Source organism: Magnolia sinica, chromosome 1 (genome assembly GCF_029962835.1).
Source record: "Magnolia sinica isolate HGM2019 chromosome 1, MsV1, whole genome shotgun sequence".
NCBI lineage: Eukaryota > Viridiplantae > Streptophyta > Magnoliopsida > Magnoliales > Magnoliaceae > Magnolia > Magnolia sinica.
In genome coordinates, this window is record NC_080573.1 from 484,628 (window position 1) to 556,716 (window position 72,089).

General features: G+C 39.0%; 2 protein-coding genes across 2 annotated transcripts; both read right to left on the reverse strand.

Moving 5' to 3' along the window:
• Positions 1 to 6,450: 6,450 nt before the first annotated feature.
• LOC131229818 (photosystem II repair protein PSB27-H1, chloroplastic) lies at positions 6,451 to 7,256 on the reverse strand. The gene has a single exon (XM_058225888.1). It carries the CDS (start codon positions 7,219 to 7,221, stop codon positions 6,703 to 6,705), a length of 519 nt encoding a protein of 172 aa, XP_058081871.1. The 5' UTR covers positions 7,222 to 7,256; the 3' UTR covers positions 6,451 to 6,702.
• A 7,403-nt stretch (positions 7,257 to 14,659) lies between these two features.
• LOC131229891 (NAC domain-containing protein 72-like) lies at positions 14,660 to 16,141 on the reverse strand. Its single transcript, XM_058225994.1, has 3 exons — positions 15,847 to 16,141; positions 15,440 to 15,708; positions 14,660 to 15,309 (listed from the first exon to the last, which is right to left on the reverse strand). The coding sequence occupies exons 1-3, from the start codon at positions 16,025 to 16,027 to the stop codon at positions 14,770 to 14,772; spliced, it is 990 nt and encodes a 329-aa protein (XP_058081977.1). The 5' UTR covers positions 16,028 to 16,141; the 3' UTR covers positions 14,660 to 14,769.
• Positions 16,142 to 72,089: the final 55,948 nt, after the last annotated feature.

Genomic DNA, 72,089 nt, shown 5'->3' on the forward strand with positions numbered 1-72,089 from the left:
GATTAATAAATCGAGTTCAAAAGAAAATGATTAAGAAAATAAAATTTAAATTTTTTTTAAAAAAAAACTAAATTTTATGTTTAACTGGAAGAAAAAAAAACATTTATTTCTAGACAACCCTCACTGTCTGAATTTTTGAATTTTCTATAAACCTTATTTTTTGACAAAATTTTATATACTTATAAATTCACTACTAGAAAAAAAATAAAAAAAAATAATAAAAAATATGAGAGACCAATCCAGTGTCTAAAACCATTCATAACATAAGCGTGACCAATGCTATTAAAATAAGAAAGTTTTGAGATGTTAGTTTCTAAATCTCGAGGACGAGATTTTATTTTAAGGGAATGTAACAACCCTAAATTTTGGTACATTATAAAAAAAACTAAATTAAATATTTAAAGATTTTATTTTTAAATAAAAAAAAAACAAGTCAATAGTTGAGTTGGTAGTGAAATTCTTAATTGAGAGAGGGGTTTAGGGATCAATTCTTAAAGTAGTAATAATAAATGTGCTCATCTTATGTTATGAGAATTTTCTTTAAAAAGGGATACGGAAGGTTTCTGCATTAAAAAAAAAAGGAGATAGGAAACCCTAAAGTAAAAGGAAGAGGAAAATCTAAGAAGGCTCGATCAGGTAAGTTTTAATCATTAGATCTTTTTAACTTTTTATTATGTTATTAATTTCTTCTTGATCTATACAATGGATGGCGTGGATCATCCACACCATCATTGTATATGTGTATATAGGCAATTTTAATATAGTGATGTTTTTATGATTTCGGTCTAATTAGTAATATTTTAGGAATAAATTAAATGGATGGAATCTGATTGTGCTAAGATAGATCTGTACGGATCATATGATCCTTAAGGCCAGAATATACAAGGGCCATAATTTTTAGATCAATCTAACAATCAGATAGGCCACATTAGTCAGATCTAAAAGTGTTTAATAAAGGAATCTTAGATTTTTGCGCAAGTGATGGTATCACTTGGCGTAGAAGGTCGAGATGGGCCATCGGTGTATGTGTGGTTAGATCCACACCATCCATCTAATGTGTAGAGGCAAAACATGATAATACCTCAAGAATCTGATTGATCTGACCATCCAATGGACCACCCCGATCAAGTAATTATCATTCAATTTTATAATCTTAAAAATGAAAAAAAAAATAGAATAAAAATTTTAGTTATTTGATTATTTTGGATCTAGTCACCTAGGATGTTAATCAGAGGTGGGCCCCACCATGTAATATAAATAAATGAATAATAATTTGTTGATATAATTGATAGGACCCCGGAATTCAAATCAACCTAATTACATTGCAGAGTCAATATTACCAAACTCAGGTGAGTAACCCAACTTGTCTCATAATTCATTAAAATTAAAATAAATCATTGTGATTGTTTGATTGATTTACTGGTTTGAATATTTTGATATGATAATTGTACGATAAATTTATATGTGAATATTTTAATCGAGACAACTATGCTAAATATGAAAAATATGCATTTACATATCATCCTTCATTCATTACATTGCATAATGCATGGTCGATCCTAGGGGCCCTCCCTGGAAGAAATGTCGATCCTGGTAGAGCGTTACCAGATGCGGGTTATGCCCAAGCCTACCGAAAGGTGGAAGCCTACCCAACGGGTGGATGCGGGTTGACGACCTCCAACCCAAGCAGATGGACGATCATCCCATCTGATGCATTCATATATCATTTTACATTTATATCATTGTACATGTATTTATGTATTATTTTAATTGCTATGATTATGAACCATGCTGGGTTATATCACTAAGCCTGGCCAGCTTACATTTTTATTGATGGAAAAATCGTACAGAGGAGCCATTAGCAGATGATGTGACGCAAGAACCGGAAGGATCTACTGTACCTGAACACGACCTGCCTGAAACATGGCCATACCTATCCAAGGATGAAGTGGCGGCATTAGAAAATTTTTAATTATATGTTTTATTTTGTTAGCACGGTTTAATTAACGAATAATGCATACTGACATTTATTTTGAGACTTTGAGCAATTATTTAGATTTATTTCTTTGTAATAATGTTAGCATGGAATAAATATCATTATATTATAATGGTATAATAAATGAATGATTTTAAGGTTTATTTTATTATAAGAGTCATCAAGATTTATATATGTTTAGTTTATTGGTGCTAAGTATTATGCATGTATGATTGAGATTATGGTGGACCTTATATTGAATATAATTATTATCTCTGATTAAACTGATTAATGAATTAAATTAGTACACTTTGTGTACGAGTTACAAACTGAAACTCGGGTCTGAGGGTGCACACTTTGTACTCAAATTTCAGGGCGTGACATATATTGCTCGGTCGACTATAGAATCCGAGTTTATTGCCTTAGAAAAGGCTGAAACAGAATCCGAGTGGCTTAGAAATCTCTTAGTTGATATACCATTGTGGCCAAAGCCTGTATCGGACGTGTTTATTCATTGTGACTGTCAAGCAGCTATAGCAAAAGTAAAGAGTAAAATATATAATGGAAAAAGCAGGCATATTAGACTCAGACACAACATAGTAAAAAACATGTTACGTAATGGAGTCATATCCATTGACTTTGCGAGGTCAGAAAAGAATCTAACAGATCCTCTGACCAAAAGACTATCTAAAAGGTTAGTCAATGATACATCGAAGGGAATGAGGCTGAGCCTAATATATGAGCTGCCAATGTCGACAACCCATCTTATACAAGTGGAGATCGTATGAGATAGGTTCAATGAGTAAACAACAAGACACGATGTAGACGATTGCATTGAGTTATATGAGCCCCTTCTATAGTGTACAGTGCGAGCAGCAAAGCAGAAGGATGAGTTTTTAGAACTTTTAATGGATCCATAACCATATATTTGATGGTGTATACAATTGCTACATACACTTGATGGAATTCACCTATATGGGTGTGGAGGTGGAAGCCGCTTCCTATGAGAATCTAGGCGAATTCTCTAAAGCAGTCATGAAATCCACGTAATTGTGTATGGCCGAAACGCACCAAACCGCAGAATCACTTGTAGAGGAAGAGTTGTGTGAGTGGCATGTACTTGCGATCTACATTAAAAGGATTAAGGTTCAAGACTATGGTGTCACCTGATTCCTTTAGACCTGTCTTACTTACTCTAATGGCGGTTCAAGTCTATGGTGACACCGGCACCATTGCACAACTATTACGCTTTAATCCGAAAAAGTTTTATTTTAAAACATATGGAGGATTGTTATATTTTGTTTTAAAATAATATTAAAATTTAAATTTTCAAATTTTCTGTGATTTTTCTCCATTTTTGAAAAGTTGTGATACCTTTTCTTGTGGATTTTGTCCCACATCGGATTTGACAAAGTAAACTATCTTGTATATAAGATAGTATTTTTTCCTAGGGCTTGAGCCCCTTTCAGGGGGCATGTGAATTTGGTCCTGTGGGGGGGTGTACGTGCGCGACGCGACAGGACGGGCTGGGCTAGGCGTGGGCGCTGGTGCGGGTATGGGTGCAGTGTGAGTGTACTCACGTGGGTGTGTGTATAGGTACTCGCAGGACTTTATGTGCGAGAGTGTACTCACACTTACGCTTTTTCGTTTTAAACCAGAGAGATGCATCCCTTCCGGTTGGTCGCCCCAGTTGGGTTTAAACCCAACGGACCTAACCTTTTGTAAAGGGTGCTTATGCACCACTTCAGAGTCTATATAAAGACTACCAATTCCAGTTTCAAAAATACGAAAAATTCTTCTCTTATAAAACACTCTCTGATATTCAGTTTTAAGCATTTTTCTACTGCGTTCATTGCTAAGTCAACTCAGCACTTTCGGATTAAACTGTAAGTAGTTCGAGCCCGTGTACAGTGAGTGCACCGCTGGGACCGGGTCATAGTCGTTGTATCCTGGAGGTCGATTGCTCTGGAAACCTGTTGCACTTAGGACACTGTCCAAGGGGAGCAAATTCGATTTCAAGCCGAGTACTCAGTTACGCCTCGACTCAATTCAATAAGTTCTTCTTTCTCAAAATTTTAATTTCCTTTTTTGGTTCTCGATTTTAATAGTCTATTTAATTCAACCAAATATTCCAACATTCTCATCACCCAATTGAAGTACCTCCGACACCTTACATCCAATGCAACAGTTGTGGAATATTTGTTATAATTAAGGCTTTCCCTTTTCTTTATTTTCATTTGTATAGCCATTTGCCTCTAGGGTTTCCACTCTCACTTTCAGATCTACTTGTCTTGGCAATCTAAACACTAAAGTTACACATTCTAAGTCTTAAATTTTCTAAGTACATATAACATTTTCTCATCATTAGAATTTCACTTTCTCACAGATTTGTCTCTTATATATGATATATTAAGTGAATTGGAATATAATGACTAGGCATTTTTAAGTCCTACCAAGCATATATTCTTTGAAAACCATATTCCGTGCTTGCACCCATTAACACGAAATTAACCACCATGTTATTAATAGAGTTATCTCACAAATTATTTAGCTTCGCTTTTGTGCTTATATCTTGGCAATGCATGTGATTTGCCTCATCAACTAACTTATATAAACCATATACTTCTCTCTCATATTACATGGGATTTCTTCAGCTTCCTTAGTTTATCACGTAATGCAACTCTGTACTTCATTAAGGAGATAGTACCACAAAAAATAACATGTCTAGCAATTGGGCTAGTTGTCATTGAAAAATCATATTGGTGTTTCCCTAAAATTTTAAGTACTTTAACAACTTAAAATATTAGTTTCTAATTATCTATATCATCCATAGTGTTTTGATGACCTTCTACCACTATATTCACACAAACATTTGTGATGTATGATGGGATATCAAGAATAATATCATTAAAATAGTTATTCAAGTAGTGTCTTACCATGGGCTTGTTATTTATCACCCACACGTGGGGTAAGTATATATGTAAGATTGGTGCCTTTAAAACTAACATAAATCTTATATATTGAAGACATGGATGGTATCTAATTATATTGTAGATCAATATGACCATGAAGACATGGATGGTATCTAGTTATATTGATGATTATGAGTGTAGATCATGATGACCATGGGTTCAAGATAAACTCGTAACAATGTTATAATTAATATATTTGAGTATTCCAAACATACATAAATATGCTTAAAGAGAGGAATTCCTCTAGTTATCATTAAGAACCTGAGAGTGGATACAAACGCCATTGACCAAGAAAAAGTTCTATGCTATGGATCTCAATACTCTATTATACCGTGACCACCAAAGAGATTACACGACAAACTTATGGTCATTGCTTTGTATGTGGTCATGTCATTGTGCATGAGGGGACTAATGAAGAGTTGGATAAAAGGTCTCCATCATTGAGAATCATGAGTCATTGTCCTTTTGCCCTACCTTATATAAGAATGTGCCATGGATATTGGCTCTTAATTAAATTGATTTATTAGGTATTGTGTTGGTTTATTAAGGTCAAGTCTCTAAACTTGAAGCATATCATACTTAGATTATGAGTGACTTAAGAATGTGTTGAAATTGATTAATCTTTAAACTTGAGATATGTGAGGATTCAATGCCTCGATTATACGTGTTTTTCATACTTTACGCAGTCATCGAGTGGCTAACAAAAGTATGTGTAACAAGTAGAAGATGTGCGTCTCCCTTGGCCCCACCCAATAATTGAAGTATTGTGCTCTCACCTCTCCTGTTAGGATCGATTAGAGAGAGACTTCCTAGATTGGAATTGCTGCATTAGCGTAAAGAAAAGTCTATCGGGTGGGCTTTGATTAGGAAAATTCTAACTACTAGTATTGATTTATCTTCTTTAAAAACTTGAGAATATCTTAATGGAGATCATTAGGAGTAGTAAAACAAAATCGGGTTAATGAAAACCATTATTTTCTATTGTATTTTGAGAAACCCCAACATAGTACACATTGTTGATCAACAAGGTTCACATACATGCCTTCAAAAATGAAAGTGGATTTTCATTTTTCGGTGCTGTCTAACGGAACATGGACTCAAGGTATCTATACCAAGAATTTCAATTATACACCATATGCATTATGCAGTACACGAATTTCATTTGCCTATCATATCTCGACTGACCTCAATTTCATGTTAATTAGGAAGTTACTTCCTCTCTATAGGCAGTAGGAAATGTCATGTGCTACTTCCACTTTATTCAATTGAATGTTACAACCGGATTCAAGTGTGCATTCAAATGCCTTGTTTTGACTCTGTTTTCTGGCAGTGGGTGCATTTTGGGATTTACTACCTAACCAAACAAGCCTTTAAATGTTAATCAATTTCGAAAAATAGCAGAGTATTAGTGAAAGCTGCTTTGATATAATCTTAACAATTATTCACACAAACATGACTTAAACAAATCATGCAAAAAAAAAATATAAATAAAATAAAAAAATCATAGAGCTGATTGTATTCCTTGCATTTCAATTTCTGCCATGAAAACTGGCCCCTGCCTTTCATAGAATCTTTCAAGAACAACCAATACAAGAAAAAAAAATGCGATAATTCAAGTCCAGATCTCTCAAGGCTCAAAGCTCTACATAATTTGAACCTAATTTTCTATTCTAGAAATTAATAAAATATATATATTTAAAAAAAAAAAAAAAAACAAGGTGAAAAAGGAACTTCCGACCATATAGATTGGAGCATCTACCTTCCTCTGAGAAGTGCCTTCTCAGCGGTGTCCATCTCTTCTAGAATTCTAGCTTTGCGCTTTGCGGGTATTGGAGCAGTCGGGCCGAAGCTGATATAATGCCCCGACACAGCATTGAGGGCTGAATACATATCGCGGAAAGAAGCCCGACCCAACAAAGCCTTCTCTCTCCTATACTTAGCTACCCATGAATTGGAAGCCTCTCTGAGTTCGGCCACCGCCATAGCTACTTTTGGATCGGTTTTATCCATATTGATTGTTGATCTTATCTTACTTATCACCTCTTCCGTCTCTTTCACATACTCTTCATCAGAAGCCGCGAGAGATGGGGACACTGGAATAAGCAATGTTGGAAGTATAAGTCCTCCAGAAATCCCCACCATTAATTCACGTCGTCCTGTCTGTCGAGCCATTGAGGTTGGTTTGGGAGTAGTGCCGGTGATGGTGGATTTGCATCGGATGAGAGCAATTGGTTTTGAAGTGGAGGTGTGTGTTAGGAGAGAGGGAGACGCCATTTTTCTTTCTGAGAGGGGGAGCAGAGAAAGAGGGATGGTTAAGGGAAGAAGAGAAAGGATGGTATGTGCCACGTGGGCTTATCACCTTATCCTATTTGGGGATGTATGGATAATAGAAGGGCCAATGAAAAATGACTTGGGTCATTGCACAGATGACTTGTTTGTGTCTCACCATCGAGTCTCCCTTCCTCTACACAGATTAATTGAAAAATCCTCTCCTTCACATAACATTTTGTTCGTTTAATTTAGACCATTGAATATCTTGATTGTATCTAATGATCCCCAAACAGTCTGTTAGGACATCAGTCGGTGTAATTTTCAGTCTATGGCCCTGCTAAAGAGGGACCGAATAATTTCTACTGTTTAATGAGTTACATGTGTTTTACTCCACACTTTCTTATACTGCATATGTATTAACCATCCCACTCTACTAGAGTATAAAATCTCCTGTGCAATGAGTTCGGAAATGTCAGTGAGCCAAGATTAAGCTTGACTTGAGCAATGGCTCATCGGTTACGAACCCATTTTCTTGTAGAAAGGATATGATATCTTATTCCGTCATGTGGACTTATTTTGTACTCTGGCCGCATGCCACACTTGATACGCATGCACTTAGAAATGGTACATGTAGCATGTATTAACTCAAATTAAACCAATTAAATTGCACAATTTACAAAACCATTGTTGCTTAGTTACCATCCAAATTGGAGAATCCTAACCTCTGGTCCATGCATTCTTGTTCGTTGAATAAGATCATTGGATTTTATTTTTAATTTTAATTTTTTTTTTTTTTTTTCATTTTTAACCATCCAAAAAAATGTCCACCAATCTGATAGTCAAATAATCAAATGAACACAAATTTTGGTAAACAATACATCTAAAGTGGTATCCAAAAATTTCAAGAGCATTACCACTTATGCAATTTCTATGTATCACACTCTGCAAGGTATGAAAGATTTTTTATTTCGTAAGATAGTGTAGCTGGGCCAAGGTTGAAGTTGCAGTCAGCCTAACTCATTTGTCACGGCCTCAGGAAATTGGTTGAGCAGAGCATTACCTAAGCAAAGGCAGTAGCTTGCATCCATTGTTTGCCTGAGACAAACAGGAATCCAAGAAAAAGAAAGGCAACTAGTCACTGACATAGAGGCCCAAGCCCTGCCGGATTTCGACCCTCCTTTACCAGTTCCTGTGAAATGGGCCCGGCCCAACATGAATTGAGGCCTTAAAAGTGGAATTGGCTAACTAGAGTATTGGTAAATAACTCAATGAATGTGAAAAAGTTGATAGTGAGAGCTGTAGATGGGCACAGGGTGACCATAAGCTAGGTTTCGGCCTGAACTTTAGGCCCGTTTGGTTGGGTTCGGGCCCCCTATGACATGTCATGAAGGCCGAGTAAGTCAGGCCCATGCTGGGCACAATTCATATGGAGGCCCAGGTCTGATGTCTCCGTTGCAGCCTAGATGAGATACGTGTTCTGAAGAAAAACAGGTGTTAGGCCTCTTGTTAACAAAACTCCCTTTAAAACTTCGTATTAAAAAATAAATAAATAAATAAAAACACTTCTATAATTGATTGAACATTTAAAACTTTGCGTTCAAAAGAGAAGAAAAATAATCATTTTTAAAGGAGAAACCGTATTAAACACTTGAAAAAAAAAAAACTTATTTTATCAAAAGGTTTTTTTTCCCACAAAATTCCTTCAGGAATTATATTTTACCAAATAGCGCCTGTTGAATTTGAAATTGGATGGAAGAACCTTTGGAGAGATGAAATTACAAAACATCCCTCATTTATTTTTTTTTCTATAAAAATAATGAAAGTATGTGTATAACATCCTACCCCTCTAATGCATGCACCCCATCATGGTGATAACACAAACAAATCATCATGTGGGCTACACTTGAATTAGGATATTTTGAATGGTGTATATAATTTCCTATGGATTAGCCCACCTTATGATTGGATCTGCTATATTTTTTCATCATTCAATAATTACCTTAGTTTGCAAATGTTGGACGGGTTGAATGTGAGACACATACCACACTGGTCTTAAAAGTTTCCATTCTCCACTTTGGTTTTATATGTATATATATATATATATATATATATATATATATATATGGAAAAGGTATTATGTGCTCGACCTCACCAATCTGTCCCATGAGGTTAAGTTGTGTGGGCCCCACCGTGATGCATTTCGAACATCTACCGCATCAGTCAGATGCACCATTCCATTGTGGGCCTACGTCTCAAAAATCAAGTCAATCTGTGACTTGTGTGGGCCACACTACATACAGAAGTGGAGAGGGGCCGTGCACCATTAAAACATTCATAGTCATTTTTTGGGCCCACCGAGTTGTGGTTTGCAAATCCAGCCCATCCATTATGTGTATCCCACTTGGATGAGGGTTCATACCAAGTTTCAGATGCATGCAAATTTCATGTGGGCCCCACCAAGTGCTTTTATATATTTTAACGGTGTATTCACATGATTTTAGATGGTATGGCCCACATGAGTTCTGTATACGGCTGATTTTTGGGATATCTCATAATTTAAAGGGAACCCATCAAATGCACAGTGTTGATGGTCGACACGGATCACGGTGGGTCCCACACAGCTCAACTTGACGGGAGCTTATAGTGAGGTCGAGCACATAGTACCTTTTCCCACACACACACACACACACATATATATATATATATATATGGCAGTAATGTAATTTTTCATCTAAAAAGCCTTGGCAGGAAATAGAGATTCCCGAGGGTAATATTTGATAAAATCCCATCCGTCGAGGACTTTTGTGGTAAAACTTCTGAGGTGAGAGTCATTATAGAAGGGTCATTGCCAACCTTCAATAAAATGGAGTAAAAAGCAAACTTTTAATGAAGATGTTGGTGTGGTTTTCGATCACGCCTCTGCTTATGTTGCCGTGCGCGGGCATGCCAAGACCAACGTGGGCTTAGTTCAAACTAGGATCACCGTTGACCCCGCAACGCAATGATAGAGTGGCACTGGGTCGATAGACCATGGTCTATTTAGCTAACAATCTTACACTTGTGTTTAATAAGGTGAATTGCAGACACTGAGGCTCCCTCTCCAATGAGTTCTTTTTACCGTGTAAATCAAGGACTGGCGAACATGTATAGTAGTTGTATGATTGAACAGGCAAAGGCAGATGGAGATGAATGGGGATTCCAAACCTGATCAATTACAAAATTTTTACAACACGTAATGGCAGAGATGTTGGTGATCGGGGCAATGGCAATGGCAAAGATTACAACCGCTAGTGTTGGCTCATAATATGAGCGTAGGCAGATGGGTGTTAGAGCTAACAGTCTTCCTTCAAATTAGGCGCATAGGCACAAATGGAAGGGAGTTACAGCTACTGGATTAAAATTATAAGTCCGTCCAATGTAATCGTTGGGTGACACTAAGGGCCTCTTTGGCCGGGCAGATTGGATGGGATTGGATGGTATTAGAGTGGATTGCACGGATTTCACGGTAATGATAGCTGCGTCAGTAGATTGGTGGAAGATCTATAGGATTGCTATATCTGGTCTGTTTGGCACGCCCGGCCAATCCCGGGATTAAACCTTCCAATCCCTTTCGATCCCTCAAACCAAACACATCCCAGGTAATTTTGAAGGGATTAGGGTGGATTGGATGGGATTTAAAGGTAATGATGGTGACGTCAGTGGATTGTCTTAAGATCCATGGGATTGCTATATCCCGGGATCAGGATCCCCTGTCTATTTGGCACGCCTGGCCAATCCCGGGATCTATCTTTCAATCCCTTCCAATTCCATCCAATCTACCCGGCGAAACAGGCCCTAATGCTACTTCTATCCTCATGGTCCATAGCTAGCAAGGGGTGGATGAACTAAGCAAAGATGCTATGCTAAGATAACCATTAGCATTGCACTAGCAAGGGAATTGTGCTTGGATTGATGATTGGATCCCGTCTTCGTGTTTGCTTTGGCTATTTATAGCTTCTCCTGCTGAATGTTGAAGATAATTAATAGACCACGTGGCACATTTGAGTGCAATCGGCTAGGAAAGAGCAGTTACCATTCTCTTGATCGTACCTTGCCTCAATCAAATGTGCTTTAGCATTGATGCATCCATAACAACTATTTATCTTTATCCAAAGATCTTCTAGCTGACGTGGCATCCCAGACTATATATGCCACGAAGCATAATCTGTGCTATTGATATGATCTACCCAATTTTGGTACAAACTGGAGATTTATTAATTTATACATGGATTACCTAAAACATAGAATTTGGCAAACTCATATCAATATTAATTAACCATACTTATAAAACTTGTTGACTAGATCCAAAACTGGGCTAACTTGGTTTGATGAGGTCTCGAGCCAAGTCTCAGGAAAACTCACTACTGAGCAAGAGAAGCATTGGGTGATTTCTTTTTTATAATTAAAACTTTAAAATTGAGATTTGAATAGAGGCTAGTGACTTTACTATCAAGCCACACACTTATTCTTTAAACATTTATGTCAATATTTTTTTCTTTATTATATTCATACTATTTTATAATCATAATATTATTTAAATACACTTATTATATAGTAATTAAATAATGAGTTGCAAGTCAACCCGACTAGGTAGGAAATCAAGCCCATGAGCATTTGGGTTTTTGAACTATGATATTAACCTATTATTTAATTTCCTAACACAATAGACCCGGAGAGGGTTTTAATGGTCGGCCACTCTGCTCCACTATCCCCTGCTGTGTCCGCATAAGTTTTGAATAGATTTTATACTTAAGCTTACATCCTAACATAAGCCGGTTGAAATGGCTAGAGTGAATGTAACCTTCTTTTTTTTTCATGGTCTCCCTGCAATGTCTGTCGTCGGAACCAGGCAACCGCTGATGGATGGCTGGCCATACGAAAATAACCCTTTACCTTAAGAGATTAGATTATTAGCATATAATCTTTTATATCTCCAAATTTTCTTTTGGGTGATCCTTCCCAAGCGCCCATCTCTTGGTTATCCAGACCGTTAGTGTTGCGTTGACCATTATTTCAAACCATTGGGCCATCCTGTAAGTCCATCATAAAGTCCACAACTGATATAAACTATCCACAGATACATGAAGAATCCGTGAAAAGGTGAGCCTAGCTACACGAACGGTCTAGATCTCACCAAAAAAAAAAAAACAAACATAATTAAGGGTGTCAATTGACCAGGTACGCTGGACACATACCGAGCCAAACTCCATGTCGGATTGAGTAATTCTATTGAGCTTGATTAATAAAGGGCGGAGGTGGGTAGAAATACCCCAGCTACAGCCCAACTAGCTCCAACCCAATATATATACTAGTTGGTGGCACGTGCAATGCTGGTGGACACTTCTAAGACGCAGGACATGGATTGTTTTAAAAGTATATTGCTTACATTGAAGCAATGTGTTTTTTGATATATACATGGCTACTTTAAACTTGTATGTGTAATACATTAATTCAGACAAACCCTTCAAGTTGAAGGACCCTCTTCAGATTATTAGTTTCTTTATTTGTAGCCATGAAGGCTTCATCTCACCATCCATTCAAATTTTGTATGGGAATAGGCTGGGTTTGGGCCGGTCCAAACTAGGCTTGGGCCCAGCTGTCACTTAAGACTCCAGGCTTGAGCCCTTCCAAAATCCCTAGCATAAAAGACCCAAGCCCGAACCCAAAAAAATTGATTGGCACATCAGGCCTGACTTGACCCAGCTCGGCTAGCAAATTCATAAAATTCTTATTTTCCACTTGAATGTAAAGAATTTCAAGGGAACGAAACCAATAGTCAAGATTAAAGATGGTTGAGTTGCCTAACGAAGGATGTGAGTGTCATCTTTGTTGGATATATAACACGTTAATATAAAGTCAGAGAGGTGGGCTGGCTCTGGCAGGTCGGACTAAAATGATTTGATGATTTGAGCCCAAGCCCAAGCCTAAAATTATCTGGACATGCAATGAAGGCCCAAGCCCTTCTCAAAGCAGGGCTGGGCTCTTTGGATACTGCCCAGCTCATTGCCACCCTTACTTGAACATGGATCAATCAGCCAATTTAGACATGTAAGCAATTAGTAATATCTTCTGTTTAAGAGTGGTCCATATCAAGGTTATAATTTGTAATGTCATTGGAGTCCACTAGGGGCTATTCTTGTAAATTTATCAGTACCTTCTTATCAATCACTATTCTTCAGGGGTATTTAAGTTATTCTCAGTGAAAAGGGAACCGAACCATCATTCCACACTACCATGTGTGTAACCGACATCTACCACCATCACCATGAGCAGTGTTTAAAATCAATTATATTTATTCTTTTGAATATCAAAGTTTCTCTTCCACATCTACCACCATCACCATGATCGAATGCATATGCTATCCAACCATCCATCAAATTTGAGCAACAACATACAACCACTTATGAAAAAACCCATCGTATTCAATTGGTGGTCCATGATATAAACTTTGGGTCCTTAATCTTACTCCACTGGTAGGCTCTAAGGAGTTTCAACACCTGGTCAAGGGTTGAAGTACCCATAGGTGGTGAAATCCCACTGAGGTGTGAGTGTGTGGATGTGTATGTGTGTAAAAATAAAAATAAAAAAATAAAAAATAAAAAATAAAAATAAAAATTTTAAAAAACTTTGGGTGAGGCAACTTGTTTGTCCATTTTTTAATATGCACTTACCATAGTGATCCCCCATACGCAGTCTTGTAATGTAATACTATCTTAAACATTTTTTTAAACTAAAAAAGTAGTAATTATTTTTACTAATTAGTAATTACCTATGATATAAATTAATCAAGAGTCGTGAGCATGACATATGGAAGACGAATAATATTAATATATAATGGGTATATAGCCAATTATTCACAGGGCTCAAGTTAATACTTACACATGCTTTAGCTACACTCATGCCTAACCTGTGAGAAAACACATGCGTAGACGGATTTTCAGCGAGCCTACCCACGTGCCCAAAAAATGAAGGGGCGATCCACGCACTCCTACCTTCTTTAATATTAGGAGACATATGTCAGTGTCTAACGTTGTACGCGGTACAGTCGTACATAGAAATTGATTTCTTGATAACTTATGTACAGAAACTGGTGACCCCTTAAGCAAAAGGGTCACAAGGTGACAACTAGATTGGCCGATAATTCAAGAACCAGGATGGTGTAATATAACTGATGCTTTTCATTTGTCCAATCCGCAGTGGGCCCTACCCTTTGGATGGTTCAGATCGACAACTATGAATGCCACGTCTGAGACAGATGACTCTTCCTCTTCCAATCAGGGTGGAAAAGTGACCAACTTTTATCCAACTACTGACTGAAAAATAAAGATTACAAACGAAAGATTCGGTGTATACAGTGGCTGCCCCTCAAAATTGGAATTTATGTATATATATAATTGGAATTTATATATATATATATAGGGGCTAGAGTTTCCAATTTTTAATATATCCATCGGCCAGATAAAAAAAGCCCAAAGAATTGCTGGATAATTACAGTGAGAGCCCCCTCTTCCTTCACTGCTGATACCCTAAGCTACCAGAAATCGGGTGCGTAGCGTACGATGCCATGATCTGGTCCACCCAATAAGACGTAGGCGGTTGTTGTTGCTGCTGCTGCTGTTGATAGAAGAGAGGATTTTCCACGTGTGGGAATCTGACACCGCTTTCTACCTCTTCTTCTAAAGAGCTGCCCAGCAAGTCCGACGGTGACTCCACGTGGCAGAGCGAGGGCACAGTCGGAAAGCAAAAGTCGGTCGAAGTCGGTCTGTAAAATTGACCATTTGACCCGAGCTCTTGAGCTGCTGGTGTGGTCCAGTCAATCTTTCCGGCGCCAGGATTCTGAAAAATGAATTTCTCGTCTGGTAACGATTTCAACGAATTTATACGTGGGAGGGAGAAAAATCGATCGTCAATTTCCGGGAAGGAGTCTGGCACATCATCCAAATGCGACGAAGACGATGAATACTCGTTGCTGTTCTGTTCTTTTACAGATACCACCGGCTTTTGCGTGCCGCAACTTTTCTTGTAAATCCGACATAGAACCCAATCATCCAACTGCAACAAAAACAGATTACAAAAGAAGTATGTTAGTTAATTATATATATTAAAAAAAAACGGTTTTTTTTTTTCATTTATAACGAGTTGAGTGTTTTTTCATTTATAAGAAGTTTGAGTGGTTTCTTACACGAAGGCTTCCTTTCTTCCTTGTTGGCTCTGAAAGCCTGTATTCGTGCATGATCCAGTTCGTCTTGTCCCCTTTTGGGGCTTTTCCAATGTAGAAAACGAGCGCTTTTTTAATCCCAACTTTCCGACCTTGGCCCGTTATGATCTTATCGGTACCGGTCGCCTTCCAATACCCAGAACCAGCGACTCTGTTGGGTCGTGAACCGTTTGGATATTTCCGATCTCTCGGGCTGAAGAAATACCATTCCTTCTCTCCGAACAACGCTTTACCTGAAAACACATTAAAATAAAAATAAAATAAAATAAAAAAAACACGATTATGTTTTGTTTTTACTTCACAATACTGGTGAGCTTGCGGATTCAAGCCGTTCGTTCACACGGAACGGAGGGAAACGAGAGAAATCTTACTTGGAAGAACCCACGGGTCGTACTTGTAGAGATCCACGTCGCCGATTATTTGGAGAGAAAAGTGTTGTCCGGCGACTTTCCGGCATAGGTAGTTTACCAAAAGCTCCTCGTCCGTCGGGAAAAAACGAAAACCCGGCGGCAACGATAGCTGCGAGACGGAATCTGCTTCCATGATTCCCATTTCCTCCAATTAAAAAAAATCGGCGGTGGAGAGAGTTTCTTCTCTGCTTATTTCTTCTGTGTCTATGATTTTTCGCTTCTTCTTTTGTTTTTTTTTTTCCCTTCTTCTCTTCTTTTTTCCTTTTTTTCTCATTGCCTCCGGCCTCATTTTATAGAAGGAGCGAAAGTACGGAAACAAGCGAATGGATGAGTAGGTTGGGGCTGTTGTGGGGTCCACAAAGTGCTGGCACCGCCTCTCTATCGACACGTGTGCCCGTCCTTTTAACCTTATCGTGCGCTCCCGAGCTTATCCGAGATAATGAGCGGGCGTCCGGGTGCATGAACGCTCTAGAAAAAGACGGCCGTGGGATGCTACATAGTGACTATGGACACGTGTCGAACGGCAAAGCGTTCCTTTCGGATCCTTCTAGAAGGCAAGAGTTCGGGAACGCCTTATGCGTGTCGAATCTCGGCATGTCTTTTTTCACACGTGGGGTTTAACACGTCGGCAAGTAAGCGAAGCGTGCTGCGAATCTCCCACGTGGGATTCGCAGTGGACAGCTGTCGGCAGGTTAGGCCGGATTTTCAGAAAAATGAAGGTATGGTATAGGGACACCTATACACGTCTTGGGTTTCTTTCACTCATCTACCACCTTCCTGACTTTGATTCAGTTTTCAATCCTAGATTTCTGCATCCATGTTCTTCAATCCACACCGTCCAAATTGTCCAACGCATTGTCTATGCCACATTCTCCGGAAATCACAACAATCCCTGCAATCTTTCCTTTCTTATTTCGATAATACTTGGATGGGATCATCAATCCCACCAGAAGGATGAAACCATTGCCATCCATTCCACCACTGTACATGTGGCATATACGATGATGATCATCATCATCCAAAACCGTTCATCATCCAAAACCGTTCATTCATTCGAAAGATCTGTAAATGGGTCACTTCAAAATAATAATAGCAATATTAGGGTAAGTCAACACATTGGTGGTTAGGATCACGTGATCATTATTATTCTTGGCATAGGTTCCATTTATGGAGCTTGCTGATTTAAGGTGATATGACCATTGTCATTTTTGGCCTATGTTCCAAAAATATCTCCAATTTGCTCGGTTTGTGCCTTATACAACAAGGGCCCAGAGTTCACTGATCCAAGCCATTGATATGATCGCCACACACCGTGAGGGGCTCGTAGCCTTGTATATGTAACATCTCCCATATGTGGAAAATCCGTATTCTTGACACGTTTTTAGAAAATAGACGATTTTGAAATAAACTACATCAAGGACCACTGAAAACAAAGATTCAACGATCGTGATTTTCCAATGTGTGATATTTTAGTGGATGGGCCAATCCATACAAGGGCACATAATATCAACACTGCGATCGACGACCCTACTCTCGGCTTCCACAGACGCAAGGGTTATTATGCAATTTACCGCTGACGTCCCATCTAAGCTTGGGTTTTGAGTTTGTGCAAGTGGGACCCGGTTCCCTGATCGAAGCCGGACGACGTGGGTACTGAAAAGCTCTGTGGGCTCCGCCATGATATGCTCGTGTTTTATCTATGCTCTTCATCCATTTTGTTAGATCATTTTAACCCATGATATCAAAGGTGCGGTGGATCCAACGCTCAAGAGGACAAAATCACTAGAAGTAATGATAATTTGGATTCCTAAGGCCCACCACTATGTTTATTTGTCGTCTAACCTGTTGGTTAAGTCATATAAACCTGAGTGAAGGGAAACCATAAACATCAGCTTGGTTGAAAATTTTGTTTTGTATATATATATATATATATATATATATATATATATATATATATATATATATATATATATATTTTAACACAAAGCACACACGCCCCTGCATACTCAGGCCGTAGTGGAATTTCACCACCTATGGGTACTCAAACCCTTACCAGGTGTTGAAACTCCCGAGAGTCTACCACTGGAGCAAGAGTAAGGACCAGCTTGGTTGGAAAATTGTACAGTACTTAAGAAGTTTTTAATGTTAGGTGCTGCAATCCCCACTCTATGATCCGTTTGAACTTTGAATCTGCCTCAATTTTGAGCTCTGGATCCACCTCTTTTTTGAGCTCATGTACTATAATAATGTGAATGGACAGCACAGATAAAACACATACATTGTGTTGGGCCCACAAAGCTTTTCCAGCACTGGCGTGGGTATACTGGAGGTCTCACTGCCGAATCAGAATTCGTCCCCGAGTGGATATTTTATGCACGGGATTACCGCTAATTGATGGAACTGATCTAGATGATGTTTAGCGCCCTTCATTTGAGAGTCCGAATTACTTCAACGGCTAGGATCAACAAATCAGGGGCTCCACTCATGGAAAATGAAAACCCAGTAACACTGTAGAAACGGGTCATTGGTTTTGTTAGCTTGTAGGCGAGACAAGTCAAAAAGCACGGGAATCCCTTCAAGAAACGGTTTTGACACCCTTTCTTGGTAATCTTGGAATTCAATGACCCGTCTTGGGGTCAAAAGTTCCGCAGCTGTTTCTCTTCACAGGCCCCACCCAAGCACCCATGGATTTTATTTATTTACTATTATTATTATTTTATTTTATTTTTATATTATTAGCACACATGGATTCGATTTACGAATCCTATATTCCCCGTATCGGCTGATGCGGCACCACTGGTCGTGCACCATGATCTGAATGTTCATCCCGTGGGCCGCATAGTCAATCAGTCAATGCATTTCGGCATTAAAAAAAATAATTAAAAAATAAATAAATTTAATGCCGTTCATTAGCCGGATCCTATGTGAGCATTCAATGTTACTGATTGTACAACTTCTAGCCTTGCCTAATATTCAGGGCAGGGAATAACAATGCGCTTAATAAATAGGTCAGATCTCTTCCACTTGTTGCACATGTGGAGATTGAAATCCTATCATTGCATTGCAAGCTCCTATGCCCATTATCTTCTTTGGACCACACATTGGAAGTTGTAGTTTAGGACATCTCAACATTGACTTTTGCAAGTTAACTCGTTTGTAAAAAGGAAAATTTTTAATTTTAATTAATGTACATCAATAATATATATAATATCACTTGAGGTTATCAAATGCAAATGTAAATAGTTCATATTTATTGTCATGAGAACCAATCAGAGTAAGTTATGTTCGATTTGGATGAATCCACTTAGTGTTTTCGAATATCTACAGAGATGTACGAAGATAATTTCTTGATAATATAGCTAAAGCACATCAAACAATACTGTAGGTGCAAAAATCTGGCTCACCCTCCCTGGACAGCTAGACCTTCAAGCACCTGCACATGAAGAAGACAAAGGAGACCCTGACTAGAGCAGGGGATCCTTCGCTGCCAAAGTTAGGCTAAGAATCCGGGTTTGGTAGTATGAGGGATTTTGGGTGAGAGATTTAATTTGCGTACCTTTTACTGTAGATGGGGCGCCCTTTATTTATAGCATTTGTAGGACAGGATAGTTCGTAATCTTAAGCATGATCCTAGCTGTTAGGCGAGATGTGCCCGAGTAATGAATGTCGGCAGTTACCCTAGAGTTATGCGGTGGACGGTTACGCGCAAGTGATGGATGTCAGCGATTACTTTTGAATCGCCCATAGCTGAAGAGGGTCGTTTACTCAGCCGAGGAGGTAGGTCGGCACGACATGGATTTCTCTTCGTTTGACAAGAGATGGATTGAGCTAAGTTGATCCAAGCAGAACTCTATCGGTCGACCGGAGATGGGCCGAGCTGAATTGAACCAAACTGAATAGAGCTGAGCCGGACTAAAAGGGCTCAGGAATCCTACTTCGATTGTCTGGGCCATCGACCTTCCGAACTGAAGGTTGGACTGGTCTTTTTGTCAATCTCATTTGCCCTTGATGAGCTTTCGTCCGACTTCGCTAAGCCGAACCACTGCTTAGGGCCTGCCTAAGCCAAGTTGGGCTGATCGGAGTGCTTCAGGACAGTCCTTCTAAGGTACATAGGTGGAAGCTCCAGGATGTGCGTCACAGAAGGGCGCACTTGGGGATGCGAGCTCTAACATCTCTAGGCGAGATGGCGTAAGAGTGTACGCTCGTCAGCCCAAGCCGACCTCAAGAGTGGTCGAGTCATATTTCCTATAGCAAATATTACGTCATTGTTTAAGTGGTTAATGAAGGTGTAATAATGAAGAAGCAATTACAGAACAAATGGCAGAAGAAAAAACAAAGAAGGCCAAGTAGTGTCGAATAGTTATAGTAACAGTCAAGATGTGGGAAGGATCCAAATGGCTTGATTAAGGTTATAAATAACAAAAGAATTTAGCAGGAAGATTTCGTCTCATACAAACTCAATCAAAATTAAATATTATTTTTCAATTATCCTTCAATTGCCCATCAATTACATTCCTTAGTGTAATCATTTCACTTTTTTACCAACTAGATTACATTCTTTAGTTTAATCGTTTATTTTTTGCTCATTGTTTACATTTTGTAGTGTAATCTGTAACGCTAAACAAGTAATTGGTCATTTTGGCTATAATTTGAATCTATGGTTGCACGCTAGATTCAGCTCTGCATCAAGAGGGGTGTTTTGCAGCTGTTCTTGATGATCGACAATAAGATTCCTTATCTCATTTCTCTTTATCTATATTAAAAGGTCCTTTAAGATGGAAGGCAAATGTGTAACCTATCATCAGAGGAGGAACCTATAACACCCCATACTTCTCGATACTCGGGTGTTACCGTGTAACCTAATTTAGAAATAAATGCAAGCCTAGCTTAAGCAAACAGTTACGAGCAATTCAGTCAAAACCTAACCATTGAAAGTAATCCCTACCCACATATTAAACTATCCATTTGAATGCTTCTCAAAATGGTCCATCACGCCCATAACATCCCATGGAGCAATCCACCACTTGACCGACAATCTAAATGATAACTCAAGCGTCAAATCCCCTTGAAATGACTCGTAGGACTACCAGGACCATTGATCAGTGGTTTTGAATCAATCTACACGTTGGATTATAGAGCAAGTACTGCAGTTGACTACGAAGATACGTGTTTGCTAAAATAGCTTGATCAAATGGTTTGCTCAGACGATTGTGAACTGAGTGACTTAAAAATCATGTGGGGTCATTCAAATTTGCATCTGGATCAGCTTAGGACCTTTTGGATAGGGGTGAACCCATGAATTATATAGGAGTGGAAGAAATGACACAAATTAATAATCAAATGAAAAGAATAATGATAATAACAGATAGTTTATAATAAATTAAGAATAATAAAATTTACATTAGTGTTTATATTAGTATTTGGTTAGTAACCTATTATGAAAATCTTACAAACAACCCATTAGAACCTTTTTGATCGTTGATGCTTGGATTGAAATTAATCCGACCACCAAATCAATATAACCAACACTTTAAGATTATAAGTCAATTTGTATGGCCCACCTAGGAATTAGATCTGCCCGATTTTCTAATATGGTCCTTGATAGGTCTCCCCAAACTGAACGGACGGAGTGGATTTCCCACGAGCATCATGGTGGACCCCACTTAATAGGGTGCGCATGCACCGCTGGTACACACTCTCTATGCACCGTACCAACAGGAGCCGTCAAAGCTCCCTTGATCGAGAATTCCAAAGAAGGAAAATTCCTTTACTTTTTACTTTTCGCCAGCACCCATTTCAAACGATGGACGATTGCAACGTATGTGGCCCACCATCTCGAACCAAATAGGGGATCCAAACCGTCCATCTGATTTAGGGCGTGGGCTCGACCAAAATCAAATTGTTATAACAGGTTTTCATGTACATATGGGCACACGTTTCTTAGTACAAACAGGGTCTACAAGTACAAAAATTCCTAAAAATGGAGACTGCCTTGCTGATGCCAGCTCGACAATCCGCGTGATCTCATCTCCGCCCATCCTAGCCGTCCAAAAGGAAGCCATCTCAACCACCTATCTTGCTTAGGGTTTTCCAAACAAAACCGTGGCCGATTTCGGTTTTTACCCACCGTATTTTAGAAAACGGTTTCCACCAGATTAGATCTGGTTCGTTTAATATTAAACGGACGAATCTGGGATGCTAGGGTTAGTGACTAAAAGGGGTTGGATTGAGCAACAGGAGCTCGCCCTCCATTCTGGCAACCGTAACTCGAAAATCTGCCGTTTTCTCCTCCTTCCGAACCTACCAACCAAATGGCGTCCAAGCTCCATTCCATCCATTCACTAAGCTCCAATGTACCCTTAAGAGCTGTCCCATGCCGTCAGAATGAAGAAAGGAGTAGTGGGTGGGAAGGCGCCATTAGCGCTCGGTCATCTTCCACGATAAGCTTGCACCATCACTGCTGCTTGTGGTGAGGCCGGTCATGGATTTAAATATGTAAATGTGTGGCCCATATCATCACAGTTCAAATGACGGGAATCACGTCTGAGAGAGGAAGCAGAGGTGAGGAAAAACAGTGCAGTTGTGCTGCTGGCTGGCCATGGCCATGTTAACTCAGCGAGTTTCACCGAGTCTGGTTCGAGTTAGACAGGGCCTGCTGTTTTGGGACATGACTGAGTTGAGTCTAGACTCGCTCAGCCATGTAGAGAAAGGAAGATAGAGAGAGTGCAGGTTGTCGCTGCACTCACATCAACTATGTGTCCATGGTTGGTACCACACTGAGTCAGGCCAACTCAGTAGCTGGGTTCTGGCCCGACAGAATTGCTGGAATGAGTCCAGCCATACAGGTCTAGCCTAGGGATAAGACTCAGGGAGAGAGGAGTAAGAAGAAAATAGAAGGGAAAAAGAAAAATTGGGAGAAGAAGAAGAAACAGAGGAGAGAGAGGGAGGAGGCGGAGTCGACTCGGTCCTGACCGAGTCAGCTCACTGGGTCAGGGGCTGACCCGAATCCCTGACCATTTTGGGACCTTGCTCAGCCAGCAACCTTGCTGGTCATGTTAGAAAGAAAGGAATTAAAGAAAAGGAGAAGAAAAGGGAAAGAAGAAAGAAAAAGGAGAGGCGTTGCTAGTTGTGTTGAGCCCAGTTGACTCGACCCGAACCTAGTCAAGGTGAGTCAGCACTTTCTCCCTAAACCAAACCCATGCCAGCGTATTGTTATCATTGTTGCCACCATTTTATTAAGATTACAAATATTAGAAATAGTTAACCAATGTTGGATTATTTATGTGCAAACTAGATGTCATAAGCAAGATTGTAATTACTAAGTAGTATTATTGTAGTTATCGCCCTTAAATAGTAGCATTAATAGTGTACCATGATACCTAATATCATAACAGTTATTGGGGTCATGTTAGCTAATGATAATCGCTAAAACCAATGGCGGTTTTTCGATTATCAATATCATTAGTATAGTGAATAATCGTACATCAATTGGCATATTAAATCCTATAACTTATCCTAGACTTGATTAATCTAAACCCTAGACCTATACTTGAAATGTAAATAGTAAGTTAAGCTTTGGGCCAAATTGTAGAATGTCATAATTCATGGTAGATCCTAATATCTGGATTCATTAATAATAACAATTAATATTAACATTAGAAAATATTCATAATTTCCCTTATGGGATTAGTATAATACTTGTTAATATAATCATTAGTATTAGCCCTTATTATATTTTCAGTGGTAAATATTTCATTATTATTATTACCCATATTATTTAAAAGATGGTTGGTCATTATGAGAATATTGGATAATGTTGGTACATCTAAATGTGGACCTACGAACCATCATTATTAATACTGAGAGATTAATACTCCAAATAGGAATATTACTCAATCCATTGTCCAATAATAATATTGATAATAACTTAGGATCTAAATCCTAAAATCTAAGCATCAAACTAAACTTTAAGATGAAACTCTAACCCTACGTCAAAACCCTAAAGATAAATAACTAAAATCCTAGGCTATGATCTTAAACCCTAGGTAGTGTGTAAAACTTGGATCTAATTGTACAAGTTCCTGATTTATGATAGGATTCGATTTTAAGGGATCGTGTATTCCCTAGCAATGCTGGTAGGCGATATGAACTATGAGGTGATAATTCTTCCTCTTGAGCTTCCCTTGAGCTTCCATCTTTCCATTAACTTTAGTTATAGTTTTTATTTAAATTTATAATTGATATCTCTCTCTTATAATCACATGTGTTAGCTGGTGAAAATTGAATTACTATATTGCTTGCTTAATGTTCATCCTGTATATTTGTTCATGCTTGTGTATTATTTGTGGATTGCTTACGGAACTTAAACTGGTACATTAGTAGAAGATTCCCACATATAAATGTACAGCCATACTTGAGATGTAACTTGACGGTCGTGATCGTAATGAGCCTTCGACTTGGTGGTTATTGAGTGGTGGTTTAAATTAATCATTGATGTGGGCCTACCATCAAGGGTTGTTACGTCCAATGATTTTTAAGGATGGTTTTTATCGTATGGTTTTGATATTGGCATTATGCAGCATATTTTGATATTCGCCCTACGTGGTTTGTTTTAATATTTTCCCTATATGGGTTCGATGTTTTATACTATGCAATCATGCGATGGTAAACCCCATATACTGTAATATGATTGGCCACTAGTCGACGGATTTTCATTAAACATCCTAAGATGGTAGCCTCATGGGTCAGGGATGGTGGTCATAGGACATTATGCCCGAGGTGTTGGCTTACACTAGGCCATGTGCTACTCGTAGTGACCTTTAATCTTATTTAAATTGGTTGGTTGTAAATGGACTAATAATGACTTGACTAATTATGCATACATGGCATATCTACGATGACTTAGATCATTATGCCTATGCGATTACGCTGAGTGTTGCGTTAATGACCAGTCATTTGATTTATGATAATGACTTAGATCATCATGCCCATGCGATTACGGTGAGTGTTGTGTTGATGACCAGTCATATTCATGGGCGACGAGCCCAATGCTCGTCTGGATGTTTTACCCGGGGCACAGACCATCTGAATGTTTTACCAGGGTCGATGATTGCATGAGTGACGACCCTACTATCCGTCTGGATGTTTTACTCGGAACAATGATTGCATTCACGCATCCATGCATCTAATAAGACTGCATTTACTCTGTTTTGGTTATCTATGTGTTTTATACTATTTCTTACCTAATGCGACGATGTGTAATCTTCAGAAAAATTCACACTGAGTTAGTCACTCATCCATCAAATATATAACCGTACAGGTAGAACAAGTGGCCCAAGTGATATTCAATTTCAGGCCGGTGAGGAGCTGAGTATAAGTGCCAAGGGTGTATGGCGGCTGCATTGTCACGAGGCGCTGCGTGATCTTGTAACTTAGATTTTATATGCATTTTTTTATCTCTCTTATATAAATTGTGAAATTCATGTATTTGTTAATTCTTAGACATTGGTTTGTATAAGTCATTATGGGCAACTGTTGTATATTTCAAGTGTAAATGAAATTTTCCTTCAAGTTAATTTGTCTATACTCATCTGTTAACTCTGATAAAAGAAAATTGTTATATATTGAATTTGACCATTCTTTAAGGTTAACACTCGGGTTTTTGGGAAACGAGTCGTATACTCGGGTCCTGAAAAGTCGGGGCATTACAAAACCCACATTATATTATTATTGATCAAGTCAGAGGTTATAGAAATCATCTCAAAAAACCCAACTTGTAAGTGATCAACTTTGGCTTAATTTTATCGCATGGGCAAACTTTCGATTAATTTTTTTTAAAAGCAAAAACAAAGACACACAAATCGTCTGCTAAATAACTTGTGTCACAACACCATCTCTCTCTAACATGCCAGCTGTGTAGGATGTTTGGACCATGAAAACAGCAAGCCTCAACCTTCATATCACTGAAGATCACTTGGCACCAAAATTAACAGGTCTATACAGCATGTGGATCATACTAGTGAAATCAATGGACAACCAATAATTTGACTCATACATAAATATGGCCAACCTAACGGGCTGAGTAGCACCATTTTCAAGAAAGGTAATATTCAAGGGAAGCGGATTCGCTGGTGCACCACACACCACTGATCTAGCTAGTGTGGGCACGTGTCATGCGAGCATTGTCGCTCCTCCTGGAGCTCCTAGTTTGAAGGAAATCAAAGTTGCATGGCCCCAAAATGATTTATTTATTATATCCATCATTTAAGAGCATGATCCCAAAAATGATTCATATCCAAAGCTTAAGTTGACTATACCAGGAATAGTAGTGGGGACAATGATTCTCACTGTTAAAACGTTCATATGGCCCATCATAACATTTATTTTCCATCCAATCTGCTAATAAGGTCACATAGCCCTAGAAGGAGATGAAAAACAAATATCATATTGACCCAAAACTTCTCTGGCCCGCAAAAGGTTTTAATGGTAGATGTTCAATCCCCCGCTGCTTTTTGCACTGTGGTCTACTTGATCTTTGGGTTTGTCTTATTTTTGGGTTCAAGCCTTTGGATAGTTGGGATATAACACATACCTCTTGATGAGACCCACATAACTTGGTCAATGCTCCGTGGCCCCACCATGATGTATGTGTTTTATCCACGCTGTCAAATTATTTTTAATTTTCATATCATTTTAGGGCTTGATCTGAAAATTGAGGCATGTTGAAATCTCAAATGGACCACACCACAGGAAAAGAGTAGTGATTGAAAGTCTACCATTAAAAACCTCGTAATCTTAAAATGGTACTGATGCAACAAATTGTGATGGGTGACCCGTTCTCATTGTGCATACGCATGTACATAAAGAGATGAGAGATATATTTGTGGGTAACATGGTTTTTTCACACATTTCCCTAGCTATATATAAATTATTTATTATTATTTTTTTAATAATAAACATTGAATTAGAATCCTTTCCGAAGACATGACTGTGGTGAACATGGGTCTTCTCATCTCTCACCTTTCAGAATAAATATCATGATATTTGGTGCAACCAAATACACCTTAATTAAGGAAGAAAAACTTACTAAAATATCCTATTGGTTTTATTAATTCCAAAACTTTTGGATGATTAACATGAGCCCAGAAAAGTTTATTGTGCGGAGGCCTAAGGCATCCAATATTATTGTAAATTTTGGACTGGCTGAGTTGAATGGTCCAGATGGATGAAGACGACGTTGCCTTTATGAAATTTATCAAAACTCAACCATAGTCGATGGCAAAGAAATCCTGTGTGGAGATTTGCATTAATGAAGTGTAACCAGCTCAAGTCAAAAGTTCAAGTCGACCGAGTCACGATAGCAACATAGATTTAGTTCTGCACATGGTTTTCCAGAGTAGTCAAACACGCTATTCTATACACGTGATGACGTGAACATGTTGTACGCCACACGATGGAGTGAGGCGCCAGATGATATCACTACACAATCTTGGCGCTTCAAATGCATAGTGAAAAGGAAGTTCGTTCAACATTTGAAGAGAGATGTGTCGATTGGTCTCTGCGATCCACTGCCTAGCCATAATGGGGCCCACTTAATGGGATGTGGTGACTTGTACGCATGAACTTGTTTGGTGGGGATGGGGGGACGGATATATATCTTTGTGGATAACGTTAGCGCTGGAAAGAAGCGGGAATATGGCATATTCATTCCCTCACAGTGAAGTATCATACCATGGATGGCGAATGGTTTGAAATGCACATCCACCTGGTTTGAAATGATCTTTAGTCACTTTTAAATCTGACTTCTGCCATTCAAAGTGTCCTTGTTAATTAGGGACGCGGATTTCCTGCCAAAGCGTTTGACAAGAAGTTCCTGCACAAGGATGCTGGGTGGAGCCCACTGCAATGTACGTGGTAAATCCATTCCGTCCATCCATTTTGCGAGCTTAATTTAGGACGTTCTACCAAAAATGAGGTGGATACAAAACTCAAGTCGGTCACACGAGAGTTAAAATTGGGTAAAGAAATTCCTACCGTTTAAACCTTCCTGGGCTCCCCCATGTTTACATGCTATCCAAACCGTTTATAAGATCATTCCCAATGGTATGAAGTGAAAGCACCAAAAAGATAACCTGATGCAAATCTTTTATAGCAATAAGAATGTTTCAACGGTGGTCACTGAATGTCCACTGTTTCCTCTCGTGTAGCCCACTTGAGTGTTGGGTATAACTAATTTTTCGTCATACGTACTAAAATGAACTTTCAAAACGGATGAACAGAGTGGATTTCTCATAAACATCTCGGTGGGCCCCACACAACATCCTTTCTCATGAACTTCCTGCCAAAGCCTTTAGCAGGAAGTCCGACGTCCGTTAATTAGAAATGGAAACGGATTAGTTGCCCAGCCTCATCCAACACGGTGCGGCCCTGACAATGGCACTGGTGTTGATGTACATATATTATATATTTATGTTGTCCGTCCATTGTTCCAACTCATTTTAGGGCTTGAACCTAAAATGGAATCAGATCCAAATCTAAGGTGGACTACACAACAAGAGACATGGGGTAATTGATCACTAAAAACTTCTTATAAGCTATGAAAGTTTTGGATTAAGTTAATATTTATTTCTTTCCCTTCTTCCTAGATTACCTTATCAACAGGTTGGATGGCAAATAAGCATTATGGTGGCTATATGAAGTCTTTCAGGGTGGATGTTCAATTAGCACTGTTTTCAATAGTGTGGTCCACTTGATATTTTTGTCTACTTCATTTTTGAGCTTATGCATTTTTGTCTACTTCATTTTTGGGCTCATGCACTAAAATAAGCTGAAAAAATAGATGAACGGTAGGGATATAGAGAGCATGCATCAAGGTACGCCCCATGGTTAAGGCCGTACCACGTGGGGTGAGGAGGTCGGACCGCACCTAATCCACTCCCGTTAGTGCACGAAGTGAAAAAAAAAAAAAAAAAAAAGATAAAAGAAAAGAAAAAGTGAAGCATTGCTTAGCCGAATATTTATGGTTGTTTGTCCGTAAGCTATCTACAATGCGTATAACGAGATGAACAGTTCCGATTGATTGATCTCCCCGCCTCGTGTACTGTAAAGAGCTGTTCATGTCCTTTTTCCAGCTGTACCATGTCTATCTTCCCACGCTTAAATCTGCGTAGATATGATCTGGAAAAGCAAAAAAAATAAAATAAAATTTGTTGGATGCTAAGAAAAATGAAAACAAAATGATTATGGTATCAATTCAAAAAAAAAAAAAAAAAAAGGTCCACTGATTGGAGGTTCACATTTGTAACTTTATACGTATGAAGCATCATACCCAGCCATTGTGAAAGTGTTTCTCCCTACTGTTATAGGTCGGTATTGGTCGGTGTAGTGGGACCCACAATGACATGTGTATTTTATCCATGCCTTCCATTGCTTTTGCCAGCTCATTTTACGGCATTATCCAAAAGAATGAGGAAAATCCAAAACTCAGGTGGACCACAGTAGTAATTGAAAAACCACCGTTAAAAACTTCTCAAAGGGCACAAAAGTTTTGTATCAACTGATACTTTTGTTTTCCCTTTCATCCACGTCAGCGTGAATGGCAAATAAACGTTACAGTGGAAGTTTTTAATAGTGGGTGTTCAATTACCACAGATTTTCTATAGTGTGGTCCACATGAGATCTGAATCTGCTTCATTCCTGGGCTCATGCACTTAAAAATGATTTGGAAACAACGGCGTGGATAAAACACATTGTTATGGTGGGCCCACGTAACATTTGGAGCACCGACGTACACCGAATCCGAATCCTGTCACGAAGACCGAGATTAGCTGGTTCGGATTACAACTGACATTTTTGTTGTGTGCGATACGTGTACGTTCAAATGGTCAAAGTGGCGGTGAAGGAACGGTTTGCACAGGCTCTTGCGTGTAACGCGACGACTGGATACTTATACGTTTGCACTTACGTCATAGACACGGACACACGGCACAACATTCGCTGATGATCTGATGATTAGCGCGAAGCTTCAGAGGAAGAAATCTTGTAAAGTTGGCGGTTCAATCTCCACTATTACCTGTCTTGTGTGACGTGGCTTACTTTCATTTTTTGTTTTGGATACGTCTGACTTTTTGACTTCTTTCTTTTTAATGCATGCGCTACTGACACGTACATCGCCTCGCCCCCACGGAAAAAAAAAAAAAAGAAGCACTGTTTGAGCCTACGCTCGCATTTAGGCGTCCGTACCTAATCGTGCCAATGGACGCCGATTGAGCACTCACTCAACTCTGTGGGACTCGCCGACATGTATGTGTCTTATCCATACTGTACATCAGTTTTCCAGTTCAATTTAGGGCATCAGCCCAAAAACATAAGCAAATCCAAGATTCAAGTGGAACACACCACAGGAAATAGTAGGATAACGACGTCTACCCTTCAAATTTTACTAAGTGTTTTTTTTAAAAAAAAAAAAAAAAAAAAACACACGCACACATTCCCCGTACACTCACGCTAGTGGAACTTCAACATCCATGGGTACTCGAACCCCTGACCGGGAGTTGAAACTCCTGAGAGTCTACCACCCAGGCAAGAGTAAAGACCCTAAAAATTTACTAAGTTACACAGTAGCAATTATTTATTATACAACATGTTCTTGAGATCAGTTGATGAAGAAAAAACAAATATCAGCTTATCCAAAACTTCGGTGCCCCGCGAGGGCCCGTTTGGCAGGGTCGATTGAAAGGGATTGAATGGTACTAGGGTGGATGGCATGGATTTCTAGGTAATGATGGTGTTGGCAATGGATTGTCTTGAAATCCATGGGATTGCTCTATCCCTGGATTGCCATAGCCAATCTGTTTGGCACGTCCGGTCGATCCCGGGATTAAACCTTCCCCTCCCTCGTACCAAACACGTCCCATGCAAATTTGAACGGATTAGGTTGGGTTGGATGGGATTTAAAGGTAATGATGCTGTTGTCAGTGGAATGTCTTAAGATCCATGGGATTGGGATCGGTTCACCGACTCTGTTTGGCATACCCGGCCAATCCCGGGATTTAACTTCCAATCCCTTCCAATACCATCCAATCCCTTCCAATCCGACCGGCCAAACGGGCCCTGAAGCTATCAAAATTTAAGCATCGATGGTGATTGATTGTTCTATCAATAAAAGCTTCCTACGGCTCACATTAATGCTTCTGAAGGTTTATTTAATAAAGTGACAAAAATTCAAATGAGGTCACGGAAAATATCAGCTTATCCAAAAAATTTGTTGCTCTCCTTAAGTTTTTAATGGCCAATGACGACGTTTCTTATGTTATAATTCACCAGAGATTTGAATCTACTCCATGTTTTTACCTCATGCCTTGAAACGATTTAATAAAACGGATGGATGGTTTGAATTTAGAATAAATACATCAAGGTGGATCACATGACATGGGCGTCACCATCTTAGATGAGGCTGCCCCACATAACTCACTCCCAACTTTGGATATGGTTTACTTTTAGAATAATGATCTGAAGTGAGCTGGAAAAATGACAGATGACATGGACAAGTCGCATACATTAAGGTAGCCCACATGCCGAACTCGTCTACCACACCTGTTTTAACCAGCGTGTAGAACAGTCGAAAGGGCCATTGTGCTGTATTTTTGGAATCATTTTGTTCATCATGTGTAATTCCAATAAAACTCTCACATAGATCATATATACCAGAGAAAAAAATGGAATGAAAAATGTTTACACCCATTTTAATTCGATGCCTGAAAATAAGTCAAATCCAAGGCTCAAGTGTACCACACCACAGCAAGCAGCCTGATAATGACATCCATTAGTTGTTAAAACTTTCTCAGGGCCACCATGATGTTTATTTGCCACCCAACTTGTTCATGAGTTCACATTGACCTGGATGAAGGTAAAGCGTAAACATAAGTTTGATCCAAAACTTCTTTTGCTCTCAAGCCTAATTAGATCTACTTCATTTTTGAGTTAATATTCTAAAATGATAAGAAAAATTGATGGACAATGTTGATAAACACATAAATCATGGTGCCCCTCAAAGGCCCAGCCTGTTCCAAGCCTTGGACAAGCGAGGTAGTTCCTAATCCACATACAAATGCAGAGGATTGTGTCCTATCCCTGCCCGTCTCTAGCCATGAACGGATGCATCTATGTGGGGCTCACCGTGATGTATCTGTTTATCCACACTATCCATCCATTTTCTCAAATCATGTTAAGTTGTGGGCCAAAAAATAGATAGATCCAACACGCAAGTGGACCACACCAAATAATAAGATTGGGTTGCATTAAATGCACAAAACATTTAATGCAAGAGTAATATATGATGTGGTCCACTTGAACGTTGAGGTTGATTTGCCTCATTTTTAGGCTCATAACTCAAAATGATATGAGAAAAAATATGGACGGCATGGATAAGCAAATACATCACAATGGCACATAGAAATGCAACTGAAAATGCAGCCATACGATGGAATCCATATCCATGGCCATACCCTTCATTTTTTCCTACCTTTCATATTTTTGTAGAAAAATGGTCTGGTTATCAATTTAGCCCAACTTTTGATTACCCATGTTTCTAAACCATCTAATCATTTGTTAAGGAAAACGAGTGATCCATGAATTTATGGTAGGAAAATGGGTTTACTGTTAATCTAGATCATTTATCACGTGACTCCCACAATAGGCCATGTGCTTTTGAACTCAAGAATCACTATAACATTGATTCACTCATAAATGCCGGACGTTATAACCATAAGCATCACTTTTTCAAGTCATGGATGAAGGGAGTGGATTAGGTGGAACCCTTGCCTCACCCAAGACCATGCAATCCTTAGTGTGAGCACATCGTGATGTATAAATTCTATATCCACACTGTTCATCTATTTTGCGAATATCATTATAGGGTATGATCTAAAAATCGAAGTAGATCCAAATTCCTAGTAGACCATCTTATATAAAATAGTGGTGATTGACCTTAAAAGTACCTAAAAGTGATTCCTTCAAGAGTGGTGTGCAACCCATCAAAGTTCCAAACAAAATGACTGTTTTAAATGTTCTTGGCTATCCATATTAATGCCTATTTACAAATTAATGGTCTATATTTGTTGGATCTATGTATTACATGTGTTGTCTCAATTTCGATCATGTGATTTATGCGGCCATGATAGAATTGGACGTGCTGCTCAATTCATATCGAACAATTACGACCCCAACTATTGAGATAGGAAGAAACATATGAAATCAAATCTATATGACAATGATCAAATAAGATCGATCACCTATTCAAAGAGTAGGGTTTATCATCTAAAAATGAGTTACACCTCTGTTTTTAGTATGAAAAGACCTTTTTTTTTTCCCTTCAATTCAAATGAAGTTAAAATAAAATTCTTATAGTTAGCCGTGAAGAACAACTACAAAACGCCTTTTTAGATGGAGAGAGAATTTTCTTAATAGTCAAATTGAATTCAGCATATGAGTGTAGACTTGAATTATAACTAAAGTTAACTAAATTACTGCTACAGATTGCACTAAGGAATGTATATGCCGAATAAAGCTAATGCTTACACTAAATAATGTAAATGACAGATAAAGTAATTGAAAGATATATTTGATTTGGTTTAGCTGATATGAGACACATTTTTCTATTGATTTTTTTTTAATTATTATTTATAGGCTTTAACTGACCATCTGGATGTTTTCCATATTCTGACGGTTACTATAACCATGTCAACACTATATGACTTTTTGGAGACTTCTTTCTAAGCTTAGTACCTATCTTAATAACTGCTCAAGCTGTCTTACTGTCCCATGTTCTGCTCGACCACTCTTGTTTTGTGGATGACATGGCACTGCTCGATAAACACTAATTGTATATCTGCAAATTCTAAACAATCCCAAAATTATACGTGTTCCTTTCTGATTAGTTATCGTAGGAACGAACAACATTTCCTTTTCTTGACTGTTCCTTTTCTCTTGACAAGTTTCATTTTTCGTCGCTAGTTAATCATCAGTCATACACTGGTCGCATCCCTTTTGTTGATTGCTTGCCTGCTCTCCACTCGACTACTTACTGCATTTTTTTGTTTTGACCACTCGACTAAGTTTCTTAGCCATATTTAATTTTCTAACTTCTCTTAGCCACTTAGTTTGCTTTTGGACACGTCATGGCTACTCAATTTGTTTTTACACGTCTATCAGTAACTTACTTTGTCTACTAAGGTTTTGCCTTGGTTGCATTTTCTTAGCTTGATTTGATTTTGAATTTCTTTTAATAAAAAACATTTCAAGTATCTTTAAAAATTTATTGCATATTATATCTTTTTCTTTTTATAACACATATTTTTTTAATTGAATTTTCTAATAACAGTTAGAAATAGATTACAAAAGTTTGGACTCGGGATGGATGAACCGAAATGTCCAAGTACTCCAGGGCCCTAAAGCATTAAAAATTTTCACCATATATATATTCATGGGGCTTTTCGTTCAGTGATCTAGATGTGCCTTATACATCACACCATCAATGGAACATGCCCTAAATAACTCTGGATAGGACAATCATAACGGTTGAAATAGCGGTCTGAAAACAGTCCATCATGAAAGAGGTACAGCAAGTGTCCACATTAAGCTGATGGGGAGTGTCGGACCACCTAACTCAGCTTTAAGCCTCTCAAAGCGCGTGAGTTTTTATCACTCCAGCTCTGAAATGTAACGAGAGAAAACTCTGATGCTCTGGCAGAGTGTGATGGGGATTGATTCGAAATTGCATTCGTGGAATACATGCTTTTTTAATTAAACTGTCCAAATCATGGGTCCCAAGTTTAGATATATCATGGACCAGAAATTACACTCATTTGATTATAGTTCAACCAATCTGATTTTCTGGCTGTGACGAGACGGTGAATTTCACAACCTAGTGGGTTCAATCCTAATTAATGCATGATACGGATTCCATTTCTGAGTACCTGCGTATCAATCGTCATTCTAGATGGAGTATCAGATAATGCTGCGTGAAACAAAGCAATTGATGGATACGATGGATGATTGAATGACTACCGTTAAAACCTTTTGATGGCTCTGTAATGCTTATTTGCCATCCAACCTCTTAATTGTCCAACATATCTGAATAAAGGGAGGATAGAAATATAAGATTGATCAAGGGCTGTTGTGGTCCTCGGGAAGTTTTTAACGGTGGCTTTCAATCACCACTGTTTCCTGTGGTGCCGTTCACCCTCATATTTGGATTTGCTTCATTTTTAATCTCATGCGTTAAAATAAACTGGAAAAATGGATTGACAGCGTCCACATACATCGTGGTAGGGCCACAGAGCACCGATCAGTAGCGACGTCAACACAGGCAAGGTCACGTGTTTCCCACCACCATGATGTATGTTTTATCCACGCTGTCCGTTCATTATTTTAGGGCTTGGTGTATATATATATACACGGAAACGCCCACCTGCGAACCAGTTCATGCCTGTTACATACTAACTTTTTTTAGAACCCATCATACGTGATATGGATCCAAAATCTGAACCGTTCATGTGAAGCAACATCTCGTGAGACTCCCAAGGACTAAGTTTTACTTTGATCTAGAACTTTTGAGGGCCATAAAAAATTAAAACAGTTTCCTCCCTTGATTTGCATTTCTCTTTGCTATGGCCCACCAGAATTTTAGATTAGGGTGAAAATTTCCCACATAAGGTTTCATGGGATTCCACATCATATGGACTGTCCAGATTAGACACCCATGACACGTGTGCAAAGGTGTGCACGTACGTAGGTGCGCAGGGGAGCATGACTCTCTCTCTCTATATATATATAAAGTAGATCTAAATCTCAGGTGGACTACACTAGAGGAAAACAGTTGTTATGATTGAATGTCCACTATTAAAAACATTATAAAGTCCACTGTAATGATTTATTTGACATCAAACCGTTGATTAACTCGTAGAGACCCGGATGAAGGGGAAAAAAGCACCTTCATCCAAAGTTTTCTGGCCCCTAAAAGTTTTTAATGTTGGGCATTCAATCAACACTCTTTCAACTTATGCCAGCTAATGCTATCAAATGATCTTGAAAAAAATGAATAGACGGCGTGGATGTGACCTATCAAATGATCTTGAAAAAAATGAATAGACGGCGTGGATGAAACACATACATCATGGTGGGGCTCACATAGCACCGACAAGTGGCCAGGCTACTGGCAGGAGGATGTACAACTCCCAAGCTTTCCAACTTATCACGACTTATATTTTGTCCATGCCTGAAACTGTGAGATGTAGATTGCGCCACGATGCAGCTCTGCCCTGTAATCGACGGTCAGAGTATCCACGTGTCGACACGTGAAACTGCGACTCTCACAATATCGTATAAAGTGGTCCTTGACTCGAGATTTTTTGATATTTCACCCTGGGAATTTTCGAGCGGATGATGGCACATCTCATGGGCCTGGATCACCTTCCCGTACGTGGGCTCCACTTGTACAGATTGAGTAGTTTAGTTATCCTGGGGCTTAGGATCGTATTAGATACACGTGATTGTAATAATGGTAAGGAGAGAATGAAACAGTTGAATGCTTGGTCACGTGAGAGGCACGAGACATATGTATCCTATCGATGAAAAAAGAACGAATATTGCTCAAATTGGTGCTGGTTTCCGCCGGACTCAGATCGCGTAGTGTAGCACACACCACCAATCATCGCCCGCACCATGTGATGTGCTACTGGAAAATCTCTATGGCCTCACCAAAATGTATTTGTTTTATCCATGTGGTCCATCTCTATAAGGCAAATCAAAATGTCAGTTTGGCTATACCTTAGGAAACAGTGGCATTTGAATGCCTGCCATTAAAATTTTCTGAGAGCTGCAAAAGTTTGGAACAAGCCAATATGTGTACTTTCCTTTCATTCAAGTATGTGGGATCTAATTAAAAGGTTAGATGGTAAATAAACATTACATTGGGCCTAAGGAAGTCTTTAATGGCAGGGTTCAATCATCACCTTTCTTATGGTGTGGTCCACTTAATACGTGGATCTCTCATTCTTGGCCTCATTTCCTAAAATAAGCTGGCAAAATGTATAGACGGCATGGATGAAACAAAAATATCATAGTGTGGCCCACAGAACTTTTCCGGTAGCACAAGTACTAATGACGGTGCTATGTACCGCACGACGGAAACCGATTACGTTTCTGCCATACTGACAAAACAGCGCTCTCTGCAATATCCGCGCATGGTAATTTATCCGGAGATTTTCATATTTTGAAGTTTACTTTGGTAATATAATTATCAAGAATTTGTTGAAAATAAAATATTTAAAAGAAAGTTTTATAAAAATTCTTCATTTATAAAGGATTTCTCCTAAAATCAAAATATTTGGTGAGTGCTGTTTGGGAAAGGAGATTATTGAACTACCATATACTTTGTTTTCTTTAAGAAGTAAAAAAGTCGGAATATTTTGAAGCCACATGACATGCGTATTACATCCATCCTGTCAAACATATACACTCAATCTTAATATAACTATATGGATAAAAAAACTTTGTAATTAAATTCTAATAATAATTGCACGTGCATTTTAATGTCTTTAAGTGGCTGTTATTATTTTTATGGTGTGACTCACCTTAAAACATGCATTCACTTATATATATATATATATATATATATATATATATATATATATATATATATATATATATATATGGGGAAAATGTTCTATACGTGGAGCTCATGGGAACTCCCCATGAGGTCGAGTTGTGTGGGCCCCACCATGATGTATGTCAAACATCTACCCCATCAGTGAGATGCGCCATTTGATAGTGAGCCTAGGGCTTAAAAATCAAGTCAATCTGTGACTTGTTGGGCCACACCACATACAAAAGTCGAGAGGGGTTACCCTCCATTAAAACATTCATAATTATTTTTTGAGCTCACGTAGATGTGATTCACAAATCTAGCCCATCCATTATGTGTGTCCCACTTGGATGCGGGGTCGGACTAAGTTTCAGACGTATCCAAATTTCAGGTACACCCCACCAAATGCTTTTATATGTTTTAGTCATGTCTTCACATGAGTTTAGATGGTATGGCCCACTTGAGTTTCGTATAGGGTTGATTTTTGGGATATCCCATAATTTGAAGGGGACCCATCAAATGCATGGTGTTGATGTTCGACGTACATCATGGTAGGGCCCACAAAGCTCAACATCATGGGGAGTTCCCATGAGCTCCAACGTATAGAACCTTTTCCATATATATATATATATATATATATATATATATAGATATAGTACATTACATGAATTGGACGGTTTTGGTAAATAAAAGTATTATGTGTGGGCCCCACTATTCTCTACTTTACTACTTGAAGAAAAAGTGTGCAGCAGGCACTGCAGTAATATTCGAGTTCTTAAAAAGCCCTTTCAAGATTTTTGAAAATATCACGTGGCATTCTCGTGAGGACCACCTAATGCTGCCTAAACACTGAACCGTTAGAAGATGGTGCATCAATGAATATCAAGGGACTCTAACATCGTTTTGCAAGTGGAGAGTGATATTCCACGCTTGACCTTTCACTCTAATACCATGTCAAACAACCCTTTTACCTAAAAGCTCAAGTTGTTAGAGAATGGTACACCAATGGATATCAAGTGACTCTAACAGCCATTTCTAATGGTGTACCATGTCATCAATTGCATCTTGCCACTACTCCTCATAACCGGATCCTCATACCACATCAACAGTCTAAGGGACCCATTCTCATGCATGGGTTTTATCTGGATCATTTTAGGGCATAAGACTATCAATGAGGCATATCTAAGAAGCAACGACCACACTATATGAAGCAGTTGTACAATGACACAGATTCTCTTAAGTCTAACTGTGATGTTTCTTTGCAATCCAACTTATTCATAAAGTTTTATAAACTTGGACGAAAGTAAAACACAAATATCAGCTTGATCAAAACTTCTACAGCTTCTAAGAAGTTTTTTAAGAATTTTTTAACAGTAGGTGTTCAACTTCCTTTATGAGATCCACTTGAGCCTTGCATCTGCTTTGTTTTTTAATTCATACCCTGAAATGACATGAAAAAAAAAAAAATGAATGTACAAAATAGATAAAACCCATATATCATGGTGGGCCCACAGAAAGCCTGCCCATTTCTGAACTGAATCTGCCCAGGCAAGGGCAGGATTCAATCCCCTTTCTGGACAACGAAGCACGTGCCGCATTTGCAAAGTTGCGCACTGGATACCATTTACGTTTAGCCATTAGAACCTAAAAAAAGCAACACAATGGGGCCATGATTTTGACCATTCATTAAATGGGTCCTATCCCGAGTCATGTACCACCAAAGAAAATCTTACCGAACGAGATAATCCCCTCCGTCTGACCAATTTTTAAAAATAAAAAACAGATAAAAAAGAAAAAGGGCAAAGAGAGAGAGAGAGAGAGAGAGAGAGCGCAAACCCGATGGATAGAACCTTTTCATTCACGAGATATAGAAAATGGTCTATGAACATGTTCACGTGATCAGTTGTACAGATCACTGACTATGGGACCATGAACTAAAAATCTTTTTGATTGAATTACCAAATCTATTGCATGTGCATTTGAATGTTTTTTTTTTAAAAAAAATTAAAATTAAAAGTTTTTTATTGGCAGTTACTATTTTTATTGTATGGCTCACCTTATGTTCGGATTCAGAAATTTTTTGATACTTTTGAACATTATAGTGGATTACATCTATTAAACCAGCCAGTTGGGTGGATAAAAGTATTATGCAGGTCCCACAATTCTCCACTTTACTACTTTCTATAGAAAATTTATATGCAGCTAGCAGACATATTTACTGTAATATCAGTCCTTAAAAGAGTACTTTCAAGATTTTAGAAAATATTTCAAAATCAGGGTAATATTTTGTAGACCACCTAATGCCTGCCTAAACACTGGGACAACATATTATTCCATCAAATCTTTTGTACTCATTGTTTTGAACTGTTTATGTATTTCACAGGTAACTATCTATTTACAGCTCACTTATTGAAGGGTAACAAAATTCCAATATGTGAATTTTTTGGTGAATTTCCTGTCCACGTTGGAGGATGCCGATTGAATGGTACCTCACTCAGTAGTAAGGAGACACGGTGAGATGTGATTAGTAGGGCTGTGTGCTGTTAGAGATGGGCCAAACCTCTTTTAAGATTTTTTGGACTGAGTATGCACTTGGCCATCTTTAGCAGTGTACAAGTGTGCAGTGTCACCAATGACATCTTGCCACGTCTCCTCACCACCTGACCTCACAACCCAGTCCCCGTCCATGTCCATCATCCCTAATGCATGTGTTTTATCCGGACCGTTTTAGGGTACGAGCTCAATAATTAATGAGGCAGATCAAAGATGCAGCTAGTACTATTATCATATAAGAAAGCAGTTGTGATAATGACACCCACCATTGAAAGCTTCATAATACTTATCGTGATGCTTACTTACCATTCAACCTACTCATAAGGTCATATAGTAGGTCATATAGCCTCAGACAAGGGTAAAACACAAATATTAGGTTGGGTAAAACTTCAGCGTCTTCCAAAAAGTTTTTAATGGTTGGCATTCAATCCCCCATGATGCAGTCCCCTTATGCGGTCTGGAAAACGTGTCACATTTGAAAAGTTGCGCATTGGAATACCATTCAGGATCTGACGCATTAGAATGTGCATCATAACAGGCCATGATTTTGACTATTCATCAAATGGGTCCTATCCCTCGCTTAATGAATAACCATTTGCTACTGATGGATAATTGCTTTTCATCTCAAATCAAAGTAAATGCAGATAATCTCCGTCTGACCAATGACTTACACATGGATGAATTTTGCAGAGGATTTTTAAAAAGAAGAGAGAGAGAGAGAGAGAGAGAGAGAGAGAGAGAGAGAGAGAGAGAGAGAGAGAGAGAGAGAGGCAAACCTGATAGCTAGAACCGTTTGATATTTCACGTGATATATATGGAAACTGTGGTCCATGGACATGTACATGTGACCGGTTGTACGGATCACTGACCATTGCACCATGAATCCAATAATCCAATTCGAGGAGATGACAAAAAAGGTGTGTTTAATGCTCCCCTCCGAAAAAAACAAAACCAAAAATAAATAAAACAAATAAAGTCATGTGCAACAATGTAACCGCATGGACCATGGTTATTGTCTTTGAATGTAGCTAGAATCTACGGCCAGAAACTTCCCCACCGTCTTCCGTGGATCACTATGTGCCAATCGATTATTTCCAATGTGTGTGTATATATATATATATATATATAAGAAAGAAAGAAAAGAAAAAGAACCACATGACTATAACGGGAACTGGCCATTTCTTGGTCTCTGTTTTCAATGGCTTATTGATCACACAGAAAGAATGATCCAAACCATTGAATCCATCTTTAGTGATCCACACCACTCCTCTTATGACCCAAGGTGCAGAATTTTATATGATATTACTTGACCTATGGGATATGTATAGCAGACTCTGCTTTTCATTTTGTACAAGGTGGGTTCCATGGTTCCATGATCCAAACATGGACCTGTTCATCTCCACCGTGTATGGACCCACAATAATATAACATTAGGGCATAATTAGAAACAGTATTGGCCAAGAGATCTATGATCTGGATGGCGGAACCATGGGCTGGCCCACTCATACAAACCAAAATAAATAAATAAATAAATCCAAACACGTTGAACAAAACCAAAAATGAACCTTTGCATCCATCTTTTATGAAGAAGAGAGGAGCTTAGTTTAGGGCCAGACCCTGGTTTTCAGCTGAATAGAGGGTATAGATAGCCTTTCTTGATGGAGTAGGTTTCATGTGGTGCCCCTTGACCCATGTGCTAATTAACAAGGCCTAAGAGACTTATAAGGAAGTCGGGTATAGAGGATACCTTAGTTTAGTTCAATACTGCCACATACATCCACACTAATAGGGAAACCATACCAAACTACACCCTCTCAATAAAGAAAAGATTTGAGATGCGTGAGGGATTCACACCCAATCATAGTGCCATTTATGATGTTTGATTTGGTAAATATATCCATCTTCCTTTGGTCCACAAGTTATAAATGGAGTCTGAGATTATTATTATTATTATTATTATTATTTTTTGCTATACACAGGCAAAATGCAGTGGTTCGTAAGCATGAACTAAAATTTTTACTTGTGCCATAATTTGACTGAAATTAAACCATCCAAGTTGTGGGTCCCGCTTTAGATGCATCATATACCAATTGCTAAACATTTAATGGTTGGTTAATTTGTAAGTGGTCAACATTCAAACAAATGTCCAAATAATCAGAGGGAAATTTTGTCAAACATTCTGATTTTCAGGTTATGGACCATCAATTATATATCCACCACTTGGATGCTTTAATTTCAATTACGTGTTTATTACATGTAAAACTGCTCTTGCATGCAGCTTTCTGCCTGTTAAGCTAAGGTTGAACACTGGGAACATGATATTGCAAACCTTGAATGATTGAATGAATGGAGCAGTGGGGTTGGCCATAGATCTGTGGTCAGATGCGTGCTGCTCTGCTTAATTGGCCGAGATTTGAAATGTTCTCATCCAGTTGATTTTTAAATTTTTTTTTTTTTTTTTAATTCTCTATTTCGATATCTACTGTCCTGAGGAAAGCTGCTTGCCGGACCAGATAGCCTAGCTTGTGTAATTGGATCGATTGTGATTCTTTTAGCATTTTATTTGCTAGTGTTTCTGCTGTATTGTAAGATTATGTGATAGGCGAGGCCATGGTGCCCACCTGAATGTTCTTGTTCAGCATCCTATTTTCCCCAAATCAATACAGTTACAGGTGGTGTTCTCCCCGTTGATTGAGAGCATTTGGATGACCTAGACATTCGAATTATCAGGTGCTGCGATACTTGAGGTTTGTAATTACAGAATTATCATCCTTGTTACTAGCTAAGATTTTGGAATAGGTGACTGTAATCCCTATAAGTCCGGTTCAATTACAAGTTGGAAATCATGAGTTGTATTGATCATTTTACAAAATGGTCTCACGATTGATCTAGACCATCGATCATCTGGGTCCATCACCTGGTTGGCCATCCCTTAAAAAACATCACTTTTGTTGGATGATCTTTATTGACTAGGTAAATGAAGGAGGTCAACATTAATCATATTACAAAACAAATGGCCTACTCATTTATCTAAACAATCCATCATGTGGGTCAGACATTGGCTAGCTATATTGTAAAAAATTATTTTCTCCTTTATATTCTCTGGGAAACCAATCCAATCAATCAAGCAGCTATCCTTGCCATCCCTCAAAAGTGCAGTTGGCTAGCTCTCCATGTATGACTTATGACTTGAAAAACCCAGTCAGACAAAACTTCTTGATTCTAACCTTGTGGGTCCCAAATGTTTGTAGTAAAAATAATAATGAACCAGTAATGAAAATTAAATCGTTGAGGTCCAAGTCTCTGACACTGCAATTTTCTGCAACCAATGTGTAAAATTTTCTTTTATATAAATACATTTATAGGTAGGGGTGTACATCGGGCAGAACTGAGACGAACTAGGCTCAACCAGGCCCGGCCCGGTCACCGGGCCAACTTGTCCAGCCCGAACCCGGCTCGGTAAGCAATCGGACGAGTTCGGGCCGAGTTCAGACCCACGATTTGGACGCCTTGATTTTTTGGCTTTGCTCCATCTACTCCATGGGAAGGGCTTTGGGAGGTAACTTCAACGGCATTGATTTTTGGAAAGGACTTTTGTCATAGATTTTTGGGACTTTGCTCCATCTACAGAGGGACCCACGATTTGGACGGCCTGGATTGTTATAAATGGTTAGGGTAACTGGGTCAGAATTTAGAATATATATATATAATAGGCCAAGTAGGGCCGAGTAGGGTTTCGGGCCGAGTCGGGCCGAACTGGAACCTATCCAAACTCGGCCCGAACTCAGTTTCGGGTCGAAGAAAATGGTCCGTCCCAACCCGAACTCAGTTCCGGGTCGGGCCAAGTCGAGCGAGTTAATCGGCCCGGTTCATGTACAGCCCTATTTATAGGTAGTGTGCTCTCACATTTCTCCAATTTGTGTGTGTTTCATCCAAATTAACGTAAGAAAGGCATCATTCCATTCACATGAGTCCACCCCTGTTCTAATAGCTGGTTAAGGGCCGGCCGAGCCAGTGACATGACCTTGTGTGCACGTAACCTTTTATTGCATTGGTATGAGCAGATGGAGATGGTTGATGGTTTGGCATGAAATACGACATTGGCCTCCCTTTCATTTTGGAGGCCCACATGATTATTCTAATGTAGCTAGCAATATATTTCATGCTCTCCCTCACCGACCCTTTCATACTTCTGCTGGAATTATTCAGTGAATGTGGGAGCAAGATGCTCTATTTGGTCTTCTTTCCTTTTTCCTTTCATTTTGGGGTTTTATTATATGAGGGCTTTTCTTTTCGGATCACATCCTAACATGAAATGGTGTGGCTCACTTTTGAGTTTTGGATCTACCTTTTATTTTTTTTCAGATCACATCCCAACATGACACGGTGAAACTGAAGGATGAAGTGAATGTCGGATAGATGAATTCTAACCCTAGCTTTATGGGGCCAATAGGTAATGTTTGTGTCATATCCATTTCCCATTTCACATGAGCTCAAACATGATGGACATCTATGTAAAATCTACTCCGTTCATCGGGGGATTCTCCTTATTTTCTCCGTTTACACAGGAGATAAAAGTCCTACTATCCTTAAAAATGGTACAAGGTAAAATTTCTCCTAAAATCACTTAGTTCACAAGGTGTCACCTGTTTTAATTTTGAATCAGGAAGAATTTTGTATCTTCTCTCTTCATCCTAATGAGTTACACCTAATTAACGGATTTGATTAAAGATGCACAGCATGCTAGCCCCACTGAAAGTTATGGCTGTCATCCCGTCCCCATTCTTCTATTTTTTTTAAATTTATTTTATGGCCCATCAAAGTGGATCTGGCTGATTTTTTTGGCCCATGGTCTTAACATCAAGGATAATCTGATCAACGGAGTGGATGTTCCATATAAAACATGGTAGGTCCCACAGAACTCGGGTGAAGGTCTTTTTTACAAGCGCGTCTTTGTTGAGGATTTGGGATTCCCTTTGAGAAATTTACAACTGTTGATCCCACCTTTTATCCATTGGATATTCTTGAAGCAATACAAACTTAACATACGCACGTGGACCTCCTCGTACGGCCACCAAATTTCAGGACGAAAATACCCCTCCTTTTCACGGAAACGGACTGGGTACTCCGCTTGCCACCCGCCAATGGCAGATCGTCCGTTGTCTGTGGGCCCCACCATGATGTATGCTTTTCATCCATGCCGTCCATATATTTTTCCTGATCATTTTATGGTATGAGACAAAAAATGAGGTATATCCAAATCTTAAGTGTACCACATTACAGGAAACAGTGTTGAATGAGCATCAACCATTAGAAATCCTCCCCCGTCTAAGTTGGGGCCCACTGTGATGTTTGTGAGAAATCCTCCCCGCATAAGTTCATTCATAGGGTCACAAAGACCTGGATGAAGAGGAAAAACGAATTTCATAATGATCCAAAACTTTTGTAACCCCTAAAAGGGTTTCAATGGTAGATGTTCAATTCCCCACTGCCTTTTACAGTGTGGTCCACATGATAGCTAGATCTGTCTTATTTTTCACCTCAAGCCTTAATACGAGTTCGCCGAATAGATGGATGGTTTGGATATAACACATACCTCATAATGGGATCCACAAAAATCGATGGGGATTACAATAGAAAAAGAAAAGAAAAGAAAAAAACGAAAACGAAGCCAGCGAGTTGGGGTCGACCGGGTTAGGACCCAGTCGACCGGGTCAGAGAACAAAAAAAAAAAATTTGCAGCCAGCGAGTTGGGGTCGACCGGGCTGGGACCCAGTCGACCGGGTCAGAGCTTGGCCTATCGCTACGGATTATAACTGTAGCTAAAACTATAGCGCTATGTACTTTTTTCTTTTTCTTTTTTTTTATTTTTCTTTTTTACATGGAGAACGTTTTCTCCCTTACATTTTTTATAATACATAATTATGTAAATATGTATATATAAGTATATAAAAATATTTTTCTATCTTTTAATTCATTTCTTTGTCTATTTATTTAACAAGCATATCTCCTAAACTAGAATGATTTACTTAACTTACCATATATGATTTTGGGGTAGGAGATGCTAATTTAGCCAACCAACCTAGTTATTTTCCAAGATTCCATTGGGTTAATGGTTGAAAATCTTATTTCATTCAGTTCGTGGTCAATTTTAATCACTTCGCGGTCGGGTTAGTTCGGGTTGAAAGTCAGGTGGGTTGGTTCGGGTTGGTGCTCAACCCTAACCCAACCCAAGTTTTCTATACCTAAACCTTGACCCAACCCAACCCAATCTTGGGTTGGGAATTCTCAACCCAAGAAGGCTCGACAGGTTGATTGGGTTGGTCGGGTGTATACGTGCTAATATTTTCGTTATTACATTAGTTTATTATATTTCAATACAGGACTTTTTTTTTGTATCTATGATTTTATTAATTATATACGTAATTATTCATCATAAAGAACTTCATTTTTTTTCTTTTAAAAACCAAGCTAAAATATGTGACTACTCCTTTAAAAAGTCATGTAGTATAGCACGCAATCTATTTTGGAGAGAGAAATCTGGCATATCTTGTTAGCGTGAGTCCTTGGAAATGACGTGGACAAATGAGACCCGACATCACTAGTGTACCTTCTACATAAACAATCCACACTCAATTATAATTTATAAGTAACTAATATATTGATCGGGTTCGAGTTGGGTCGGGCAACCTGAGACCTCAACCTGAGCCCAGCCTAAGTTTTATCGGGTTGGTGTTTGTATAGCCCAAGCTTGAGATCGGACCCGATATATCCTGCCCGAGCCTAACCCAATGTCGGGTCGGTCACGGGTCGGTCGGGTTAAACCTGCCCAACTTTCAGCCGTACATGAAATTGAGCGGAGGAAATTAGAAAATCAGCGGGGCAAACTAGAAAATCAGCGGGGCAAATTAGGAAATCAGTGGGGCAAACTAAAAAATTAGCGGGGCAAACTAGAAAATCAGCGGGGCAAACTAGAAAATCAGCGAGGCAAACTAGGAAATCAGCGAGGGAAACTAGAAAATCAGCGGGGCAAACTAGAAAATCAGCAGGGTAAACTAGGAAATCAGCGGGGCAAACTAGAAAATCAGCGGGGCAAACATGAATTTGCGCGGGGCAAACTAGAAAATCGGTGGGGCAAACTAGAATATCAGCGAGGCAAACTAAGAAATCAGCGAGGCAAACTAGAAAATCAGCTGGGCAAACTAGAAAATCAGCGGGGCAAACATGAAATTCTGCGGGGTAAACTGGACAATCAGCGGGGCAAACTTAACAAATAATTTTATGGCTTGAGCCGATAAATCTAAATGTATCCAATGTTCAAATGGACCGCACTCATTTTCATGTTTGCCCTGTTCATTTTCATGTTTGCCCTGTTCATTTTCATGTTTGCCCCGCTCTTTTTCATGCTTGCCCTGCTTATTTTCATGCTTACTCCGCTCATTTTCATGTTTGCCCTATTCATTTTCATATTTGCCCTGCTCATTTTCATGTTTGCCCCCCTCATTTTCATGCTTGCCTCGCTCTTTTTCATGCTTGCCCCGCACTTTTTCATGTTTGCCCCGCACTTTTTCATGCTTGCCCCGCTCTTTTTCATGCTTGCCCCGCTCATAATTCAGTTGTCCAGCTTATTTTCCAAGATTCCATCGGGTCGATGGTCGAAAATCCATTTCATTCAGCTTGTGGTCAATTTCAATCACTTCGCGGTTAAACTGGAACTTTAGCGGGGCAAACATGAAATTGACTTGCTTTTGCGGGAAAACCTCTTTTAAAAGTTGCATCCAAACAGGCTTCAAGTTGAAACCTTCGTGGTAAAATACTCAGTTTTTATCATAGTGAATTCCCTGTTCGTTGAGAATTTCCTGATTAAATCTTTAATGCTTTCCTTATCTAGATGGTCATGATTTTTTGCATTGTTGATTGATTCCAGATAGATTGAATGGTAGGGATATTCCAATTTTTGTCCTTTATGATGAGATCAGAAACAATCGTGGGATAACTTTTTAGTCTAATTGATAGATGAATATTTTCATCAATTTTCATTTGAACACGTATCTTGGTAATACTCAATGCAGTTGCTTTATTAGTCCACATTACTCTATCAAGTTCTTTTCTGGTATTTAAAGTCAATCTACCAGTTTAGCTCAACCCGAGACTCAATGAGGTGAGTCGACTCAGATAGTATCTAGTGTTCTATCAAGTTTTTGAACACCGGCATGAAGATGAGCTGATATAGTTGCATGTTGTGGAAGTATTCTAAGATGTCGGATGTTTCAAGATATGCCACGCAGGCTGCTAAGAGACCAACACTGAAGTCATGGATTCAATCCCGTCTTCTTTTGCATGTGCTGAGTTCCAAGAAAGTAGTAACTCCAACCCGATAGAATCTTGGAAAATAACTAGGTTAGTTGGCTCATTTGTTTTTTCAGATTTCGACCATTGCCCCACTTGTTTTTTTAGATTTGTCTAATTTTTTGTCTTATATCATAATGAGAATAGTCAATTCATTTTTTAAGATTTGTCTCATTTTTTGTCTTATATCATAACGGGGCAAACATGAAAATCAGCGGGGCAAACTAGAATATCAGTGGGGGTTACTAGAAAATCAGTGGGACAAACTAGAATATCAGCGGGGGATACTAGAAAATCAGCGGGGTAAACTAGAAAATCAGTGGGGCAAGCATGAAAATCAGCGGGGGAAACATGAAAATCAGCGGGGCAAACTAGAAAATCAGTGGAGGATTCAAGAAAATCAGCGGGGCAAGCTAGAAAATCAGCGGGGGAAACTGAAAAATCAGCGGGGCAAACTAGAAAATCAGCGGGGCAAACTAGAATATCAGCGGGGGATACTAGAAAATCAGCGGGAAAAACTACAAAATCAGTGGGAGAAACTGAAAAATCATCGGGACAAACTAGAAAATCAGCAAGGCAAACAGTGATTTTGATGGGGACATGTAACTAGGTATGAATCATACATATCTAGAGAATGTCATTGGAAATTCTTAATATGTTATTTTCTTTCCAACTAAAGGGCTGCAATCATTGGCAGATGAGATGACAAATAGTGATTTTGATGGGGACATGTGCTGGGTGTCAAGAAATCGAGGGGTTCGTTTGTGAGAAGGCTACCACTATACTCGGTTTGAATTGTAAAAGTATAAATATAAAACAGCGGGGCAAACTAGAAAATCAGCAGGCCAATCTCAAGCATTGAGTTCCATGTACATTGAATTTGATCAACGAGCATAGCGAGGCAAACGGAAAATATAGTGGGACAAAGTATAAAGTTCATTTCATCATCCACAAAAATTACAAAGTATCTTATACTTCATAACTTACAATTTCGACGAATATGCAAACAATTTTCAAAGTATGCTATCCACCAAAATTACAAAGTATGCTATACATCAAACTAGAAAAACAGCGGGGCAAACTAGAGAAACAACGGGGCAAACTGAATTATGAGTGGGGCAAACTAGAAAAACAGCGGGGCAAACTGAAATATGAGCGGGGTTTATTGGGAATGTTGTTGTAACAGCTTGTGCAAGTGCAAAGGTGATAGATTTGAATAAGGAGTCTTTGAAATTTTGTGTTGATAAGGTGAAAGAAGCAATAGAGATGGTAACAGATAAGTAGGTGAAATCAGTAGTGGATTGGTTAGAGGTTTATAGAGGGGTCCCTTCCATTTTAGATGAGAATTTTTATGTGTCAGCTTGGTGGAAGCTGCCCTTCCATGAGTTGGATTTTGGGTATGGGAGGCCCACCTATGGTGGCCCAGTTGTGAGTGGAATAGATGAGTTTGTGTTGTTACTCTCTGATGGTATTGGGGTGAGGAGAGGTGGAGGTGACAATGTATGGATGACCTTAGAACAAGAGAAGATGGAGAAATTCATGATGCATGTGTTCAAGATGTAGTCCTTTCCTTATATATTAGATGTTGGTATACACGTGAAATAAGTAGTGTCCTTATCATGTGTATGAGTTGTACTGTAGTGAAAAGAGTACAAACTATAGTGTTTGACTATCCACTTTGTTGGTGTCTTTGTACAATGGTTTGATTACAGTGGTCCACATCTTTATACAGAATGCATAGTTTTTAATTTTCACAAGTGGGAGACATTTTTGGGTGATGCAGAACAATTCATTGGTCGGTTGACTTCCATTGAGGATGTATCAAGGAACAAAGCGACATATATTCACTATAAAAGAATAAAATTACAAGAGATAGAGATTACTTGATTCGAATAAGTCTTGAATCACCTAAGCTATAAGCTTGAAACCCTACGAACGAATTAGAAAGCTCTTGATACCCCATATACTTGATTACACCCATATATATATGCATGATATCTAGGTGAATCACAATCGAAATAGGAAATAAATCCCGCACGATCGTTCGATAAAACATTCGATGACACTTCGATAGCATCGAACATCTTCGATGTTATCGAACTAACCAAAATGTTTTAGCGACTAAACATGTATTTTTCGAATTTTCTCGATGGGACTTTGATGTCATCGACGGTTCGTCGATAGCATTGAACCTCTTTTAATAGCTTTGAGCAGGACACCAAAAGTGTCCAGTAACAAATCGTGAGATTTCCATATTTTAGTCAGTATTGCACTAAAAAAGAAGAGAAAATAGGCTTTATTGTTACACACTGTTAGCATGATGATTAATATATAGGTGTAGCAATTATGTATGACACAGGCAAATAGCAAAATTATGTTTGCAAAAATGACGATTCATATGCTTGACCCACTAATTTTCATGCTTCACCCACTCATTTTCATGCTTGCCCCACTCATTTTCATGTTTCCCCCGTTGATTTTCTAGTTTTCCCCGCTCATTTTCATGTTTCCCCCGTTGATTTTCTAGTTTTTCCTGCTCATTTTCATGTTTCCCCCGCTCATTTCTAGTTTCCCCTGCTGATTTTCATATTTCCCTCGCTGATTTTCTTGTTTCCCCCGCTCATTTTCATTTTTCCCTGTTAATTTTCTAGTTTGCCCTGCTCATATATCAGTTTGCCCTGCTGTTTTTCTAATTTGCCCCACTCATATTTCAGTTTGCCCTGCTGTTTTTCTAGTTTGCCCCGCTCATATTTCAGTTTGCCCCGCTGTTTTTCTAGTTTGTCTCGCTGTTTTTCTAGTTTGCCCGGCTCATATTTCAGTTTGCCCCGCTCATTTTTATGCTTGCCCCGCTAATTTTCATGGGTGATTTCGTCATGTATAAACCACATAGTTTCCTTATTTGGATGAAACTTTTGTTTTGGAGTTTTTAAGGTCTGAATCTTTCTTTCTACTCTTAATTGAAATAGGGTTTGAGAATATAAAAAATGACGCGTTCACAGCTTTTACTCGTAATCTTCATATGGTTAACTCTACTTGATAATCTCATAATCACTTTCATGACAAACTACATAAATAATTGTGTTCTTTAATTTTCTTCATTGCTTTCACATTTTTAATTAACCGTATGATTGTGAGTTCATAATGGTTTCCTACCTATTCAAATAAACATGAAAATCAAAGCCAACAGTAAAACTTGGAGAGGAATGATATGATCGTTGACAAGATAATATGAATAGTACTCTCGGGTCTTGAGTTTATTCAACTGTGACGCATGGTTTGGTGATCCAGGCTGGTCGTCTAATGAGTCGCACCATGAACTAAATTTTTCTCAAAATTTTCCCTATAAGTAAATTATTCTAGCTTAGGATTCTTACTCTTGCTCGGGTGGTAGACTCTTATGAGTTTCAACACCCGGTCAAGCATTCGAGTATCTATACGTGGTGAAATTCCACTAGTGTGAGTGCATGGGGGTGTGTGCGCATGTGTAAAAAAAAAAAAAAAAAAAAAAATCTTTCTAATTTAGGAAATATGCTTGTTAAATAAATAGACAAAGAAATGAATTAAAAGATAGAAAATATTTTTATATACTTATATATACATATTTACATAATTATGTATTAGAGAAAAATGTGAGGGAGAAATAGTTCTTCACGTAAAAAATAAAAAAAATAAAAATAAAAATAGAAAAGCGAAAAAGGTGCATCGCCTACAATTATGGCTACGGTTTTAATCCGTAGCCATAGCTCAGCTCGACCCCATCTCACGGGTTCCTTTTTTATTTTTTTTTTCTTCCCTGTTTTAATCCCATTGATTTTTGTGGGTCCCATTATGAGGTATGTGTTATATCCAAACCGTCCATCTATTTGGAGAACTCGTATTAATGCTTGAGGTGAAAAATAAGACAAATCCAGCTATCAAGTGGACCGCACTGTAAATTGCAGTGGGTAATTGAATCGTCTACCATTGAAACCCATTTAGGGGTTACAGAAGTTTTGGATCATTATGAAATTTGTTTTTCCTCTTCATCTGGGTCCTTGTGACCCTATGAATGAACTTAGACGGGGAGGATTTCTCACAAACATCACAGTGAGCCCCACCTGAGTTCCTATAGCCCAGGCCGTCCGTCAGCGCTCGTCTCTGCACGCCAGCCGAGGAAGGCAGGGGTGTTTCGTCCTCAAATTCGGTGGCCGTACGAGGAGGTCCAAGTGCGTATTCTAAGTTTGTATTGCTCCAAAAATACCGCTCGATAAAAGGTGGGATCCACAGTCGTAAATTTCTCATTCCCTTTTGAGTCGGATAGGGTGTGATTCTCCTAGTAACAACTTCCCACGAACACCGTTCCGTGCAACATAACTGTGGGCCCACCACGATATCTTTATCACATCGACTCCGCCAGTTTGTTTTGCTAGCTTATCTTAGGACTTCAGCCAAATAATGAAGTAGATCCAAAACTCGAGTGGGCCACACCATAAGAAACATCAGGGAGAAAAATGACAACCATTGATCAAACATGACTCACTTGCATGATTAAATGGTAAAGATCAATGGACTAGATCATTAAACGAAGACACCTATTGCATAATAAGATGATAAAGGTGAACGGTCGGGATCAGTTAACCATGTGTCCACTTGCACAATCACAGTGGGCCCCATATGCATGATTAGATAGTCAATGGCCATGGTGCATTTAAGTTCATGTGGCGCCACATGCACTCTAAGATCCACATGCATGATCGGATGATAAGTTGGAATATTCAATGGTATAGATTATTAAACCATGGGCCAACGGCACAAGACGTTTAGAGTGGAACCCACGTGCATGATTAGATGGCAACCAATAGGGTCAAAATCAGTGGGTCTGGATCACTAAACCATGGATCCACAACGCAAAATGTTTACTACCCCAGGTGTACAGTGGGCTAAACATGCACGATCGGCCCATGCGTTTGTCAATTTGGAAGGTTGAAATCAAATCGTGTGGATCACTAAACCATGGGCCCAGTGCTCAAAGCAGTGCAGCGCCTCATGGAGAGTGGGCCTCACGTGTACAGTGGGCCATAAGCTCACCATCAGCCCATGTGTAAGTGGGCCCACTTGTACAGGGAGGGGGGCATACATGCACAATTAGCCCACTTGCACTGGGCCATAAGCGCACGTGTTTGTAGGTTTGGATAGTTGTGATTAAAATGGTCTTAGATCACTAAACCATTGGTCCAAACATTGGATATGGGTTAGGTTAGGCTTAGGGGTTATATGTAGTAAGGATGCCTATTCCATGATGAACTGGACATTTGTGATGATCGTAGGTGTACACGAACTGAGCTACCTCGGTTGGCTTGCTCGACTCGACTCAATTCGAAGCTACGTTCGAACCAAGTCGAGCTGTTTTTTGGAGCTTGAAAACAAGTTTGAGCTTGAGCTCCCCTCTTCCGGTCTTCCTCCATCTCTCTGTCTCTAGTCTCTCCCTCCTGTCTCAAGCGCTCACATCGATCTTCCTCCCTTTGATATTGATGTTGCTCACCAAGTGTTTGATGAAATGATCAACGAAATGTGCCTGATGGTAAAGAAGGTATGTATATGAAACCAATACCCCCTTTTTTTTTTCCTTGATTTTTAAGTTGCTTAGAAGGTGTTTGATAAAATATTTGTAAAACCATTATTGAGATTTTGAAGGCGCAGTACAATTGTTTGTGAAAACACTGCACAGGCGAACTCAACTCGTATTGGTCCGAGCTACTGACCGAATCAAGTCAAGCTGGCCAATCAAGCTCAAGGACCAAGCTGAGCCAAGTTTGAGCTCAGGTCAGCTAGTGGCGCGCTGAGTCGAGCTGGCTGTTTGACTCGTTGCGTACACCCCTGATGATGACCCCATGTACCGCATCTGCCCAGTACTAGCACACCCCTTCTTATAATGGGTGTGTAGTCGACATCCCAGTCGTACACTAGTGATCCACACACACGGTATAGTTGCGTTAGTGCTGAATAGGTCAGTTTTAACTCGTTAGATATGCATTAAATGCATAACCATGATCGTTAGAAAACTTACCAATGGTTCACATTTGATGATTAAGTGGTGCCCTTTGATAAGTGGACGGACATGATCTTTTGGCCAAGTCATGTATTAAAAAAGTGAATCTCTTCAAATGCAAGGCTAGGTTTAGACCCTTACGTAACATATTAGCAAATTTGGTTCAGCGATGCTAATGACTTGAACAGCCCTATATATAGTAAGTTTTGAAAATCATGTTTGGAACTTTCATGAGATCCACGGCGTCCAATATCATCAAAACTCAGGTTGGGAACAAATATGCGACACCCACCGTCAAGGTGTTTATATGATATCAAGTGAATCTACAAGTTTTTAAGTTCTAGATGTGCTCATGAAATGGATGGATGGATTTAACACAAACATCACAGAGGGCCCCACAACGCTTGGGATCACACCCCCAAGTTAGCATCCTTTCCTCATATAACAAACCCGGCTTCCTCCTTCTAAATTTTAATTAATTAATTTGATGTTTTTCCCATGTCCGGCCCTCTCGATTCTCAAATGGTAGGTAAGCCTTATTACTCTCATGAATAAGTTTGGAAGCATGCTTTTGTAAATAATAAAAATGAAGGGAATTTGCTGAAAAATTGGGAATTAAGAGCCAACTTTTGTATGAAATCTCATTTTCAAAATCTTATTGAAAATTGATCGAATGATATTATCATGATAATATCTTAAGATCTCCAAAATCTTGCTATTTTTAAAATCTTCATGATGTCATCGTGATATTAATGCATTAAAAAAAAAAAAAAAGTTAAGTAATTCAAAGATACTTATATATATATATATATATATATATATATAATTAATCGTTAATCCATAATAAAACTTTCAAATATTTAATTTCAATGATATTTTTCTGATCATATATATATATATATATATATATATATATATAACGCATAGGAAAGAAATAATCTTAATCTTTGATATTGTTGAGCCCACTAATCCACATCCAACATTTAAACCACTAGAAAAAACAGCAGCTAACTATAATCTAGATAAATCCAAAAAAAGGCAAGTTGTGAGGCTCCTAGAAAAATTGTAAATAACAAGTACAACCATAATAATAATGATAATATGGTGATGTGATAATACCAACACCCGACATGTTCCATCCTATACATAGACGCATTGTCTAAAGTTGTATCCACTAATCAAATTAGCATACAATAAATTGCAAGCTTATCACTTAAGCCATTCCTAAAAATTTTAATTAAGTAAGATTAGTTCATCATTATCTCTTAAACACCCGCTTTCAAACAAGCGATAAGGGTTGTGGCCACCAAAACCAAAGTGGAAATAACTGAAGCCTATCTATTCCATCCATCCATCTCCACCAAGAATACTGATTAAATAAGTTCTGTTACAATTGGCATCGGCACGTCATTGATCTTCCACCGTCCATCGAGATCACATGATCATTGCCAGTCCACGAGTGTCACAAAAATCTACAATGAGATTGACCACCATGCGTACGTTGGATTCTATATCATCATCATCTGGCTTTGGTGACAGATGTCAGTCAGCAGTTAATCCATATCATCACAGCCAGGTGATGGTGATCATACAGCATGCAAAAGATTCTTGTTAAAGAGGGCTATCCATGTACTTGCGCATGTGGTCATGATCTTGAAAACGCAAGCCCTCAAACCACACTCTATATCGATTGTGACGGTTAAACTTGAAATAATCGATTCACATTCTCATCTTCCGTGCAACCAAACACCATGCTACATGTGGTCCTGATGATCCCAGCTGTCGATTTAATTAAAATTGTCAATAGCCCAAATTAGAAGAGAAAAAGTCTGCGAATCGGATGCGATATTCATTTCAATCATAGTGGTTTAATTTGTACCATGGCCATGGGTCATCCATATACAAAAGGGCTCCACTAGTTGGACCGTCTGAATTCAATGACCAGAACGAGTCTACTGCAGAGTCGCAACCAACCATGACTTGTTGGTCATGCGCAAAGAAAGGAAGAACTATTGTTTCGCACGTGCAATAGGCACGTGCCTCTATTTATTTGATACGGAACTAAGGATTGCTTGTCAGAGATGGAAAACAACGTTCAACTGATTCGCGGGGGTCCCGGTCACGTGTGAATAGTCACGCATTCGGTGATTGATGAATTCGTTAAGGAAATATGGGGCCCTTTCCATGCCGTGTTTTGGCTTGTTTGGCTCCCTCAAGATTGCTATGCATTCACACGTGCAATCGTGGAAAACGTTCGTGCCTGACATCATGGAAATTCATCAGGATGCATGTACCGTCAGCACTTGGTTGGTTCACTGCATGTGTGTTGGATTTGGTCCAATCTCCAATGAATAGGTAAATTTGATTTTTGGTGGAGCAAGGACACATGATTACAGTGCCTTCTACCTGATGAACGCACGGATCTGTCAGACGTGTCCAGCCATGGCACATTTTTCAGCAAAACTGCTGTTCATCTCACATGACCAATAATCCTAGCGTGCCTTGAAAAAATTTCAAAGCATGAGCTATGTTCAAAGGCATAAAAATGCTAAATGGTAAGAAAAAAGCAAGGAAAATGCAAGGAAGAAATGGAGCTTTCACCATTTCTTCCTGTATACATTAAAAGCTTTTCAAAGCTATTACAGTGAATATTTGTGGGACGCTATAATTTATGGGCCTAATTATCACAGTTTCTTAAAAGCTTTTCAAAGCTATTACTCAAAAGCAAGGAAGAAATGGAGCTTTCACCAAAAGTCTGGGGTACAACAACTGCATTAGTCTTCTTTGCAATATTTCACATGCAACCAATACAAGAGTGCCACGTTGCCATCAGCTTCAGTCAGCAAATGCAATAATGCCCACTTGGGCTTTTCGATTCTCTCTTTTATAGCTTGAGTTTTGACTTTTGACAAACAAAAATGAGGTCATCTACTTACTTTCTATATACATTTTAAAAAATAATAATAATTAAAAATAAAATAAAATCAGAAAACCTTTGAATGGTTGTCACATTTTCTCATTTAACGTAGATGTTGCATCCTTATCCTAAAAAGTCACATACATGTGCCATATCCGAACCGATCATTGAATAGGACCTACTCTGAATGGACCATATGCCAAAATTCAGATCATTTTGATGATATGATCTTAAACCTTAACTCAAAGATTATTTAATTAATTAACAAAAGGAAATAGAAAAGGGTGAAAAGTTCAGGCCCTCTAGCTGTTGGGATAACACGTGAAATTGGTTTTGGAAGAAGGTGGTCCTACGGAGGCAGGGCAGCTTCACATGAGAGGGTTTATTGGAGGGAATATGATATTGTCGATCGAGCCAAATGAACTAACACATGTGGACCCATGTCTATAGCATAGCTAGACGTGGGAGCATGGTGACTTATCAATCTAGACAGTTCATTTAGTTTCTAGCTGCGGATGGAAAATTCGTCAGATGCTTTTAGCCATCTCATCAGTGCGTTTGAAAGAGATTGTATTGAATAAAATTAGTAAATGGTCAACATTGAACAAAAGAAAGGTAATAAAAGTGATGGATGAGATTTCACATGTAAATGAATATCAGGTGTATAGTAGATAAGATTGCACTGTATATAAATATCAAGGGGTATAGCACGTGTGATGCACGTGGAGTGTGGAGAGAGAGAAAGGCGGTGGGAGAGTACTGGAGTGTTCTGCAATAATTGTTTCCTACACACTGCATATTTAAAACACCTACCATGGTCGACTAAGGGTAAAATCTAATCTGTTCATTAGGTTCTATACTCGAATGTAGATCTTGATATAAATAACCAGCTAGATGAGCACCTCAGATGTGCCATACCACATTGAACAGTGGGAATGAGATGCTGACCATACATTTGTGTGTGGGCTATTATGTTGTGTATCTTTCATCAAACCTATTATTCAGGTCTTACTCACTAGGATGAAGAGAAAAAATAAAAATAAAAAATAAATCAGCCTAATAAAATAAAAAACTCAGGTGGTCTACATCCTGTTGAACTTTGTAATTCTGAGAGCATTTTTACCATTATTCAGGTCTTACCCACTGGGACGAAGAAGTGAGGAGAGCAATTTTATATTTTTCCCATTGATGTCATTGATGTGATCTATGTGAGGTTTATTTATTTTCTTTCATGCATATGAAATATGTAGATCTAGTACAAATAATAGTCCTTTCCTAATCCAATGAGTGCATTTTTCATGTACAACATGGTTGCATGGGACCATCTGTCTTTATCAGGGTGTACGTGCATAGAAAAGGAGAAGACGGTGAGAGCCACTAAGTATTAAAAGAAGTGAAAGAAGCTGGTTGAATGTATGGGGTCCCTTGTGCAAGACTATCATTTCAACTATTCCTAATAACTGGTACTACAATTTTATGACAATAATGTAATAATAACGAAAGCTGTCAAGTACAGTTGGAAGGCAAAAATGTCTAAAGCTGTTGTCTTTTATATACCGTGGAGATATACCATCCATGAAAGGCATTGTTCGATGGACAGTTACTCGATTTGTGGAGAGATGGCTCTTCATATTCCCGTTGTTCCAGCTAAACCATATCACTTTACTTAGCTGCAGACCCATTAGACTCCATGGTTTTAAAGTATAAAATAATTTAATAATAACTGTTATATTGGGTAACCAGATGGTGACTCTAAATTGTTTTGGGGAGTGATAAGATACATAGGCAGTGTAAGATACTTGATACACAGGCACTGAAAAATTATACACTTGGCATACATCAATTCAAGCTAAACTGACTAAATGGTGGAATCCACTATCACTAAAAGTCACGATCCTAATATCGGATTAGTTAAACAATGTTATATATATTAATTGTACTATTGGATATTCTTCAATTTTCAACCATCCACTAAATGCCTGCAAATCTGGTATTCAGACGATCATATAAGCATGATTTTTAGTTCACGGTACATCTGTACATTTGGAACCATAATTTGGACAGTTTAATTTAACTTGATCATATGACACATGCAATTTCTAAATAATTTTTAAGTGCCTGTGAATCGTCCATCACACTCTTTGAGAGTAATAATGTTTTTCTCAAAGAGATTTTATAAATATGAATGTTAAACAGTAATATTTTCTGGAAATTAAGTGCCGCAATTTATACAGGACTTTCATTCTTCTTTGGTTTTCCTAAGTGAAGCCAGTGAACAAAGACAGCCAACAGATCAAGCGGCCAAGATCATCCTCCCTCCAATGGCCTTCAAAGTGACTCTAATAATAAAAAAAAGGTAGCTATTGGTCATCACTCACGTAGTATGGGAAACGAAATAAAAGTGATGGACAGGATTGTATCTTACATGTGATTATTTATTATTATTATACATAGGCCATCCATAACATGCATCATTAGATGGATGACTCCCACTAATGCATCACTTTCCCGCTCTACTGTTGAGTGCTCCTTCCATTTAAAGAAATCATTTCCCTTGGCGGCCGCCCTACAGTTAAAAGCAATGGACAATTAAGAATACCTTTGAGAAATAATTAAAAATTAATAGAACTCAATATGTCAGTAGGAGCCCTCCATTGATTTTGGTGCTGCGCTGGAATAAATTTTGTAGGTTTCCCCTTTCTCTATCATTTGTATCAGCTTAATTCATATAATATATATGATGGGCCTGATATGATTATTTGACATAATATGGATAAGAATACAGCACACCTATTAGTGCCAGTAAGTTTTATGACTATAAATAAATCAATATGTAACAAGTAACACATGACACCTTAGAAATGGCTTGATGTGTGCATGCATGGTCATGAATCCTATTGATAATTACGTGCATGGTCATTAATGACAATCGTTTGTGTCGTTCCCATACAATCCATGGTTATCATTATCTACGGACAAGATCATCAGTCCATTTGTTAAGATCATCAGATATGCTTTTCAGGCACACACCACTCACTTCCCTCATATGGGATGTCAACATAAAAATAACTGTGGGGTCGTTATAAAACCTGTTAAGTGGTTGTGGGAGTAATAATATATTAAGATTATTTATGGAACATAATTCTCCTTTGGTTAGTAATCGTTGAGCATAGACTCAAGTTTTGAAGGACAATAAAGAAAATTCTACTCGTGGCTTAGTGGTGGACTCGCAAGAGTTTCAACGCTAAGGTCATGAGTTTGAGTACCAATTGTGGCACGTATGGGTGTGCGGGTGTTTATGTAAAAAGAAAAAAAGATTGGCGTCACATGAATATCTTGGATTGTCCATTTAGATTGTTAAGATCAAATGTCGTGGATGGTCCACTAATGTTAGATCCACCTCTTGGATAATTTAATTGAATACGGATGACTTATATCCACTATTTTGATGTTTTAAATCGAATGATGTGAATATCCCCCCATACGAGTAGCTTAGATCCACTGTTACAATCGTTTGAATCATATGTCATGGATGACCCATTGTATGATTGGCTAAGATTCACCATTTGGATTGTACAAAACACATGCCATTAATGGACCACTTCATTAGGGGCTTAGATTACCCATTCCAATGATTTACATCACATAACATGGATTATTGTCATATCGTGAATGACCCACCATAAAAATAAGTTTACTTAACTATTTGGATAGTTTAGATCACATGCCGTGAATAAAGTAATATTTGAATGATGAATCCACAATACTTATAATTTAAGTAAAATGCCATAAATGGCCTACCATTGAATGATTTGATTATTTGCTCACAAGGCCTACACTACGACTAGTTGAAATCCTATGTAAGATATATAATTGTTTTGTATTTGTATAAGGATAAAATGTGAATTTTTCTCGATAATAAAAATATCAATGCATATTAGAATCAGTTAAATTTAAAAATCAATACTTTTATTTATAGTCAAATTTGTTACAAGTTAACCTTAGGTGGTTCATTACTTTATACCGAAAAGGAAATAGGTTATTAGAAAATGCTGAAAAGCAATAGGATTATTTGATGTGCTGCCAAAAGAGAGAGTCGTAAATGTTAAAAACTCCAATTGTTATTTGTTTCTCAAACTTACTCTTGAATTTGTCCTTTTTAACTGAGAAAATGCAAGTTGTAATGGCCTTCAAAAATAAAAATGGCTACTTTCAAAAACTATTTTATATATTATAAAAAACCCGACTTAACTCTGTTAGGGGCCTTGCACAAAACCTTAGAATCTAGCCTTCCAAAAACAAACCAAAATTATTAGATAATAAAGCAATGAAAACAATCAACGCATAAACCACACGACACAAGAGATTTTTACGTGGAAAATTCTTAAAGAGGTAAAAACCACGGGACCTCGTCCAGATCAATAATCCACTATAAAGTAGAACGTTACAACCTTCTTCACTCACGCAGGAGTGGATACACAGTAAGAGAATAAAAGAAAAACGGAGAGATCTCACCGATTACGAGGATGTAGAAGCGCTGAGATGTCGAGTGCACAGTAGATCACCTCTACAAGCATAATCTCCCTTCCACAAGCTTCCTCTCTCTCTCTCTCACACTTTTGATAGCCCTAAACCCTTTAGTAAACCCTTACAAAGCTTTATGAAACTCTCTTGCATTGCCTAGAAAGGCCCTAGGCATCCCTATTTATAGTTTAGGAAACTCCCTTTTGCACCCCTTGCAAAACTGCCACAGATTTTTGCAGTCCGCACAAGATCCGAACTCAAATCTGCGTAAGCTCGACTGGTCGTGCCGAGTCCTCGACCAGTCGAGCACATCCCACGACTGGTCGAGCACCTCAGAAATCAAAAACCACAACTCACTGGAAAAAGAGTCGAGCCAGTGCACGACTGGTCGTGCACCAGCCCTCGACCGATTGAGTGAAGCTCACTACCGGTCGAGCCTGGGGAAAAAACCTCATCAAATCTCTCCCTTTTTGACATAGAAGAAATTCGCCATCTTCAAGCCAACTCGATTTTTACAAACCTCAAACTTGCCCTTGAGTAAAGCTTTGGTCGTCATGTCTGACCCATTATCGTCCATGTAGACTTTCTCAAGCTGTAACACCTTCTGTTCCAAAGTATCCCTAATCTAGTGATATCGAATCTCTATGTGCTTCGACTTGGAGTGCTGACTTAGATTCTTGTTCAAGTGTATAACACTTTGACTATTGCAATAGACAACGTGCTACTCCTACTTTAGGCTAAGTTCCTGTAAGAACCTCTTTATCCACAACATCTTTTTATATGCCTTTATGACTGCAATGTACTCGGCCTCTGTCGTCGACAATGCTATGACCTTCTATAGCTTGCTTTGCCAAGAAACCGCTCCCCCTGCAAACGTGAACATGAACGCCAATGTCGACTTCTTGGAGTCTATGTCACCTGCCATATCTGCATCTGTGTAACCCTCTAACACAGATTTTTCGTCACCATAACATAGGCTCAAACTGTATGAGCCTCTTAGATACTGCAGTATCCACTTCACCGCTGCCCAATTTTCTTTGCTAGGATTGACAAGATACCGGCTGACAACACCAACTGCATATACTATGTCTGGGTATGTACAACTATAGCATACATCAAACTTCTTTCAACTGATGCGTGGGGTATCTTCTGCATCTCTTCCACCTCTGCCTTCGTCTTGGGACACTGCCTGTCGCTCAATCAGAAGTGACTATCCAATGGAGTACTAACCGGCTTCACTGTATTCATATTGAAACACTATAAGACTTTCTCAATATACTGCTCTTGTGATAGCCAAAGCTTCCTACTGCTTTTATCACTGGTTATCTCTATTCCTAGGATCTGTTTAGTCATGCTCAAGTCTTTCATCGCAAATGACTTGCCTAACTCCTATTTCAGCCTATCGATCTTCTTGATGTCTTTTTTCATGATGAATATGTCATCAACGTATAATAGTAAAACTAAGAAATCACCATCTAAGAACTTACGCGTGAACACACGGTGGTCCGACTCCATTCTGTCATACCCATATTGTAACATAAACGAGTCGAACTTCTTGTACCATTGTTGTGGAGCTTGTTTCAGCCCATACAAGCTCTTCCTCAGCCTACACACTATATGCTCTTTGTCATTGACTTCAAACCCCTCTGGTTGGTGCATGTAAATCTCTTCTTCCGGATCACTATGGAGAAAGGCAGTTTTAACATCTAATTACTCTATCTCCAGATCCATGCTAGCCGCCAACCCAAGCAATACCCGTATGGATGTCATCTTCACCACTGGTGAGAATATCTTTTCGAAATCTATGCCTTTTTTCTGACTAAACCCTTTCACCACAAGTTTGGCCTTGAACCTCGTATGTGAATTTTTCTACTCGGCCTTCTTTCTGAACATCCACCCACTTGTTGCTCAAAGCTTTCTTGTCCTTAGGCAATTTTACTATATCATAGGTGTGGTTCTTATGTAAGGATTCCATCTCCTCTTGCATAGCTTTTAACCACTCCCCATTATGCTCGTCGGCTAGAACCTCAGAATAGTCTTCTGTTTCTCCCCTATCAGTCAGTATAATATACTCATGCGGTGAGTACCTCTTAGACGGTTGTCTGTCCTTAGATGACCTCCTCATCTGTGGCTCAGCAGGTGGATTAAGTGAGAGCTGCTCCCCTGGTCCATCTTCTGAAGGAACTCCCTCGTCATCTACACCTTGCTGTACTTCCCCGTCATCAGGCACCACGGGAGGAATAACCAGATCCATGTCCTCTAGCTCACCTGAACTAGGCTAGTTTTTCTCTAGCTTACCAATGTCTTCTATACACTGATCTTCAAAGAAAACCACATCTCTGCTCCTGATGAGCTTCTTCTCGATTGAATCCCATAATCCGTAACCGAACTTTTCATCACCGTACCCCAAGAACACACACTGTCTGATCTTCATATCGAGCTTAAACCTCTCATCCTTTGGTATGTGAACAGATGTCCTACATCTAAACACCCTGAGATGACTGTACGATGGATCCTGTCCAATCTACACCTTCTCAAGTACTTCTCTATTCAACGGGGCTAATAAAGACCTATTTATCAGATACATTGTCGTGTGCATTGCTTCTCCTCAGAATGTCTTGGGCAACTTCATATGGGAAAACATACATCTGATTCTCTCTATAATGGTGCGATTCATTCGCTCAGCTACACCATTATGATGGGGGGTCTTGGGAACCATCTGTTCACGCCGTATACTTAGGGACTTATAATACTCATGAAAATCACTGATGTATTCACCACCATTGTCAGTACGGATGTACATTAATGATTTACCTGTCTCTCTCTCGATCATAGCATAAAACAATTTAAACACACCAAAGACCTCGTCCTTGAATTTCAAAGCATAAACCCAAACCCTCCTAAATGCATCATCTATAAAAGTAACAAAATACAATGCCCCACCCAAGGTTTTGTCCTCATAGGACCACAAACATCAGAATAAACCAAATCTAATGTATGCACTTTATTAACACGAGAAGCAGTTTTAACAAATGAAAATCTATGTTGTTTCCCTAATAAACAATCAATATAGGTTTTGAGAAGTATACCTGTCACGTCTGGAAGGAGTTGCTTCCTCGCTAGTACTTGAAGCCCTTTTTCACTTATGTGGCCTAGACGCCTGTGCCACATGTCAATAGTTGAATCTTCCGCTACGTTCAACCCACTCTTGCACACACTGACACTTATTTTGTAAAGGGTGCAACACTTCTTTCCTCTGGCTACAATCAACGAACCCTTGATGAGCTTCCAACGCCCACCAACAAACTGGCTTTCATAGTCATCATCATTAAACCTTTTCGTTGACATCAAGTTGAGGCGAAGGTCTAGAATGTGTCTCACATCTCTGAGAACCAATGTGCAACCGACATCGGTCTTTACACAAGCATCACTAACCCATACAATCTTCGATACGCCAGAATTTTTTGTCTTCACGGTTCCATAGTCACCTGACTTGTAGCTCCTGAAGAAGTCCCTACGTGGAGTCGCATGAAAAGAGGCTTTCGAGTCAATCACCCAGTCAGTGTCCTGACTTGTAGCCATGAGACAAACATCATGATCTGCTAAAAGAATAACTATAACATCGCCATCTGAAGCGACCGCAGTGGAATCTGATTTATTTTCCTTCTCCTTTCCTTTTCCTTTCTTGTCGTTCTTATTCTTACGATATTCATGCTTATAGTGGCCCTTCTTGCCACAATTCTAGCATTCAACATTTTTCCTAGTACTCGACTTGCCTCTTGATTTATCTCATGCCTTCCCGCCTTTTCTGTTTTTTCCTCTCTCCCGTTCTTGTGTCACAAGGGCCTCTTGCTCAGTAGACCCCTGAGAATTCCTCCTTGTCTCCTCATTAGAGAGACAGCTAGTTACCTGTTCCATAAATACCTTTCCGTCTGGCGTGGAGTTACTTAGAGACACTACCAATGTCTCCCAACTGTCAAGCAATGAGCTGAACAATAACAAAGTTTGTAATTCATCATCTATGACCATCTTCATAACGGAGAGCTGGTTTAATATATTGCTGACCACATTCATGTGCTCAGCCACAGAACCACCATATTTGAACTTGAGATTCACAAGTCATCGTATCAGGAAAATCTTATTGCTAGCTGTCTTCCTCTCATAGAGCCCTTGCAGTTTCAGTCATAAGCTAGCAGTTGAGGTCTCCGTAGACACATGGTGGAAAACGGAATCTCCAACCATTGTCTAATAAACCCCACCGCCTTTCGATCCAATTTCTTCCAATCATCATCAGACATATCCTTAGATTTTGCTAATATACTTAAAATTGGAGAATACAGGTCCTTGTAATAAAGCAAGTCCTCCATCTTAGCCTTCCATATGGTCTAGTTAGAACCATTGAGACTGATCATCGTAGATGAGTTACCTTCCATAATTCAGAATTGATCTCACTCCGTTCAATGAACTTAGCACTCTGATACCACTTTGTTGGGAGCCTTGCACAAAACCTTAGGATCTAGTCCCAAAAACAAACCAGAATTATGGGATAATAAAATAATGAAAACAATCAAAGCATAAACCACACGACACAAAAGATTTTTCCGTGAAAAATCCTCAAAGAGGTAAAAATCACGGGACCTTGTCCAGATCAACAATCCACTATGAAGTAGAACGTTACAACCTTCTTCACTCACGTAGGAGTGGATAAACAGTGAGAGAATAAAAGAAAAACGAAGAGATCTCATTGATCACGATGACGTAAAAGCGCTGAGATATCGAGTGCACAGTAGATCACCTTTACGAGCATAACCTCCCTTCCACAAGTTTCCTCTCTCTCTCTCACACATTTGATAGCCCTACACCCTTTAGCAAACCCTTGCAAAGTTTTGGAAAACTCTCTTACATTGCCTAGAAAGGCCCTAAGCACCCCTATTTATAGTTTAAGAAACTCCCTTTCGCACCCCTTGTGAAACGGCATCAGATTTTGGCAATCCGCACAAGATCCAGACTCAAATCTGCGTAAGCTCGACTGGTCGTGCCGAGTCCTCGACCAGTCGAGCGGCACTTTTGACCGGTCGAGCACATCCCACAATTGATCGAGTACCTCGGAAATTAAAAATCACAGCTCGCTGAAAAACGAGTCGAGCTAGTCCACGACTGGTCGTGCACCAGCTCTGGACCGGTTGAGTAAAGCTCACGATCGGTCGAGCCTGGGAAAAAAATCCCATCAAACTCAATGTGCTGTTAGGTCAAGCCTACTCAAACACTCAAGTGAGGCTGTACTCGGATAAATTCAATACGTAATAATTAAATTGATAATATCAAATAGAAATAAATATTTAAAATACTTACATTTGGATGAAATATATAATATATCTGAACTATTTAAATTCATCGCTTTTGTTGTGTGATGGCTAGACATCATGTGCTCATTTCTCGCAGAGGTTTTAGGTTGGAAACTAATGATCGAGTTATAGTGTCCACTCAATGGGATGTGATGGGTCCAGACCAAATGTCACATAAGAAAATCCCTATTTGCCACTTGAATTGGGTTACCTATTCAAGGATTAGGATGCTATATTTATAGGATGTAAGGCATGAAGTTGGCAGGCTAAGTTAGACTAAAATGACTTGAGCCCAAGCCAAGCACAAATATTGAAAGGGCCATGCCTGCCAGGCCTAAGCCTGGCCAATGGGCCAAGCTAACAGCTCCAATCTATGTCGGTCTCGTCATTGCCACCCTTGATGATTGAAGATGAGTCCAGACCGAGTCCAATCACGGTACAACAACCACATCGGTAGGCCATTAGAATCTTAAAACACGTATATGAATAATTGCATGAAAGTGAGTAGGTCATCCAGACCGCTTCGCACATGTAGGCAGAAGCTCCAAAAATTTCAACTTATCAGAACATTCTAAACATACAAGCTTTATCCTATTTATGAATCATGAGTCGGGGCTGTTTCCCTGATCTCCAATCTCTGTGTAACATTAACTTATGTTACTGGCGTCCCCATCCATGGCGAGCCCCATCAGATCAATGATACTGATTCACACTTATGTCGAGAATCACATAAGAATTTTCAGCATTTTCTAGTGAAAGGAAAACACAGGGCGTAAGCACACAGAATACAGGGGCTAGCGTTGATTGTCTTTTGACTGAAATTAATGAAGAGCACTTTGGGCGTATTAAACTAATCCTTATCACTTCAAACCACCGTAGGTTTATATGTCTCCATCTCCTTATGCAAAATCCCACATCCTGTCATCCATCCATGGAGGGATGCCAGTTACAAGTGTCAAGGTTTGAATGTGCCATGTGGCATAATACGTGTCAACATCTTTCCTGTGCACACTAAAAACAGATTACGTCAGCGATACTATACTTACTGAGACGGAATTGCCTGTAATGAGGGGCAACGGATCTCCACTTGTACGCTTCACCTATAACCCAAAGCTTTGCCGGGCCCGTTCTTTGTGTTATCTCCAATCCCTTCACCCAATTTGTCAGCTTATTTTAGAACGAGCCTAGCCATGAAAGAGATCCGAAACTCAACTGGCGCACACAACTAAAGATTAAGTGTTCACCGCGAAAACTTTAGAAAGGTTCATAAAAGTTTTGGATTAGAGATGTACTCATGTTTCTCCTTTATTTATTGGGGGACCACATAAGCATAGAGATGAATCAAGCAAAATATTCCAAAAGCACAATTAAACCCAATCACAAAGACATCAAATTTAATGCGGAAAAACTTTTATGGAAAAAAAAAAAAAAAAAACTATTCCACAAAGCAACAGATATTCACTATTAAAGCAAAAATTTACAAGAAATAAATATTACCTGATTCGAACAAGCTTTGAATTACCCAAGTTATATGCTTGAAACCCTAAGAACGAATTAGAAAGCTCTTAAATACCTCTATTCTCTATTACACCCACATATATAGCTTTTATGATAATCACAAATCGAAATAGGAAACAAATTCTACATAACTCTGAGCGATAGTTCGATGACACGTTTAGGGCGTGTTTGGCCGGGCACTGGATATGGTATTAGATGGGATTAAGAGGGCTATCCTGCGCCATCTCATCCCATCCCCTGTTTGGGATGGCGGGATGTACCTCGCCCTCGTAAACACTGCCTGTATCTAACATGGATTCTGCCAATCCCAGGATGTGAATTTTCACCTCTATGTGCGGCCCACCAAGATATCAATGAGATATCCACTCCATCCATCATTTTCACCGGCCTACATTTAGCCATAAACCTGTTTTAAGGCAAATATAAGACAGTGAGTGGGGCACACCATAAGAAGCAATATATATGCAAACCCATCCATTTGGGACAGTCCAAACAAGCTGCTGTATATCCCATGTGCTATCCCAAACCCATGGAGATCAAGGGACAAACACTGACACCACCATCATTACCTTAAAATCCATTCCATCCCACCTAATCCCATGGAATTGGTCCGGCCAAACACGTCCTTAATAGCATTAAACAACCTTTGATGGCATCAAACTTCTTCATTGTCATCGAATTAAACACCAAAATATTCCAGCAACTAAATATCTATTTTTCAAATTTTCTCAACAACACTTTGATGTCATCGACGTCTTATCAATGGCGTCGAACCCCTTCTGATGGTATTGAGTAGGACACCTAAAGTGTCCAACAACAAGTTATGAGATTTTTGAATTTTTTTGAGGGCATTGAGCGGCCTTTAATGATATCAAAGTTAGCTCGATGGCATTGAGCTGTCATCGATGATTTACAGATTTAAGACATCAAACAATATTATTCATGTGAGAATTGTCTTCTGAATGAGTTGGATTTCATCTAAACATTAAAATAGCCCTCTAAAAGGTTTCAAGAGCAGGTATTTCCGTCCTATTGTTTTGCGGCATAAAGGCTCACTTGAGTTTTGGATTTCCCTTCTATTTAGGCTTATGTTCTAAAATAAGGTGATAAAATAGCATAAGAGTAGGTATAATATAAACATTAACCCGAAGAGCTTTGGACAGAGAGGTGCTATCCATTCCCATGCGTTACCAGCATCTTGTAATTCCAAACATGAGCTAGTGCAAGCTGACATGTACGCTTACCAAACATGGATCCATAATAATAATAATAATATTAATATTATTATTATTATTATTATTATTATTATTCAACTGAAAAGAATCTTTACTTTTCACTGCTGGCTGACATCTCACACTGAGGATAACACTTTTCCAGTAAGTGATGTTAGGGCTATAAAGATTCCTTTAAACATTCATAATTAATTAGCAATTCACATCCATACATGCATGGTTGTCCACTAAACCACGACGCACCAAGACGGTCACAACATTTGGTACTTTTTAACTGGTTGTTTATTCAAAGTGGCACATGCCACATGTAAAACAGACCATGTGACACCGCAACACTCTTTTACACCGTACGTTACCAAGTAGTATGCCGTAGAGAAGGGTTTGTATAGTTGTGTAGATAGTTTATTGGAGGAATGGGTTTACATCTTTGTTTCTTTCAACATTAGTTATGTTGTTTTCGTAATTGATAGTGGAGTTGTGTAAGTGGGGGAAGTGGCGTAGTAAGAGCATATATCCAAGCAATTCCAGTATGTGGTTTGTGAGTAACCATGCCTCTTATGGTAAACATAACTTTAATGAAAACAAACTTGCTGGGCTACCTTAAGCAATATTACAGCGAACAACTGCCTTGGATTTTAGTAAAGCAGTCATTACAATGTGGGCCACTTGATATTGACCCACGCCAACACATGTAAGCATGACCATCACATGCATGGATGCATGTATGTGCATGTGTGAGCTTGTTCTTCACTTCACCTGGACCCAGTTGACTCGCCCAGACTGATTACAAACACATATAAAGATGACCATAACATACATTGACATGCAAGTGCATATGTGAGCATGTTTCCTTGATATCTGAGTTAACTCGCCCAGCCTCAATAAGTGACAGAAAAACTCATTGAGTATGCATGTATACATATGTGCATGCATATGCTAAGAAAATTGGCGTATGCAATGCAAGTGGAGAGAGGCCCTCTAGAGATAAGCATGTGAAATTGAAGCTGTTTGTTTGTGTATGTAAATCCAAGCCATCAATTTATAAGAATTTTACAGTTTTAAAAATTTTCATGAGTACCCTTATTCACCTAAAATCTCATTTAATATCCAATAAAATTTCATATGAAGTCCTGATATTAGTTGGATGAAAAAATGTCCATTAAATCTGGTGAGACTAGTACCACCTTAAGCTATGGTGGTACCAGGCGCTGATGTGGGGTCCATATAATGTGTACACGACATCCAACCTGTCCATCATATGTGTCACCTCAAGAAACCACCAAAACCTATTACTGATTTGTGTGGGGCCACTAGGCAGGGGTTCAGGCCAATAGATGAAGGGTCAGGCCAAAAATAAGGAGGTTTTGCAACTTGGTTCTCTGATGAAAATCAAGGGTATTATTCCCACCCAACTTGTTCCCTTTACGGTGGCCCACCTAAGTTTTTGATCGAGCTGTTTTTAAGGTTAGGAGGGTTTGTTTCTGATGGGACGTACACACTCTCAAATACACATGTACGGGATGCATGCATGAGTGATATGCTGCTGTGTTTTGTTGACGCTTTGACTGAGCTGGCTGACTCGAGATACCTAGCTAGGGGTGTACATTGAGTCTAACCCAGTCGAGCTGGCCTCGACTTGACTCGGCTCGGCCACTAGCTGACCTCATCTCGAACTTGGCTGGGATCGTTCCTTGAGCCTAATTGGCCAACTCGGCTCGGTTCGGTCAGTGGCTTGGGCCAATTCGAGCCAAGATCGAGCCGAGTTCACGTGCAGCATTTTCATAAACACCTGGACTACACTTTTAAAATCTCACTGAATTTAGACAGCAGTAATGGTTTTACAGGTGTTTTACCAAACACCTTCTAAGCAATATAAAAATTAAGAAAAAAAAAAGGGCATTGGTTTCATATACATATCTTCCTTGCCACAAGCCACACTTCGTTGAGTTATATCAGATACTTGGTAAGCAACATCAATATCAAAGTAACTGAGTCACCGATTTGAGTTCGATTCGAGCTGGGTTTGATCCAAGTCGAGTCGAGCTGGGGCCAGCTCGAACTTATTTTCGAGCTCAAAAAATCAGCTTGACTCGAC

Coding starts and splice junctions, on each gene's coding strand:
- LOC131229818 (XM_058225888.1), bottom strand. CDS start 7,221: ATGGCGTCTCCCTCTCTCCTAACACACACCTCCACTTCAAAACCAATT.
- LOC131229891 (XM_058225994.1), bottom strand. CDS start 16,027: ATGGGAATCATGGAAGCAGATTCCGTCTCGCAGCTATCGTTGCCGCCG. Junction 15,709..15,846: donor CGACCCGTGGGTTCTTCCAA/GTAAGATTTCTC, acceptor ATGTGTTTTCAG/GTAAAGCGTTGTTCGGAGAG. Junction 15,310..15,439: donor GGAAGAAAGGAAGCCTTCGT/GTAAGAAACCAC, acceptor TTTTTGTTGCAG/TTGGATGATTGGGTTCTATG.